Source organism: Manis pentadactyla, chromosome 5, assembly GCF_030020395.1.
Source record: "Manis pentadactyla isolate mManPen7 chromosome 5, mManPen7.hap1, whole genome shotgun sequence".
In the NCBI taxonomy this organism is placed as follows: Eukaryota; Metazoa; Chordata; class Mammalia; order Pholidota; family Manidae; genus Manis; species Manis pentadactyla.
The window spans coordinates 150884576-150956242 of record NC_080023.1 but is presented as its reverse complement, the minus strand read 5'-3'; the positions used below and the strand labels follow the sequence as shown (position 1 = coordinate 150956242).

At 46.2% G+C, this 71667-nt stretch overlaps 1 protein-coding gene across 3 annotated transcripts; it reads left to right on the top strand.

Annotated features, from left to right (window-relative positions):
* Nucleotides 1-20963: 20963 nt before the first annotated feature.
* On the top strand, nt 20964-61190 carry STK35 (serine/threonine kinase 35). 3 transcript variants are annotated; one of them, XR_008997910.1, is made up of 5 exons: nt 20964-21533; nt 22117-22717; nt 34727-35476; nt 56575-57484; nt 60995-61190. XR_008997910.1 is itself a non-coding variant. In XM_036906412.2 (4 exons), exons 1-3 carry the CDS (start codon nt 21228-21230, stop codon nt 35437-35439), a joined length of 1620 nt encoding a protein of 539 aa, XP_036762307.1. In that variant the 5' UTR covers nt 20964-21227; the 3' UTR covers nt 35440-35476; nt 56575-61190. The 3 variants fall into 3 exon arrangements, 2 of the variants coding, with proteins under 2 accessions (XP_036762307.1, XP_036762372.1); XM_036906412.2 differs by having other exon boundaries at nt 56575-61190; XM_036906477.2 differs by lacking the exon at nt 20964-21533 and adding an exon at nt 22028-22043 and having other exon boundaries at nt 56575-61190.
* Nucleotides 61191-71667: the final 10477 nt, after the last annotated feature.

Below are 71667 nucleotides of genomic sequence, written 5' to 3'. Positions count from 1 at the left end.
CCTTACAATTTTTATTTAAATCTTTTTTTCCAAAATACACGTACCTCCATTATTTTTCTGATTATGTGATTACGGTTCGTTGTAAAAGTTCCATTAGTGAAAATCAGCTGTAATTAATCCTCACCCACCCCACACCATGATAATCATTATTAAAAGTTTGATTTATGGTCTTTCAGAATTTTTTCTTGGCATATGTGTCATTTTATATGTTTATATAATTTTTAACTTAAAGAAATAGGATCCCACTATGTATGTCAAACACTATCATTTGTCCACACAACAAATGCTTTCCATCACTTTCTTTGCTAACAACCATAATATTTTTCAGCTGTCTAGTGGAGAGGTGCTTCAAGGAAAATAGCCCTTCCTACCCCCACGAGATGAATTATGATTGGTGTAAAAGAGTGGTTTTAAACTCTGCTGCCCATCAAAAATATTGAGAGAATTAAAAATACATACAAAGCCCCTGGCCCCACTTCCAGAAATACTGCACCACAGACCATGGACTCATTGTGCGCTCAGGCAGTAAGGTTTTGCACGAATTGCTAATATGCAGCTGGGGTTGAGGTCTACTGGCCTCAACTCTTGGTGATAGCAGTCCCCTTGCATCCAACTGGCTTAAGAATGACACATGACCCAGTTCTTGCCATGAGCGATTAGGGGAAATCCAACGGAGGTTCTGGGAAAGTTTCCTCAGTCTCAAAGACGGACACGCTTGAGGTCTTAGAATCTGACTCTATACATTATCAGCAATGTGGCACTCCTGAAGCAATGGCAGTCATATTGGGACCATGAAGGGAACAAAGACTAAGAGGATGAGCCAGTGACCTGAGACAGCAGAGCAGAAATGTGGAAAGAACTTGAGTTCCTGATAATGTCATGCTGCTGAACCAGCCAACTCTGGAAATACTCTCCTTCTGGACTTCTTGAGGGAGTTGATAAGATTTCATTATATTTTCACCACTTGGAATTAACTACAACCAAAAACTTCTTAACTAGTATAAAATTGTTTGCAACCTGCTTTCTAACTTGGTTTTGTTTTTGTTTTACTTCAATTGCACTTGTGCATTTATAGCTCATTTGCTCCCAGCCCTGCATCCTGGAGGTGAGGGGAATGGTCTGTTAAGGGGGAAGACTCAGAACTGAGTCAGGAAGACAGCTGAGAGCCTCCCACTAGGAACCCAAAAGTAGTAACTCTCCCCAGTTGGAGGTGCTGGGGTGCAGAAAGGGGAGATACTAGAACAGCAAGGCCCAGCTCAGCTGCAGGACTGAGCACTGTGCCAGATGTGGTCAAGGTCAGGAGCCCCTGCAAGGGTCAGAGGTGGGCAGATCCTGGGCCCTGGGGGAGGGAAAAGTCTGGGTATCACAGAGTCCATGGAGATAGGATTGGCCTATCTCCTAGCAGAGGGCAGAAGGGTCCCCTCCCAGTCCTGGCACATGTACTGATACTGCTTAATATTGCTAATCGGTTCTTTAAAAACAGATATTCTTAATGAAAATACCGAAAGGAAACCTATTCCCATTATAATAAATAGGAAAAATTATATACACATTAGCACAAAACCTTCAGCCAATATCCTGAAGTTCTAAATAAAACTCAGTAAAATGAGTTTATATACATCTTTATTATATGCTTTTAAAAACTATCATGTTAGGATATAAGATGCTTAGTATTGCTTTCAATCATCAACAGTTAAATTGGTCGTTAAATAATTGCTTAAGGTACAGTAACATGGCCTCTCACTGCTAGCAATAGCTACAGCATGCAACCCCTTCGTTATTACTCAGTTGATTTTTTTTTTATATCTTCTTTTTATTTGATCCATCTGGGTATATGTATTAGTACATAACACATTTTTATCATTTGCCTTTAGAAAGAGAAAGAAGGGAAAAATGGAAACAACTATCAGGATTGTGTTTGGAAGTATAGGGCAGAAGATAGGAGGAAAGAGGCATAAACAACTAAAAGGTTTATATGTCTCATGTAGCAAGAAGTCCTGCCCCATGATGTAGCCCGTCATGGAGCAATGCCTCCTCTTTCCTTCTTTCCTTCTTTCCTCTCTGCCACAGTGCAAAGACTTTCATCTTTGCAGCCTCATGGCTGTGTGATTTTGCTGCTCCTCTAGTCAACATGTCAATGTTCTCGGCAGGAAGAAGAGACAAAAGGCCAGAAGAGGCAATAAAATGGGGTCTGCTCCTTCTATAACAGCTTTCCTGGAAGTCTCATCAGTGACTTCCACTGTACTCACCCAGACCCTCTTGGCCTTAGAGGGTCTAGGTCACTCACTTAAATTTTCAACACTGCTACATGTAACTCTGACCAATCAATTTTATTTGGGATATCATGGGAGATTTTTTCCTCCCAAGTAATTTTGTTTAAAACGGTCTATTGAGTTTTAGGGCTGTAAAGAGAAATATTTTCCTATATAAACATTTGCCCCAAAAAATATTGTTATTGACAAACACATATACATTATCAAGTCTGGGTGTTACAAACTAAAGGTCCTTTTACTGGGAAAACATAAACCATGGAAACATTCGGCAGGACATGCTTGAATACTGTGGAGGTTTTTCCTTACATACAGCTCTCCCTCGTTTTTCGTAACAGCTGCATAGCAAATGTGCCACTGGATGCCGTAACTGATGTAAACTGCCCTCTACTGTTGGACATTTAGAGTGTTTGTAATTTTTCACAGTTATAAACAAAGCTGCATTAAACATCTTTGTATGAACAACCTTACCTATTTGTCCAATTACATCTATGAGATAAATTAAATCCTTGAATTGAAATTGCTGGGCTGAACGTTCTGCAAATTTAAAATTTGGATGTGTATTGCCAAATTGCCTCCCAGAAATGTTGCACCAACCCCACTACCTTTCCATTGCCTGGGCAATGAACGTGCATCACAATGCCTCACTGGCCCACCTAGAGGAAGAAGAGGATGGATGGTTTTGTTAATGTAGCCTTTGGAAGCAGAGAGCTTAGTAATTCAGGCGCCAATTACATTTGGAAATGAGATTAGTACATAGAATCTTCCCATTCATCTCTCTGAGAGCTTCAAGGTTCCATTCGTGGGCAGATGAAACAATAAAACAAAACCAGTGAAATGAAGTCAATGTGAAACCAGGACATTTACCCTGATAAATGTTTCCATTTAGGACAGACTTTCAGGGTAGCTTGCTTAGCTCTGACTTGGAAGAACATAAAACCACACACAGTCCCCAGTTTTTCCCCATTAGGGACCCTTTCTCCCCAAAACATACACATCAATCCCATCAGCCTCCTTCTTGAAAGTAGGTCATGATGCCTCACCCAAAACATGTTCTTGAGAATCATGCCCAACATCCTAATAGAGAAACTGTAGTTGTTCACTGTATAATAAGAATGACAGCATCAACAATAATTTTAAAGGTAGCACTTACATAATGGGGACTTATTACTTAATGGGTACAGAGTCTCAGTTTGGATGATGAGAAAGTTCTAAAGATGGATGGTGGTAATGATTGCACAACAATATGAATGTACTTAATGTCTCTGAATTGGGCACTTAAGGATGGTTAAAATGATAAATTTTATGTAACGTATATTTTACCCCAATGAAAAAAAATGTAAAAAAAAAAAAAGTGCCAAGTTCGAGTTTCTAGTCCAACATGCAAGGACCTTGGAGGTTTGTCACTCTGTCTAATAAAAAGAGCTGAACAAACTGAAAAATCAACAGCTCTTCTCAGATCTGTAAGAGTAGTGAGGCCACAGGGCAAACTGCTGCCCCCCAAATTGGAGAGACAGGCAAATACAGAGAATCACAATTTACCACAGCAGAAACCTCCATGGGAACCAGTGACAGGAAGGAAACACTGAACTGTAATTGACAAACTGCTGGAGACTCAAGGTGGATAAGCCTGGGAGATAAAAATTCTAGAGATATGCAGGCATGGGGGTTTTGCACAAAACTCATTTTGTGAGTTTTACCTCCAAGAGCACAACCAGGTTCTCACAGTGAATACTGGAATTTCAGTGACTATGGGAGAAAAAAATCCCTTCATGCTTCTGGCAGGGGGAGCGGAAATACATCATATTAAAATACACAAAGCACTTTGTTCTTCTTAATAACGTCTGCCCTCTGGAGAAACTATTTTACCAGAGACTAACCTATTGGGGTTTTATCAGAGCCTAACCTCAGGGAGGAAATATCCTACTCCAGCCCTCTCTACTATCCTGTCCCATCTAAGCGAGGGAAAAACTGACAAGTGCTCATGAAGTTCACAGCTGAGAGACACAGGGTCACTAAAAGACCAAGACTTAGTCATGGAACTACAGAATGCTTCCCCTCCCCCTACACTTTACCACTACAGCACTAAAGGATCATTTACCGAAGTTCCCTTTATCCAGTTCAGGCTTCAACAAAAAATTATAAGGCTTACTAAAAGGCAAGACCACATCTTGAAGAGAGAGAGAAAGCTTCAGAACCAGACTCAGATATAGCTGGGATGTTGGAATTATCATGCCTGCAATTTAAAATAAGTATGATCGCCAAGCTAAGAGCTCTAAGGGAAAAAGTACACAATGGGCAATGTAAGCAGATAAATGGAAATTCTAAGAAAGAATGTAAAAGAAATGGTAGAGATTAAAAACCTGGAACAGAAATGAAGTGGTCTCTGCATCCCAAGAAGATGAATAACAGAAGGAATTCTCCAAATACAGAACAGGGGTTCAGATGCAGGGCCACCCCTAAGAAATGATATTTATCCCACATATTATGGGCTGGACCATGTATTAGGGCTTGACGGACTTAGATCCTTCACACCCGTCTCCTAACAGGTGCTAGCATCTGGTGCTGAATCAGAGAGCCAAGGTGTAGCCTTGACCTTGACTTCCCTTTACCAAGTTCAACTTCACAGTATTCAGAAGAGCCTCTGTAAGCCCAGCCCTCTGAGGTAACCTAAGGAGGGAGGCAAAAAGAGTTTTAGTAACTGTCCTGTCATCCCCTTTCCCTTTTTCCAGTCAGCTCCCTCTGCCTTCTGCTGAGATTTGAAGTGTAATTCAAACACCTGCGTTGATTTACTCTCAAGCATCTATCCAGTCCGGCTCTCAACCCAATTAAAAATTGCTTTATCCTGAGGCTGGACAAGCAGATGCTGCCAGGATTATTACTCAGCTCTCCAGCCAGGCTGTTGGGAGACGAGGTGCTTTTGCATCCAGACAGCAGACGTATTCCTCTAAAAGAGATGAAGAAGGTGTGCAGAGGTCTGCAGAAGCAGCAAGGGGTCACTCAACCCAGACAGGAGTTTGGGGGTCAGGGAAGACTTCCTGGAAAACCCAATATTTCAGATAAGCCTAAAAGGCAGAGTAGAAATTAACTCTCCTGAAAAGGAAAAGGTGCTCCAGTCAAAGTACCCGGGTGTGCAGAGTCCTGGAAGTGTGAGGAGACAAAATGCAGTCAGAGAATAGAGAGAGCCTAGAAATTGCACCTCAAACTCCCCCCAGAGAATCTGATGGGTTCTACCCCAGACTTGAGCCCATATGCACACAAACACAGAAAATGGCACCCTCTGTCAAGGAGTGTAGGGGTCCCAGGTTAAGAATCCTTTACATAACACATCCCTTCCTACACAGATGCCCAAACAGGCCCAGAGGAGGCTGAGCGGCCGTGGTAGCAAAGCATGGCCTGTGCAACAGTTCTCTCTGTGGTCTCTCATTCAGATTGCAAACACTTCAAATGACTAATGATCTTTATTTCAAAGTGAGGCGAGTAAAAGCTGACAGAAAGCTTTGCAAGCATGGAAGGTATTTGACCACTGACATGTTTCACTCTAGGGCAACTGAGTGTCCAGCCAGACTTAGCGAGAAGCCCCAGTGTCAGGATTGCAGGTCTTTTCTCTGAGGCAGTTGGATTTCTTCATAAAAGGCAGCTCCAGTCCACTGCCTGGGGGCAAGGGGTGGTAGATGTTGCTTCATGAGCCTAAATCTAAGTATTCTGGAGTTCTGCCAGGAGCCAGCTGGGGCTGACATCATTTAGGATACAACTCTTTGGGCAACCCCTATGTCTACTTCAGTCCTCCCCCACCTTTCACTTTTCCCCTCCGCTGGGACTGTGGTCACTAAATCTAGAACCTCTCTGGTTTAAATTCTCCAGAGATTAGACCCCTGGTATCCTCTGAGGGGAGAAGTGCTTGACTGCATGGGGTCCCAAAGCTCCATGACAAAGTACTGACTTCCAGGCAATCCTCCTGTTTCTGGCACTTTGCTTTACCTCCACCTCCTGTAACTCCTGGTTTTGCTCATTCCTGAGCCTTCTAAGGTTCTGGGGTGCATTGGCTGTTCCTCAATATATGCCACTTCTTAGGCAGGTTGGCTGATCCTCCTCCACTCTGCCAAATCGTTTGCCATTCCCCAACCCAGTTCCAGTCTTCGACTGGTGTTTTTATCCTGTTGTCTCCTGGTTTCATCAGATGGAGAGGGCGTTTGCACATTTTCCTTATTGTCTGGAGAGGATTTAATGAGAAGAGAACAGAATAGAAATAAAACTCAGCTATCCTTGAATATACTTAACACTGAACTGTACACTTAAAAATGGTTAAGATGGTAAATTTAATGTTCTGTGATATTTTCTTTCAGTTAAAAACAAGACAAAACTCAGCCATCTTAAAACCAGAAGTCTCCCCATTGAGTTTTCTGTGAATTTTGAAACACAACCACAAGACATTTCCTTAAAAATCTATTCATAGTAGAACATGACTATTTTGATTCCTTCTACGTAATTTATTGGGACAATTATTGGGAATAATTAGAGCAGTGGTTCTCAAAGTGTGGTCTGGAACAGCAGCATCAGCATCACCTGGAAACTTGTTAGAAATGCAAATGCTTGGGTCCTACACCAGATCTACTGAATCAGAAGTACAATCTGTATTTTAAGAAGCCCTCCAGGATTAAATATTGTCAGTTTTGTGATGGTTGATACAGTGCAAGTTTGAGAACCCCTTAGCCAGAGCAATATGGGGAAAAAAGAATGAAAGCAAGTATAGGCTGAACACCAAAGGAAGGGTCTAACTCCATAACATGGAGAAAAGATAAAGGAAATCAGGAAAGGACAAGAGAAGGTAATTCACTGAGAATCTACCTTGTGGCAGGTACCATGCATGCAAATTTACATAATCTCAATCCTTGTGATTGTCTTGAAAAGAATCATTTCCCCCATTTTACAGACAAGAAAAATGACCCTTAGGGAAGGTAAGTAATTTAGTTTGTTAGAAGGGATTTCAACCAAGGTTTGCCTGGCTCCTTAGGTCCTTCTCTTTATTCCCCATACCTCCCTCTTTTAAGATTAACCCCACCACTGAGAATATCTCTGGCTATGGAAGACAGAGAAAAGAAAATAAGATTCCTCCTCTTCCTACTAAAATCTCATCCAACCTCCAGAGCAGAACTTCAGTGTCACCTCCTCTGGGAAATCTTTCAGACCTGCCTTGCTCAAAACCTTCCCAGAGCATTTTGCACGTACCTGTCTAGGAGTACCTCATATGCCTTATTATAGAAGTTCTCAACTCTTTGGTCCCAGGATCCCTTAGAAATTATTGTCTTTCATAGGCAAATGAATGTCCATCTAAACATCACAACTTACACAAAAATGAACTCAAAATGGATTAAGGATTGGATGTAAAATGTAACACAATAAAACTTTGAGAAAAACAAATAGGAGAAAATCTAGGCCTGGATGGAGATCTTAGACTTAAACATCAAAAGCATGGTCCATAAAAGAAAAAAAAAAAGGTAAACTGGATCATTCAGAATGAAAACCTTTTGCTCTGAGAAGGACTCTGTGAAGAGAACAAAAATGCTGGGAGAAAATATTTGCAAACCACATATCTGACAAAGCACTGGTATCTAGAATCCATAAAGAACTCTCAAAACTCAAGAATGAAAACAAATGAACACCCCAATTAGAAAGTGGGCACAGGACATGCACTGAATACATGCACTGAAAAGTACATACAGTTGGTAAATAAGCATATGAAAATATTTTCAACATCATTGGCCACCAGGAAATGCAAATTAAAATCACAATGAGATATCACTACCCAACTATGAGAATGGCTAAAATAAAAAATAATCATTCCAAATGCTGGTGATGATGCAGAGAAACTAGATCACTCATAAATTGCTGGTAAGAACATAAAATGGTACAGCCACTCAGGAAAAAGGTATGATGACTTCTTACAAAATTAAACATGTGCTTACCATACTACCCAGCAATTGTACCTTGAAGCATTTATCCCAGATAAGGAAAACCTATGTTCACATGAAAACCTGTACATGAATGTTGATTATAACTTTATTTTCATAACAGCCAGAAATCAGAAATAATCCAAATGCCCTTACACAGGGGAATGAGTAAGCAAACTGTGATGCATTCAGTTTTATTTTATATTATTTTTTATATTACTTGGAAATTACTTTTCATTTTTTATATTATTTTATTAATATAAAATAAATATCCTGGATGGATCTCAAGGCAATACTGCTGAGTGAAAAGGCCAACCACAAAAGGTTACATAATGTATTATTCCATTTTTAGAATATTCTTGAAATGACAAAATTATAGAGAAGGCAAACAGGGATTAGGGAGGGGAGAGGAAATGAACCAAAGTGGCTATGGCTACAAAAGAGTACGACAAGGGACCCTTGTGATGGGACTGTTTTGTATCTTGACTATGGTGGCAGTCACACACATCTACACATATGATAAAGTTGCCAGGAATTCAACACACACACACAAGTGCATGTAAAACTAGGACAATGAGTGGATTGCATCACTGCCAATGTCCTGGTTATGATACTGTACTAAAGTTACATGAGATCTTACAATTGGGGCAGATGGGGTAAAGGGTACACAGGATCTCCTTGTATTATTTCTTACAACTGCACGTGAACCTACAATGATCTCAAAATGAAGAGTCTTAAAAAAATATTGAGGACTGCAAAGAGATTTTATTTACATGGGCCTTATCAAGCAGTATTTACTATGTTAGAAATTTAAATGGAGATATATTTAAAGTTCTTACTTATTAACTTTAAAACAATAATAACCCCATGACATGTAAACAAAACATTTGTATGAAAAATAAGTATATTTTCAGAAAAGAACAGAAGGCTGACACTGTTTTACAAGTTTACAAATCTCTTTAATATCTGGTTTCATAGACAACTGGATTCTCATATCTGCTTCTGCATTATAATATGCTGTAATATCACACATCACACAGCCTCTGGAAAATTCCACAGTACACACATAAAAAATTGAGAGTGAAAAGGCAAATAATGTCTTGGTGCTATTATGAAAATAGTTTTGACCTCACAGCTCCCCTCAAAGGGTCTCAGGGGACCACCCCCTCCCCATCAGGTGTTTGGACCACACTTTGGAAATTCTTAGATTATCGTGGTCATTATTTCACACATCTGCTCCCGGACTTAGCAAGGACAGGGAGAGCATCTTTTTCATCTTTGTATTCCAAGTGTCTTATGCAGTGCCTGGCATAAAGCTGATACCCAATAAATATTTGATGAAGCAATGGAATATTAATGACTGTTAGCCCTTAGAGAGAGACGTTGGGGGAGGGAGGAAGGTGGGAGAGAGAGATCACCAATCTGGTTGACAGTATATTGCTTTGGATGTTTTACTTCTGAGTCAGAATAAAGGTCAGAGTGTTCTGGTATAGCTTGATCCCACGGAACAAACATTGTTCTGAGAAACCAGGAGTCTCCTGGGGCATGAAACATGGGTCTGCAATGACGGAGTGGCCTTTTAAGAAAGGTCTCGCTGTGTCTCAATTTCTCACAAGTCTTGACCTTGAGGCTTCTCCACACCATTCAGACCAAGCCTGGGGAGAGCAGTGCTGAGTGGGTTGTGCACAGACATAATAAACTCTTCTCTCATGATTTATTATCCCCATGCGCTTAACCCCCTTGGTCATCACCAAAGCCCCCATCAGTAGCCAATCTCCTGCTACGGGGTCCACAGCTGGTCTAGGAAGAGAAAGACGGTTTCTAACCACCCTCCCAGATTACAAATTGGTTCTCAGTATTCATCAAAGCACAATTTAGCAAAGAGCGTAGATAAACGCAGAAGATGACTTACAGCTGCTACTGAAACGTGTTTGCCAGATCCAATCTGTGCAGACACTGAGCCAGACCTGAGGAATATTCTGGGTGATGAAGACCGACCTCCTCACAGAGCTCCTCCTCTGGCAGAGAAGTGACCTGACTCCACCTACACTGGTCACCAACAAAGGCTTGAGTGAAATGAGCACCCAGTGAGGAGAAATCATCTCCTCTAAGATCCAGGAAAGGAGGTGCACTGGATTTCACCCTTGAAAGGAAGGTAAGGCCATTGCCAGGCGGCTGGAGGAACAGCACACCTGGAGTGTTGCCTTAGGGAAGATCATCAATTTAAGCGCACACAGACCTCAAGGAACAGTGAGCTAAACAAAATGGAAGTTTCTTTCTTTCTTTTATCACAGTCCAGACTTAAATAGTCTACAGCTCCTATGGTAACCCCACAGTGTCAGGGACTCAGACACCTCCTCCTGATGCTGCTCTGGACCTGAGGTCTGGCCTTTGTCTGTTCGTATGGTCCCAAACCATCCCATCTGTATTCCAGTTGTGGAAGTGGGAAAGCAGAAGGGTAGGAATACCCCTTCCTTCTGAGAGCACAAATAGGAAGTTGCATGCTTCACTTCTGCTCAGTCCCACTGGCCAGAACATAGTTGCAAGGGAGGCTGGGAAATGCAGTTTTAAAATGGAAGCTTACATTGCTCTATCCAAAACTGGGGGACAACTGGAGGTTTCTGCCCCAAGTGCAGAGGTAAGACAGAAAGTGGAGGGATGTCTGAGAAGAAGCCAGCAGCTAAGTGTATTTAGAAGCTGTAGAAGTGGAAAGGAAATAGAGTAGGAAAGGTGGGTGTGGCCACGTGGTGAAGAGGGGCCAGCTCACTGTGTAAGTCAGTGGTCCTCTAACTTTGGTATCAGCGTCACCCGACAGCCCGCTGAAGCCTGCCAGCTGAGCCCCACCTCCAGTGTCTGATTCAGTGACCAGCGGTGGGACCCAAAAACATACCTTGCTAACCTGTTCCCAGGTGATGCTAGGCTGTTGGTCCAGGAACTTTGAGAAATGTGGGGTCGCAGAAAGTTCTACAGAGAAGGAGGTGGCAAGGTCTGTATTTCAGAAAGCAATTGTTACAGTGATAGAGAACGAGCTGTACCAAAGCTTCCCAGAGCACGAGAGCTTCTCACCCTCTTGATCCTTAATGTTCCTGAGAAATTTCACTCAAGAAAAGCAAGGAAAAAAAGAGCCTGCAAAGCAGAGGGTCACTCCCCATGTCCTGGCAGGGCTGACGGTGTCTGTCTCAACCTGGACCCACCAGTTCTTTGTTCTGTGTGCAGAAGCCTACAACTGATGGTGGTGGGCAAGTCCCTTTCCTCCTTTGACCTGGGTTTCTCCATCAATAATCATGAGAACCATCACCCATCCAGAATGTCAAGGACTATCACATGGCACAGATGAAAAAAGTTGGACAATATCCTTAGGCTGTGGGGACACATGCACTTGTCTACAGTCTGGGTTGGAGTGTAAATTAATTGGCACACCCCTTGGAAAGCAATTGACAATCAAACGAACATTAAAAACGCCCATACCCTTTGATCCAATAGTTCCATTTCCAGAAACTGAGCTGACAGGTACACTCACAGGTATGTGCAAAAGACAGGTTGTTCAGTGCCTACTGTTTGTACTGGCAAGAGATGGGAAACAAACCTAAATGTCACCCACAGAAAATGAAATAATGGGAAGCCCTTAAAAAATAATAAGATATGTATGAGCTAGTTTAGAATAATCATAGACAGATTTAGACATATAGATATATTTTTGTGTATCTCATATATACATATGTGATATATCTTATATAGTGAGAAGTCATACCACTGTTGTGATATGCTGCCATTTAAAAAAACTTAGATATATATACATGTATATACATATGCTTATATATGTAGAGCACATCTCTGGAAGGATTCAGAGAAGCAGGTTGCCTTTCAGAATAGAAATTGGAATGAAGGTCCAGGTTGAGAAGGAAACTTTTCACTGTAACAGTTTTTGTTTGATTTTTTTCAACCCTGAGTATGTATTGTCTTATTTAAATAAATAAACATACAAGCAATATCACGTGCTTTACAGGCTTCATCTCAAAAGTCTTCAGAATAATCTAGAAGGGAAGTACTGTTACTATTCCCAAGGCACAGGGAGATTAAATTATTTGCAAGACAGGCAGAGGGGGGATGGAAGGAGCCTTAATACCCAAGTTGTATGGTTTGCCAATTTCCATGGTGTAAATACTAGTCCCATGGCTGATTTCACACTGCTGAGGTGATGTTACTGAGCAGGGCTGGGAAGAGATGGGCACAATCAGCTCTCATAAGCCTGGAGGAACCACCTCCAGCACCCCTTATAAGGGACCCAGCCCTCCCAAGAAGGCACCACTGGCTCTCCACTTCACACCCAAAAGGGCTGCTTTTTAAGCACAAAACAAACATAAGCAAATACACCACTTCAGGACAAAAGAGCAGCTTCCAGGGATCTTTCTGGATAGATGCTTTTATTTTATTTATTTGTAGTGTAAACAACTTTTTTTTTTCTTGTTCTATAGTGGATTTGAAATAGAAACCCAGAAATAAAAATTAAGCATCTGGGTTTTATATTTGCAAATTGTTTTTCCATTCTCTTTATGAAATACGGCATACAACCATACAAGCATATGGTAATAAAGGAAAAATAAATTAATCAGCGTTAGTGTTGTGTCAACACAGCTCTGCATACTTACCAGGGCCAGCAATCTAAATTAGGAAGGCGATTTAGAAACTTCTCCAGTGCTTTAATAGGAGAGGTGGGAAGAAGAAGATCAGACAGACTTGAATTCAAGTTGTCTTCCAACTCTGCTACTTGCTAGGTACCTTGGGTAAGAAACATCACCTTCTGAGTCTCAACTTGCTCATATGTAAAGTCCCTAGACTCTCATTTACTTAAACAACAAAATACTTTTTGGGAAGACCAATTCATAGAAACCACCTGGTTTTAGAAAAACCAAACAACTTTTGACACAGATGTAGTCATTATAGGGGTGGGCCTCATACCCCACATAAAAATGCAAGCCTTATAAAAGGGACTTTGAAAAGCAATACATTAAATATTAAGATGTGTTTGCAAATATAAACCAATAGGACAAAATGTAAAAATAATAATAGTGTCCTAAGATTAAGTAAACTGAGATTTCAAGGATAAAATATTTCAGCGACAGCAACAGAGGCTCAGAAAGTGCTGGATCACAATTTAGATCGGGGTGAAATTTATGTGACCTAGAAAGTGAGTTGGTAATTCAGAAAGCAAACCCAGGGATAATCAAGATACTGAGGTCAAAAACACACAGGAAGAGATGGAATAAAATGTGAGAGAGTAGGGAAAAAAAGCCAATATGTCTAAATTTATATATTAGTTATTAATAATATATTTAAATAATGTAATTCAAGTAACATTATAATCCTGAAAGTATGTGCATACCTGCAGTAATATTATATATAGACCTTTGATTATTTCATCTACAGTCTTAAGAATTTATATACCCAAGTTGCCTCCCCCACAATTTTTTTTTTTTTGCAATCTTCTCATTGTGAAAAATGGGAGGGTCACCTTATATTTGGGACCATCTAATACTGAGATAAGTATGAGCAAGCGCTTAAAACTCAGAAAGCTCTGTATGATTTGTGACAGGCACTGTGATGATTGTTAAAGCTATTTTTATTATGATTGTTTTACCCTAAGCTGCGCTCTTTGGTTATTTACTTCTGAGCACTTACCCATTGGAATTCCCTGATCTTCCACTTCTTAGCTGTGTGATCTCAGGAAAGTTACCTAACCTCTCTGTGCCTTAGCTACCTCATCTTTAAAATAGAGCTAATAATAGTATCTCACAGGCTTAAAAATTCAACAGATCAGTATATGTGTAAGAAATGTTTGGACCACTGCCTGGTAAGTGCTTCTTAAATATTAGTGGTTCTCATTATTTTCACAAATGGAGAACTGTAACTATTTATAAACATGGCAGTTTTTCTCAAAATACAGTGAGATTTTACCAGCAGGGAACTTGTCTTATTCATCCCTGGATCCCCAACTCGCATTTAGGGCCTAATCTCATAAATAACTGGTTTAACCAATAAGTTGTACAGAGAAAGGAAAGCTTTCTTTCTCTGTATAATGTTTGAGGTTCCAGCACAGCACCCAGATCCCATTGATTAGAAGGCTGATATCTATGGTGCAAGGCCATTTCTCACTGGTCAACAAAAATTCAAAGTAAAATTAACAATGCAATACAGTTGGAAAAGACTGTAGGCTGGAATTGGTGCAGCCACTATGGAAAACAGTCTGGAGGGTCCTCAAAAAATTAAAAATGACCCAGTAATCCACTTCTGGATATTTATCCTAAGAACATGAAAACACTAACTTGAAAAGATAACTGCATCCCCATGTTCACTGCAGCATTAGTTACAACAGACAAGATTTGGAAACAACCTAATTCCTTCTTTTTTATTTTATATATATATATATATATATATAATTCCTTATTTATTATTTCTATAGGATCAGTCCTAGAGATGGAGTTGCTGGATCGGTGTATGAATTTTTAAGCGTATTAAGAAACACTGAGTTATCAGATTGCCTTCCTAAAAGGCTGTGTCACTTTACACTTTGATCAGTGAGTATACCTTGGCATGTGGTTGTGTACCTTTCAACCAGATTCCCCAATCATTTATTTTGAATGTCCCAGCAGTTACAGAATCAAGGACTTGTGCCCCGCTAATTTTGCATTGTTTTCCTTCCTCTTGCCAAAAATCTTTAATGACCCCTAAGAACTTAGCAACCAATTTTTTGTGGCAAATATTCAGAGACATAGCCTGACAAAGAATTTTTTATGCCAATCCCAGATGAGAGGGGAAGAAAGGTTGGCATTTCTGAGCCATTTCGGTGGCCAACAAGAAGAGCATTTGAAATGAGAACAATCCATTCTGTTTGGGGAACAGGATGGCTCTATCTGCTTCCATCCCTGTTTTCTGTGGCTTGGACCCTCATTAAATAGATAAGAGGCCCTCTCAGCTGAGTCTTAGTGGGTACAATGTCTCTTGTGCAGTGTCCCCAGGGTGTGATTTGGGTACTGACTACCTGAGCCATCCTGATGCTTTTAGATAATAGGAAGGTGGACATCATGGCCAGAAGCTGAACAGCGCCACCAAGCTGACAGGCTGCTTCAGTGGTAAATACCATTCCCACTTTCATTTTCAATTTCAGTTTTAATCCAAGTAGTAAATAAATATCCATAATGTTTAAGAGTTAGTTACTACTACAAGTTTGATACCACCAGAAGGATCTCTTGTCTAACTCCCAAGAAACAATCACTTATTCTGTGCTTACCTCTCCATACTCTGTTATGGGGTCACTTGAAGGTTTTAAAATTGTAGATCTTTCCTGTTAACTTAAAGCTATGGAGAATAAGGGTTTCCTTTTCCTTTCTGTCCTCTCTCTACACATACACACAGCCCTCTCCAATTTTCCCAAGATAATTATATCATAATTTTTGTTTAAATCAATGTGCTCTTTTTATATTATAATGACAATGTGATATTATTTCCAGCTGAACATTGTACTTTGTGATGATTATGTTTTTCTTATAAATTGTCTTGTTTTCTTGGCTTTAATAATCACCTCGTCTCTTATTTGCTTAGTTTTCTATGTACTAGCTCCAACCCATCCCCAGATTCTTTGCTAGAACTCCAGCCCTCTCCGACTGCCTCAGCTCTGCGCTCAGTCTAGGGGCAGTATAGTGTAATACGCAGTGGTTCTCAAAGCGTGGTCCCTGGACCAACACTACCATCGGTACCACCTGGGACCTAGATAGAAATGCAAATTTCAAGTTCTCCCCAAAACTTACTGATTAGCCACCTTGAGGGTGGGGCCCAGCAATCTGGTTTTTAACAAGCCATCCAGGAGATGCTAATGTGCACTCAAGCTGGAGAACACTGGAGTCACGGTTAAGAGCTTGGATTCCACAGCTCAAGTCGGCCAGGGTTCAGATGCCAACTATCCCACTCATTTGTGATGTAACAGCTTCCAAGACTCAAGCTTCCCACTCATAAAGTGGGGACAAACTGCCTCTCCACACAGTTGGGACCTGCGTGCTGTCAGGCAGCAGAAAGGGGTCCAGCTTTGCTTTATGCTTTTCTGGAGAAGGCCCTCCTGGAGCCCCCTGTATCCAGTTTTGTTATGGGAGGGGAGTCCAAGCGGCCACAGAGCCTCCCGCAGTCCTTCCCAGTGACCCTGTTCAGAGCATATTCTCCACCAAAGCACGGTCACCTCAAGCTTCTGTCCTTCAGCACCTTCGCGGCCATCTGAAGTCTCCCTACTGCACCCCTCTAGGAGCCTCTCTTCCCTTGGGTCCCTCCCTCGCCCCACCCCCCAACATTTCACTTGATTCTCTGCTACGGCCCCCTGCCACCTCCAGCAGCCAGCCCTCCCACCTCATCCGTGGCTAACCTCCCTGAAGTCCACTGGAGCAAACTCAGCCCCTCTCCCAGCTCCCAGCCCTGCCTCACTCCCCCACTTCCCCCAGCCTTTCCCTCCCAGGCCAGAGCCCCCTGTTTTCCCATCAAACCACCCCCAAGGCTGGCTGCCCCTTGGACGTTCCCAGGCCCCTGAAGGACAGGGATGAGGAGGGAGCATAATCATTCTGCCTCCTCACTCTGAGCAGCTCTTAGAGTAACAGCTTATCTGAGCTTCAGCTCTCCAGCTACATCCAGTTACATGGCACTTGGTATGTAATAAATGCTCAATAAACCCAACGCCCTCACCATGGCCCACAAGTCCCTGCCTCGTGACAGGGGCCTCACATTTCTCCCTCCTCATTTCCCACTACTCTTCCCCCATTCCCTCACTCCAGCCACACTGGCCTCCTTGCACATTCACATCCCAGGGCCTTTGCATTCGCTCTTCCCTCCAGCATGACTATTCTCCCAGTAGATATGCATTTGGCTGATTCTGTTACTTCAATCAGGTTTCTGCTCAAAGGTCACCTCCTTAGAGAGGTTTTCCCAAACCATCCATTCTAGAATAGCTCCTACCCTGAACCTTGCTATCCCTTTACCTGCTTTACTGTCCTTTGAAGGACTAATGTCATTTGGAATCACCCAAGAACCACTGGGTCTTATTTTCTGTGTCAGCCCCTCACAAACAGGGCCGTAAGTCTCACTGCTGCCCTTTCCTCTGTCCTTCATTTCTTCTGTCACTAACTGTTGAGCTCCAACCATGTGTCTGGCCCTATCTGAGGCTCCAGAGGATATGGAGAGGCAGGACATGGAGGCAGGCATACACATCAACAGAGAAAGGTGGGGAAGAAGGCTTTCCATAAATGCTCACAGAATGCTTACCTGGGGAAGGGCTGAGCAGGGAAAGGTAGAATGAAGAGTCTGGATTCTCAGTTCACATCCTAGCTGTGCAACTGCCTCCCTCAGTCTCTTCATCTGTAAAAAGGGGCCAATGATAGAAACTATATCACAGGACTGGCATGAGAGTCTTAGTTTATTCCTGTGCCTGACAGATAGACAACTTTAATCAAGGTTGGCTGTTGGTCACAATAGTTAGGTTACTTCTGTAACTTAAGAAAAACCAAAATAAAGAAAAAAAAGGTTGGTAAAGCCATCAACAATTTTCCAAGTAACATGGCTCTGCTCCAGTATGCTAAAGAATTTATACTCCTGTGGTTCCCAGGATTTTAGATCCAATCTCTCTCAAAACTCAGGTGGGGAAACTAGCTGGAACAGAAACTAGCTGGCCTTGCTCAAACTATGAGGCTAGTGATGGCAGAAATGGGGCCAGCCCTGCCTAGCACCATGCAGCCTTCTATGCTTAGAAACTCTAAGTAAAGTTACAGGTATTTATGATGGTGGCAGGGTTAGGGCTTGTCTTTCACCTCTTACTCAACTTTATTGCAGTATAATTTACATATAATAAAATTCCATCATGAGAAAATTCCCTGGTGCCCCTTAGCAGTCAATTCCCCCCAAAAAATAACCACTGATATGACTCCTGCCCCCATAGATCAGTGTTACTTGACTTTATGTTAATGGAATCATATGGTATATATTCTTTTCTCCCCCAGTTTTTTACAGTTTAGTTGAGGCAAAACTCTAAAATTGATGTTCATAAATTGCAACTATTTAAAGTATACAATTTGAAGTGTTTTTAACATATCCCCCCTTTAAACTATCACAAGATAATTTCAAGATAATGCTCACATCCATCACCCCCCAAAATTTCCTCATTTACATTCATATTCCATTTCTCCCTCCTCACCTCAATTACCCATCTGCTTTCTGTCACTATAAATCAATTTTCAGTTTCAAGAATTGTATATAGAATCATCCAGTATGTACTCTTTTGTGCTTAGCTTCTTTCCCTCAAAGTAATTATTTTGATTCATTCATGTTGTTGTATCAATACGTCATTCCTTTTTCCCCCGCTGAGCAGCATTTCATGATATAGGAATACCACAGCCTGTTGATCCATTCATTTATTGATGAACATTGAACTGATTTCTAGTTTGGGACTCACGGAGAAAGCTAATATAAAATTCTTATGCAAGTGTATTTGTGAATGTAAGTTTTCATTTTTCTTAAGTAAATACCTAGGCATGGAATTGCTGGGCCATTGGGTAGATGTATATTTAAGTTTATAAGAAACTGCCAGACTTTTTTTTCCAAAGTGGTTGTACCATTTTACACTCTCACCAACTGGTTGAAGTTGAGCATCAGTCTTGATTCCTGTCTCACGGTTTCTGTACTTGTTCCTTCTTCCTAGAATGCCTTTCCACCTGCTTTAGCATGGCTGGCTTTAGATCCCAGCTCAAATATCATATTCTAAAGAGGCTGCTATAGATTGAATTGTGTCCCCTCCACCAAATTCCTATGTCGAATTCATAAGCCTTCATACCTTAGAACGTAACATATTTGCAGATAAGGTCTTTAAAGAGGTGATTAAGTTAAAATGAGCCTGTTAGGGTGGGTTTATTCCAACATGTTTTGTGTCCTTATAAAAAAAAGAAAAGACACCTGCTCAGAGGTAGGTCTTGTGAGGACACAGGCACCCAACTGCACAGGCACTCAAGGAGAGAGGTCTCAGGAAAAACCAAACCTGCCAACACCTTGATCTTGGACTTCTAGCCTCCAGAACTGTTAGAAAGTAAATTTCTATTAAGCCAATCAGTCTGTGTTATTTTGTTATGGCAACCCTAGCAAACTAACACAGAGGCCATTCACCAATCACCATTTTGCAACAACAACAGTAATAATAATAAAAATTGACTGAGGCCAGAATCATCAATGGATGCTAAAAGCAGTGGGTGAGAGTCTGATGAACTGGACAAATAGTCTCAAAATATCTTCTCACAAGATAATAGTTATAAAGGCAAAATTAGTAACTTTTCAGTGGAGTACTTTGGCCGACATTATTTTAACCAGATGATCAGTTAACATCACCAGGATTAGAACAAATCAATGTCATGTGCCTCATGATGTGACACACTCAGGATACAACTTTCTTTCAGTGATATTCCTGCCAGAAATGCATAACCTGAATCTAATCGGAAGAAAGTATCAGACAAACTCAAATTCAGGAACATCTACAAATACGTCACCAGTGCTCTTCAAAAATGTCAAGGTCATGAAAGACAAAGGCTGAGTAATTAACTGCCTTTCTTGATTAAAAGAAACTAAAAACAGGCATGACAATTAAACTCAACATGTGATCCTGAATTGGATCCTAAGGGATAGCGATACTATAGGGACAATTAGCAAAATTTAAATATGGAAGGTGTATTAAATAAAAGAATCATATCATTGTTAAAATTCCTGATTTTGATAATTGTACTGATATTATACAAGAGAATGTCCATGTTCTTACGAAATACACACAAAAGTATACAGGATTAAAGGGGTATATCTGAAACTCTAAAATGATTTAGGAAAAAAGTACACATGCAAGAGAAAATATAATAATGCAAATACAGTAAATAATAATTTGCTATTCTGGTTGAAAAGTATATAAGAATTCTTTATTATTCTTGCAATTTATATGTAAATTTGAAATTTTATTCAAAAGATGTTAGTCTTTCAGTGACCATACTAGAGGTGGCCTGTTCCCAACCCCTAGACACTCTTCAACTCTTTTTATCCATCACACTTATCTTGTCCTAAATTATCCCGTGTACTTGTTTATTTAATAACATCTAACATTATTGTGTGCAAGGCCTTGTCCTGTTCTAACTGTACAACCCCAGTGAATTCTCCAACTACTGTTTTTTCTTACAGAGGACGATTAAACACACAGAAAGTTAATTAACTTGCACAAGTATTTGTCTCCTCCAGGGACATAGAATCTCAACTAAGGCAGAGTCTGCTTTGTTCACTGCTTTACTCCCAGAGACTTGGGATGGTGCCTAGCACATTACAGGCATTCAGTAAATATCTGTAGATTGTTAACAAATGATGGGCACCTACTGGCATTGGGGTACAAAACATTTAACAAAGTATTTAAAAATCCATACCTAAATGGACCTTACACTGAGCGCTAACCTCATCCCTGCACCCAATTAGCCACTTTACATTCATATACATTCAATTCACTTGGCGCTATCAACCCGGGGAGGTTAAGATCAGTCTACCCATTTTGCAGAAGAGGAGACAGGCCCCGGGTGGGGAAATGATTTACCCGGGATAAACCGGCTAATAGGAGGCAGGGTGTGGATTCCAACCCAGTCCCAGGCGGTTCCCAGGCACCACCTATGAATCAATCAAACGGACCAATCCAATCAACCAGTTGGTATTTATTAGGCGCCTACAGCGGGTAGCTCCCCTACAAGCAGACCAGGCGAGAAAGGCAGAGGCAGTTACGGTGCACAGACAGCTGCGGAGACAGCGCGGCCGCAGCTGATCGCGTGAATTTGGCGCCTGTTTTTTGTTGGTGGGGTGTTCTCGCCTGTGATTGGACCCCGGCGCAACGTGCCCGGTGCGCCGGGCTGCGGCTGCTCTGTCGACCTCTGCAGGACCCGGGAGGCACGGTACTCCAACGGCCTCCCAGGGGATGGGCCACCAGGAACCCCCGCTGGCCCGAGTGCTTGCGGGAGGTTCGACTTTTATAAATAGATTATGTAAAAGGCTCAGCTGGAAAGAACACGCGGAGAGCGGCAGGAGCCAGGACACCCGGCTCTCCCCCGCCAGCGTCGCTGCCACCATCCGCGCAGCAACAGGCTCAGTAGCTCGCCTGGCCCAGGCCAGCGCCACTCGCCGTGCTACGTACCGGCGGCAGCCCAGGCCTGGAGCGGACCATCCCCAGCCGGGGACCCCAGCGGGGAAACGGGCCTCCCGGAAGTGGAGGGGCGCCGACCAGGTAAGGGCGCGGCCCGCTTAGTGAAAACAAGCGCTGATGCTGGAGCAACCCCCGCCGCCTCGGGCGCTTGGGGAGGCAAACGGGCCCCAAGTTTGGCGCGCTCAGGGACGCCGAACTTCCACGTTAACGCCCTCCACCCAGAGCCCTCGGGGATGTGGGTCGGTTCGTTGGGCTCGGCTCGGGCTTAATTCAATGGACTGTTTACACCCGGGAGAACACAGGGCGGAACGTAGGGAGGGGGATCCCAGAGGAGTCAGGCAGGAAAAATGACTTCCACACTCCAAACTGCTTTTTAAGGCAATTTCCATAAATTGTGAAGGCTTGTTGTCCTTGTTTTTCCTATTCTTACACTATAAATTAACTGAGAAGACGAGTGGTTTTGCTCTTCTTTCCGGCTCCCCCTCTGAGCCATAAACCTCTGGTTCCGTCTTTCCCGCTTTCCCCTCCCCTCCTGTTCGGTCATTGGCGGTGGCTTCCGTCTTAAAGGAGCCGCGGCCGTCGGAGGAGGAGGTGCGGACGCCCTGCGGCCTGCGCTCTTTGCCTCCCCACCTCGGCCTTGTTTAACCAATTCTTTCGCCCGCAGGTCACGATCCAAGGTCCCGCTCCTCCTCGTCCCGGGGCCGGACGAAGGGATGAGGCCGGGGGGCCCCGGGCAGCGCCGTTGCTGCTCCCCCCGCCGCCTGCAGCCATGGAAACGGGGGAAGAGGACGGCACCCGTAGAGGTACACAAAGCCCCGCGCGGAAAAGGCGAAGCCCAGTGCCGCGGGCGCCGAGCGCGAAGCTGAGGCCGGCGGCGGCGGCCCAGGCCATGGATCCGGTGGCGGCCGAGGCCCCGGGCGAGGCCTACCCGGTGCGGCAGCGGCCAGAGGGCGGCGGCGGGTCGGCTCGGCCGCGGTACAGCCTGTTGGCGGAGATCGGGCGCGGCAGCTACGGCGTGGTTTACGAGGCAGTGGCAGGGCGCAGTGGGGCCCGGGTGGCAGTCAAAAAGATCCGCTGCGACGCCCCCGAAAACGTGGAGCTGGCGCTGGCCGAGTTCTGGGCCCTGACCAGCCTCAAGCGGCGCCACCAGAACGTAGTGCAGTTTGAGGAGTGCGTCCTGCAGCGCAACGGGCTAGCCCAGCGCATGAGCCACGGCAACAAGAGCTCGCAGCTTTACCTGCGCCTGGTGGAGACCTCGCTGAAAGGTAGGAGCGCCGCGGGCCGTGTGGCCCGCGCAGGGCCTGCATCCTCGGCCCTGCACCCCTCGGCCCAAACTGCCCCCAGATCCCAAGGCCCTGGTCCTGGTCCTGTCACCCTGGGCCCAGACACACCCTCTTTTCCCGGGCCTCCTCTATTTCAGGACCCAGGATCAGTCCCCAGCACGAACGTTAGCTGGTGTTTTCATAACAAGTCCTCATTAAGTACTAACCATTATCTTAGTAAGTGCTCAGCAGATGTGAACCATTATTATTAAATATCGAGCACTTTTAAGATGGGAGCAGGGTCGTAGAGGGGGTTGGGTTCAGAGTTGGTAGAATCGATGGAAAACTTGCTTAGCCCTCCTCAATCTCTAGGGCCTCTTATCTTTACTTTCCAAAGCAAAGAAAACAAAAAGGTGTTACTGGGCCCACCCTCACCCCCTCCCTGCCTGGTTCCAAATATCCTGACACCGTCCAGCCCCAGCCCCCAAACTTTTGCTTCCTGCCTTTTCCTCTGAGACCCCCCAACCCCTCATCCCAGAGCAGTCAAGCAAACTGGCGGTTTTCTGGCTTATTCCTCTGGGACCTGCAGAATAATAACCACGCAGGTGGGCCTAGAACTGTCACATAACATGATCTAACCATCTTTTTTCTATTTTACATTCTTAATCTTTTTCTTAATCCTCTGAGGCTTTGTTTATACGGAAGATAGGGCTCAGTGAGACAAGGGAGTTTTGCAGTCCTGGGAGAGCTAGTTGTAGTTTGGGGGTTTTAACTTTTGTCAGGGAGTGTATTCATCCTGAGCCTTCATTACTCGCATGTCTTGTTCAGACTCCCAAGTAACCAACAGTCTGTTCAGAGAGGACTGGGCCAGTGGGCTAGAAGTCTGAGGAGCCTTCTCAGGAAAGAGGTTACTCTTCCTAGGAGTCTACAGAAGTTATTTTAGGTAATAACTTTGTAAGTGCTATCTTCTTTTGATGAATGGCGAAACCAAGGAATAGAGGCAAATATAACTTGAGCAACGTTAACCAACTTTCAAGGAGAGTCAGTTTGTACTCCTGGTTTCTTTACAATTTTTTCATAGCTTAAGTGATATAAACCCAAATCTGTCACATTCAATGCCTAGATCCTTTCAAATTGGGTAATGGTGCCCTCCCTACCTTAAGGATGAACTAGAACTGATTTTTCAAGAATGGGTAAAATTTTGGGTAGGGTTGGATAGGGCATCTTGTTTCCAGCTTTTGCCCAACTTTAAGATCCTACAAGCCCATCTCAAGAGAACTAGTTTGCCTCAAGTCAGTTGACGATGGAGGGACATGATCCATATCACCTGGAGTCCTTTTTAAAAATAGGCTTCCACTTTTTATACCCATCCCTGCTTCATCCACTCTGAAAAGCCCACCCTCTCCTCAGGTGAATATTTGTTTTTGAAGACTTTCCAGGAGATTATTTTACCTTACCTGTATTCTACAAATCTTTACTTCCATCAGACTCTCTTTCCATTCTGGTCAATGAATGGTCAGGAGTCCATATTACACACTGTCTCCTTGGGAAATGGGAATTCACTTTGCCAAATGATCCCCTTCTATCATTCATTGATGCCAATCCTCAGTGGCACCTGGGTTTAGAGTCTTTGCTTCCTCTCACCATATACTGTTAAAATTCTCTGACGTGTACAGTTTGTCAGAACTCGGCAGTAAACAGTGGCAGCATGGCTTAGAGGTTAATACCATGGGCTTTGGGGTTACACTCGCTTTCAGTCTTGGCTGGTCTGAACTGACTGCATGAAACATGGGACAAGTCATTTAAAACTTGTGAGGAGCATTCCTTTATCCATAAGATAAGGGTACCTGTGTCATACGGTTGCTCTGCAGCCTCAGAATGTTAGTAGGTGCTCAGGTAAGGTGGACTTCACTGTCTAGCAAGTTCAGGCTATGTTTTGAATCTTTCCCACCATTAGTGGAATCGAGATACCCAATATTCTTGTCCAAGTTTCCCTTACTTGTTTGACTACGGAACACATCTTATTGCCTGTGTTGTCAGCAACACCAAGTTGACAGAAATGCTGGTGTTTTCGTCCTCCCTTTGTGAACTAAAACTGAGGCCTAGAGAAATGAAATATTTTGCTTTAGGCCACATGCCTCATATGTTCCTTTTCAGTTGCTTAGAGTCCTCAAAATATTTGAGCCTCTATGAGTCAGGTAATGTTCTGGGATCAGCCATAGGGCAGTAAAGAGAATGGGCATTGCCTCAGTTTACAAAATTGCCATTCAGGTTTACGTTTCAAGTGTTAAGTTAGCAGTCAGTAAATATGCATTTGTTTTTGTTTTGTGTTTGCCGTTAATATTCAAGTATAGACCAAAGACCTACATCACTCCAGGTTAACTTTTCCTGATTTTAGCTTCCAAAATTTAGCAGTCAATCTGCCCAGGGGTGCTGGGTTTAGGCACACGGGGTTTAGGCACACTGGCGTTCAGAAATGTCAGTTGGAAGGAATTTTAGAGATAATCTGGTTCAGCTCTGTCAATAAAGTCACTTGCAGGCACTTTCTGCCCAGTCTCCTGCAATTTAGAGTAATTTTGAAATAAGACCAAAAAGTGCTAATCTGCCTTAAAGTCTCAACTGAACCAAATCCACATACTTTTAAATGAGTCCCTATAGCCTATTTGCAGGTGGGGGAAAAGACACTCTCTTCCCCAAAGGAACTTAATTTGAAAATTTTGAGGACCTGTGGAAGACTTTTCATGCTAATCAAGGTCACCAGCGGGAAAGGCAGGTTGGTTCGATAAGGACTCAGTACAGATGTGCAGAATTAACAGGAATGAGAATGAGAAGTTGGCAGAGAAGATGGGCTTAAAAGGCGGCTGCCTAGGGCCATGCGGATAGGGAGAGAAGAAAGTGGGATTGATTTAACAGTTAAGCCAAATAGAGAATAGTTGCTTTTCCTCTTTCAGTACCGGTTCTCTAGTGAATACTCAGACATTTCTATAGTCATTTGACATAGAAATAATCCAAAGAAAAGGGAAACTCCATACTTCAGTTCTTTATCTGATCCAACTTTGTTTGATGGATTTCTGTGTCTTATGGCTTCGGTTTCTCTCGGAACATAGACCAGACAAGTCCTACCCAGATCATTATGTGGAGAACAGAAGTTTCAGAATCAGTAGGGGTCTTGGATGCCTAATCTGGCCTTGTGTTTCACAGGGAAGGAAACTGAAGCCCAGAAAAGAGCTGACTTGGCCCCAAATGAGTTAGTGGTACCATTCAGACCAGTCCCCAGGGTTTTTTAAAATCAGACTAACAATCCTATAAGTTACTGGGTTGATGAGTTGGTGTCTTTGTTCAACCCTACAGAGGAGTGAAAGCATCAGCAGTTTGCCTTTATTCCCTTGTTTCCTTTGCTAAAGGACCCTGTGCCAAAAGCACCTAAAACTAAGGTCAAGATTACTGCCACTGAGAAGACAGCTGGTGAGCCCAAGCTCACTGTCAAACTCAGAAATACTGGTGCTCCCTCTGATACACACACTGACAGTGGGCCTGGGCTCAGGTGGCCACTGAGGAAAGGAAAATGAAGAAATAACACAGAGCTTTCTGACAAATAGCAACAAATAAGGACAGATATGTGTATATATAACCAGGACAAACTCTCAAGGCTCAGAATACTGAATAATTAGTTTAGAAAAGTGGGATCCTAGCTTATTCTAATTTGTAAGACACTGGTACTTTACCAGTTAATTAAAGTTTGCTGTACTCAAGATATCTTTAAGTGGCTTGACATGGGTGGGAATCTAGGCCCTTAGGAGGTAGTCCTGTCTGTGCACTGAGAGCCAGTGGTGGCTGAGCCACTGTGCACTGTTAGAAGAAACTGTGCAATGTTTTTTCCTAGAGGTACACAAAACGTGCCCAAGTGACCACAGTTAACGTCACTGGTGGTGGGTATCCCAGAAAACAAGTTCCTTCTGGGAGTAAAGAGGCATGGGGGAGCAGGGGAGGAAGTAGAAGTGGACTTCAGTCGCTGAGCACAGGGTAGGATGGGGAGCAAGACCCGGGTCTTGGCTGTGGATTGGCTGCCAGCCCGCAAACCAAAGCCGCCCACCCCCACTGGTCCAGCACTCCCCAACCCCAGCCTATTGGGTGCCAAGGGAAACCTTAGGGTCAGAGCTGGGCCACCTGAGCCCAGGCCCCAAGAAAGCAACTCTGAATTCTCCGCTGGAGCTTAGGGCCTCAGAGTTGAGACATCCCCCACGTAAAGGCAGAGAGCTGGGTAGCGATAACTTGGCTACTCTGTCAAAAAGTGGCCTTAGGGACCCTGGGCATTAACTGGACACAACAGAACAGTGGTGTTGACTTGGAGTGAGCTGATTTTAGCCCCAGTTTCACCTGCTTTAAGAGCTGCAACTTACTGATTGCTCTGTTACAGGTGCTTTTCTAAAGGTTTTCTATCTGTTAACAGATTCAGTCCCCAGAGCCACCTTTTGAAGTAAGTGCTGTCATTAGCCCTGTTTCACAGGTGAGGTGACTGAGGCACTGATGGGACAGAAATCACCCATATGAAACAGCTAAGCAGATAAGCCAGCATCTAAGCCCAGGCGTTCTAGCTTGACTCTGCTTTTTCTTAACAGCTGTGCTGCACTCAGGACAGGTGGCTTAAGTTCTGGGTTCATTTTTTCTTGGTTAAATGGGCATAATCATATTTTAGAAACTAATGGCTACTGTTTATTTTTAATTCTGTGTTAATCAGTACTTGAGGCACTGCTGCTCTCTATTGGTGCCTCCCATGAGTCTCAGTTCCCTGCTCTTGAATGTATTGAGACAACCATGCAGACTCTTCTCTTGCTACTGACTAGCAGCTCTGTGTGTGCTGGGGATTTTAGATACCAGCCCCAGGAGATAGGAACAACCCTTACCTGAGAGCTTTCGTTAATTGGGCTTGCATTGGGTAGGGCTTTTTGTAGTATAAACTCTCAAGGAGGGCTTAGCTTTCTAATAGAACATGAGTTTATTTTTAAACTTAGATTTGGCCTGTGGTGGTATCCTTAGGGCCAGGAGCCCGTGACACGCAAATTCTCAATCTTTACCTAATTGTCTTTAAGGTACATACATATTCTGCATGTCTCCTACCAGAATTTACCCTATTCTTTCCCTTTTTTCTCAAGCCTCTCCAGCTCACAGTTCTCATCTTGATTCATTTCACCCAGTTATTGAGCACATAACGTACTGTGTGTGAGGTACATTGTGGAAGCTCAAAGCCTTGGTGTGCCCAACTTAGTGGAGGTAGACACAGCACAACACTGCAGCCTGGGGAGGTGCTCTGGGGGAGCAGCTGCCAGGAATCTGGACTAAGTTTAGGGGGGGAAGGATGAGTTGTAAAAGGGTAAATCAGAAGCCATCCTAGCAAGAGGTATGGCCTAGGTATGTGGCAAGACCCAATTCATGTGGAGTAAGGAGCCAGATTGCTGTGGGTTACTCCCCACTCTGTCTGGCTAGTAGAGTCTGCTTCTTAACAAGATCCTTATAATGTTCGAATACTAGTAGTTAGTTAGCCTTTCATAGTATTTTCATATTCATTCTCTCATTTAATCCTCTCCATTTAAGTTGTTTTCATAACATGGTCTCAACACATGAGAAAATCAAGACCCATCAAGGTCAAGTAACTTGTCCAGTACCATACCAGTAAAGAGTCAGGCTCTAGATTGACAACCAGATGCTCTTCCCAGTTTGCATGTTCTTGACATGCTGACTGTACCAAGGGGCTGCCAATGGTGTCCAGACCCATTAACATAGCAGTTGTCTCTCTGGTGTCCAGGTATGATGCAGGATGGTTAAGGCTTACAACAGCCCAGTGAGATAGGTGTCTCTTGGGACTAGCACTCCCAAGTTCCTAGTTCCATCTTTTATGAAAGATGAAACAGATTGATAGGCTTTTCAGACCTTTTCCCAGGGTCACATAGCCGTGTCAGTGGAAGAGTAGGGGTGTTGACCCCAGGCCTGGCTGGCTCCACAGCCCTTGTCCTTTCTGTTGTGCCTTGGGTTCGTAATTGGCTCCTTGTTTCCTGGAAGGACACTATATCTTGCCCTGACAGCCACCCTAGGAGGTCATCTCTTTAGTGCACAATGACATTTGACTAATCTTACAAAGTATTTTGGACACTCTGTGTCTTAAGCTCGACCCAGCCTGTCTATAAAAACAGACACAGCCCAAGGTCACTGGGGCTGGGACAGGGCTCAGTCCTTATGTCCTTGGGGAGACGTGGTGGATGCATCCTTGTCTTAGGCTCCTCAGGCTTGGTCTTCAGCTGAGCCACTTTAAATAGATTAATGTGCAACTCTTAACTGATCAGAAACAGGGATGGCTGCAGTCATAACAAATTCAAACTTCATTTTTCTAGATTCCTTTCTAATCCATTTTCTTAAACAATTTCATATTCTTTCACTTCATATTAAATTTGCTTATGACATGTTATGTAAGCTCTCTGTTGGCTTTTTATGTAAGTAAATTTTGTTGAAGTATAAGCACTCATCCAAGTGGCAGTACCGTAATCGCCAGTGGCTGCTCCCGACAGTTGTCTCAGGTCTTCCCTCCTACTTGCCTCATGGAGTATCCGTTCTGGATATTTTTGGCACTTAGTGTGCCCTTTTCATTGCTCTTGGTGGTGTGGGTTTTCGTTTTTGTTTTTGTCTTTTTGGCAGTCCCAAGTTCCTAGAGGGGGACTTCTGTATCAAATGGATTGAGCATTTTAAGACCTGCGGTACATGTTGCTGAATTGTCATCTCAGCACACTGAAGTCAAAATCATAATTAGTCCTCTGTTGAGAAATGACTACATGTTGTGTGGTTGGACTGTCAACACCAGGGATTTGATGGACATTATATTCTTTGGGTGCATACATAATAGTTTGCTTAACAAGGAAATTTTTGTCAAAATGAGCAGTGGGCTGTAAAACATCTAGGTGTTAAATGCTGCCGGCACCAAGAGGCTGCAGTAGAGCATCATGGTTAAATCCAGGCTGTGGGGATGGGGACTGTAGGGTGTGCCCGTAACTACCTGTGAGACCATAACATAGGCAAGTTATTTAATCTTTTGAGCCTCAGTTTCCTTACCTGTGGAAGGGGATATAATTATCATCTAAGTATAGAGGGGTTTGGAGTAAAGAGGATTGGCTGGAGTACTCTCTGAATTCTTCCTTTCCATCATGCATGACACATGAGAAGTCCTGTTGATTCTAAACCTCCAAGACCTTTCCTTCCTCCCTTGACAGCCCTCACTTTTGGTTTCCAAACCTCCTGGTGAATCCCTTCACCAGTCTGCCTTCCATTTCTAAGTCCTCCTGACACCTCCCTGGGGAACTTGTTTCATCAATTCTAAAAGACGCTCTTTCACACGTTAGCATCTTGGAAATCAGAACCTGACATAGTCTATGGTGTGGCATAGTGTTGTCAACAGCCTGTAGGTCTTAAACTTGAGGATTGCTTAGATTTAATAAGCAGTGCATCTTCCTAAAATATATCAAGAACTTTACTTCCCATTTCTCAGTCTAAGTTTGTATCCTTTTGTCTTTCAGACACCATTTCTTGTGAGAGTACGTCCAGCTGCTTCCTCTCCAGCCTCATTTCAACCCTTCTCCTGCTCTCTCTTTGCTGCTTACCCCAGATTACCTGGTGGGTTTCTCGCTGCAAACACTCCCAAGTTCCTAGAGAGGGACTAGAGAGTTTCTAGGACTCACCCTCTTCATCCCATCCCAGGAGACGCAGCTCAAGGGGCTGCTCTCCCAGTGACTCTCATCCTAACCACCTCTTCCTGCTCTTCCTTCTGTCCTATCCCTTGTTCCCATAGCTGTAGTCATTCTGCTTCTAGTGAGCAGAAACCTTTATTTGTGAGGGCAGAGCTACTGCTTCTGAACTCGTCTCACTGCTGGTGTCTGCAAGCAGTGTATGCTCAGGAAATGAAGTGGAATTGACTAGAGTATGGAAGCCTGACTTCTGGAGGCTTGGGAACAGGCTTTAAAAGTCCTGGGTATTTTGTGTCTCTTTTTAGGAGGTGACTGCTCGTGCTGTTTGTCCCAAAAGTTCATACTGTGTCATCTTTATGCTGAGACGGCTGGCCTCAAGCTTCATAATAGAGGAGGCATCTTTTGTTGGGAGACTCCAATGCTACTTATTTCTATGTAATGAGATTCGAGACACCTGCTTGGTTCCCCCCGCCGCCACCATTTTCTCTGTCTCCCTGTGAACTGTGGCATAGGATACTTGAAATACAGGTCGCCTGGTTATTGGATTTGGGGAAAGGTAATAGAACTATCCTGAAGGTGGGCCTACCTGCCTTTCTTTAAGTCAAAGTGCATTTCTTCGTGCCCCAGTGACCTGACGGATGGCATTGTCTGGTGGAAGGACCTGGCTGTGGAGGCTCACACCCTACCAAACCGCTCGAGTCAGTGGTTGTGGCAAGTTGCTGGACCTTTCTCTTAGTTTCCCCCAGTGAAACTGTCCAGCAAGGTGACAGCTCACATAATGGGCCTCTGAAACAGTGCCTGGAACCCAGTGGGTTCTCATATGTTCATTCACCACAAACCCTTATCACCTCCAAGTAATACTCTGACGCCTTTCTCCAGCTTTAGGAAGCTAAATCTTTAGCTCTTTAATCTTACAGAACTGTCGGTTATACCAAACAAGAGAATTGTAAAAATTAAGTAAATGTTTTCAGTTATTTCAAAAACCTCTTGATTTCATGTAGGGGATTCCATTAGTTCTGCATGTGTCTGTTCCAGTTACACCTCCTGAATCTGGGGAATAACCACAGGGTGGCTTCGGGGACCCACTGAAATGGACCTGAAACTAAAACCGCATTGATGGCCTGTTCCCTGTAAGCTTCTGCTCTGCCTGATGGACCACAGTGACATTTCTGGTCCCCAGGAATTAGTGTCACTTCAGAACCAGTGTTTGAGAATTCCTGAAAGTCTGACCTTTTCCCTTCCCCAGTGTATAAACACCTTGGTAAACTGTAAGACAAGGGCCTTGGCTGGTCAGAAGAAAAATTGGGCAAAGGTCAAGTAGGACAGCATTCAATCTGGGCCCTAAGGTATACATTCGATGCCCACAGAAAGCTGGGTAAGAAGGAGGGTGCGATTTAGATAGATCACCACCAGAAAGAGTGGCCTGGTCTGGCTACAACATGGCTATTAGCGATCACATCCTCAGACAAGGGATATAATCATCCACTTTCATTTTCTGATCTATTTCATCTTCTGCCTGACATCTGAGAGCTTCATTCAGTGGTCTGCTATGCCAGGATCATTGACGTCAGTGACTCCTAGGACTCAGCTGAGGTCTGGTAGGAATGATGATGTTAGTGATGCTAGCATGTGATTTCCCCAGCATGTCTTACACAAAATGTATTTCATGCCTGTGATAACTCAGTAGTACGTGGCATAGGTGGCACCCTCACTCAATGGATGAGGAGACTGAGGCTCAGAGAGGTTCAGAGACTTGCCCAAGGCTCTAGCCAGCTTTCTGTCATACCTCAGCCTCCCATATTTTCCTTTGAACCCAGAAAACACCCATAAACCACTGGGCAGAGCTTGTCCTCTGGCCTGTGTTCTTCCTCTTACTTCACCCTGGCTTGCTGCACAAGAAATGTATCAAGTGCCGGTCCCTTCCCTCCACCTCACCGTGAGTAGTTGGGGGCCCGGGTGGGCGATTGGCCAGAAGGAAAGGGCTGGAATTCTAACATGCCTCTTGGGGATTTTAGTGAGCAGCTGGGGATTCCTGCATGAAAACACATGCTGCAGCTTCTGGTGAAATAAGCCCAGGGCCCTTGGCTATGCAAAGAAGAGCTCTCTGTCTCTGGGCTGGTCTCTGCTTTCCTCCGTTTTCCATTCTGTCACACTCAGGCTGCTGTGTCTGATTCTGAGCACTGCTTCCTATCCAGGGCTTTTCCCTCAGCAAACAGGTCTCTCCCTCAGCTCACACCCCCGAGCAAACCCCTTGGTCTGGTCCCGAGAGGCTCACCCGCTCGCTGTTGTTGGACACCCTTCACCCTTTTCTCTCTCCCTGCATTCTCCTAACCTGGACTTGTGCTGGAGTCTGTTTTGCAGACTTTTTTTTTTTGCTTGAGTTGTTATAGTTACCAACTTTGTATATAAAATAATCATTCCCCACCCTTTATTTCCCCACCAGAAATAATGTTTTCTGATGTGGCAGAAGGAATTTGATGGCTTTTTAATCGCTTCCTTTCTGGCTCTACCACCAGCAAACATTTCTTGCCCTCCTTTTGGGGGGTCTTTCCTCTGGGGCCTAGATTAATCCAGGCTTCAGATCACTGCTTGGTTTTGCAGTGTGTTTTGATAAAGAGCCTCAGCCCACTACAGCTGATGACCTAGAAAGAGGATTATGTGATGGGAAACAACTGACTTCAACAAAAAAACCCATCTGCCTTAAACTGGTCCTACCTGTATTACTTTGGTTGTAATATAAACAAATTATATAATTACAGGGGAAGTGAGATCTCTCAGATTGTGGTAAAAACCTGAAGCTTTTGCCTTGTCCATGTAGTCATCTTCTTGCCTCAACCTAGAACTCCAGAACTGCTGGCTTTGGCAGACGCTGGGTGAGGAGTGCATCACTCTGGTAGAATGGAAACACCATGCTAGGTTCAGAGGACTTGTCTGCAGGCTCTGGCTCAGTCACAGATATTCCATGTGACCACCCAGGGCAGGCCTAGTCTCATCAGCAAGATATTACATCCGTCTACTTAGACTTGGCTTTGAGGGGCAGTGGTGGTTAGCAAGTAACTTCAGGTAAGGGCTCAGTGTGCCACTAATTTTTCTACGAAGAACAGTTGGTTCTGTTTGGAGATGTCAGTCACCAACTTGCCTGGAGTTTCTAGTTCAAAAGGAGAGACTTTGGGAAAGGCAGAGTTGGAATGTCAAGCCAACACAATGTTATTCCACCTTACATACATCTACTTCCAACCCCACTGTTCTCCACAGGCTTCCTGTTTACACCTCTCTGGCCCATTCATTCCTGTATGCCATTATGCATTCCATCTCAACCTAGAATTCCCTTCTTCCTGTGTGACCTACTTACTGCCTGTCCTTTAGGGGTTAACGCAGTTCTTCCCCTTCTGACTTCTTCAGATCTGGCAGCACTTACCCACCCTTCACTGTTCACAAAAGTTGGCCTTGATGCAAATGCTTATGAAGCTTGCCATTTTAGATACTTGTCTCCTTGAAATGGGGCTTCTTAGAGACGGGGGCCTGCTATGTACCTAATCTGTGGTGGGCATATGGTGGTTAGCAGAAAGCTGGTGGGTTGGAGTGTGCCTCTGAAAGAAAATTGTGGTGCCATTCTGGACACATTGACAAGGATCATTATACAAGTCAGGAAAGAAGGAAGGGATGGTAGCCTGCCTGGTTTGGAGTGATGCATATTTCATGGCCGCCTTGCGTGCTTTACCTCACTTCAGCAGCTCTGGGCCGTGGGGGTGCGGGGGTGCTGCCTGTTTGGAGACACCATAACGAAGCAGAATAGCTTCCCAGTCAGATGGATTTGAGTCTCTTTACTAAGTCTGTGAGCCTCAGATTCTTCATTTTATAAGAGGGGGCTATTTCCTCCCACTCCAGTGGTGGTAAATATTAAGCTCATTGGCAAGTGCCCAGTTACACATGGCCATTTACAGGTGAAGAAGCAGAAGTAGAAACTTGGAAAGGTGAACTCAGCTGCCTACTGGCTATTCAGCCTGTCGGCAGTAAACCAGAGTTACTGCCCAGGCACTCTAATTTCCAAATCCAGGCATTTGACACCAGTCCCTGCAGCCTCTGTCAGACCTTGACTGATCCTGTGTGAGCAGAGCAGGCCTGCTTGTGTAGAGCTGGCTCGGTGCCAGTTGAGTTGGTCCTCTTGGCTTGGAGCCATTGTCCCCACGGTCACTCCTGCTCTGATCGGCTGTGTTCCTTAGTCTGCAGGTGGTGTGAATGTGACCATCTCACTCAAGCTCTTTCCCGCCCTCCTTTGATTTAGGAGAAAGGATCCTGGGTTATGCTGAGGAGCCCTGCTATCTCTGGTTTGTCATGGAGTTCTGTGAAGGCGGAGACCTGAATCAGTATGTCCTGTCCCGGAGGCCGGACCCAGCTACCAACAAAAGCTTCATGCTTCAGCTCACAAGCGCCATTGCCTTCCTGCACAAAAACCACATCGTGCACAGGGACCTAAAGCCAGACAACATCCTCATCACAGAGAGGTCTGGCACCCCCATCCTCAAGGTGGCAGACTTTGGACTCAGCAAGGTCTGTGCTGGGTTGGCCCCCCGAGGCAAAGAGGGCAATCAAGACAACAAAAATGTGAATGTGAATAAGTACTGGCTGTCCTCAGCCTGTGGCTCAGACTTCTACATGGCCCCCGAAGTCTGGGAAGGACACTACACAGCCAAGGCTGACATCTTTGCCCTGGGCATTATCATCTGGGCAATGATAGAAAGAATCACTTTCATTGACTCTGAGACCAAGAAGGAGCTCCTGGGGACCTATATCAAACAGGGGACTGAGATCGTCCCTGTTGGTGAGGCGCTGCTAGAAAACCCAAAGATGGAGTTGCACATCCCCCAGAAACGCAGGACTTCCATGTCTGAGGGGATCAAGCAGCTCTTGAAAGATATGTTAGCTGCTAACCCACAGGACCGGCCTGATGCCTTTGAACTTGAAACCAGAATGGACCAGGTCACATGTGCTGCTTAAAATTCAGGGTAAAGCATCTTGGGTGTTTTTAAACTAGGTGAGTGTACCTTTGGTTCTGCATGCACACTTCCTGGACTGGATTCTTCATCCTGGGCCCTGGAGTGGGCCCTGTGGGGTTGGGGAACAGTACAGGTCTGAGGAGAACCAAGTTCTTGTTATCAAAGTTCCCCCAAGTCTTGTTGAGGAGATAGGAGATATGAGTATGAGTTGGAAAGTCTAGGGAAGCTCTGAGTGGACATCACATTTGAGCTGAGTCTCTTCAAAGTCTTTTAGAAACCCTTTTTCTCATCAATTAATAAATGCTAATAGTAGGAAATATACAAAAGAGGTATGGACAGTTTTTGGAGAATAAATGCTACCCCTGATCATCCCTCCTGCTCACATATCCAGGTCTGCAGTTTAGCTCTTGCTGTAGTTAGTGGAGCTTATTTCCTGCTTTTTTACTCAATGCTCATCTGAGCATTTCCCTGTGTCATACTTTGAAAGTATGGCTTTTAGCAATCGGCCTTATATGTACCAAAATGGACCATTCCCCTACTTTAGATATCAGGTGACTTCTGCATTTTAGGTCCTGTAAACACGTGTGAATGAGTATTCTCATATGCAAGTCTTTGCCTATTGGGCAAATTTATTGTGGGCTTTCAGTGTCAGGTACTGTGGGCCTGGGGTAATGATGTAAGCAAAATTAGAAACATGCTGTATGTTCATAAATTCTGTGGCTTACTTGGGGAGAGAAACCTTATCATTGATCATAGTTGCTTTACAAGGAAGAAGTATTAAGGGAGATTTGCCCTTGAGAGGATCGTTCCCAGAGGCAAGAAGGGGGAGTGGGGGGCAGGAGGAGCTTTTCAGGTCAAAGGACTAGCTTCCACAAAGGACCTGAAGTCGAAGGAGCCTAGCACATTTAAGAGACTCTACTAGTGTGGGTTAGTGAGGAGTGTAGACATGTGGTTATCGGGGAGGACGGTGACCTGCCAGGAGAGTAGACAGAGCTGAGTGGGAAATCCAGAAGTCTGCGAGGAACTCCAGGGGTAGTTCAGTTGGACCACAGTCTGAGGTGTGAGTGAGGGAAGTAAGATCAGAAATCAGGCAAAGCATGGGACCATAGAATTTGACCTTGACTTAGGCATTTGGAAGCCACCTGGGGACAAGAGCAGAACAATGCAGCATTAAGAACTTCAGCTTGTGCAAGTTGAATTGAACAAAAGATTGGATACTTGGGGGCCAGTTGGACAAACTATCTCACTCGCAGTAGTAAGGGATGTTGTTGAACCTGAAATTGAGTAGCACTGAGCATAGAGGACTGCCTGTATCTTCAGAGCAGATAACTGGCAAGACACCTAGTAGGATGTAGAAACAGAAGAAAGTAGTAAAATATTGGGAGACTGATAGACACAAATGCTGGCTAGTGAGTTGGTCAGATTTGAATATTTTCCTTAAAAGAAATGCCTAGCCTCTTCTCATGGGAAGGAAGAGGATGTTGACCCCCATGTATGTGCTAGATGTTCTCACATGGGCCATTCTGTTTGATCTTTGTGGCCCTGCAAGGGGTTAGGTCTTTTACTCAATATCCTACTAATTTAAGGGCAGGTATATATCATTCATGATCCCTCTCCTCCCTGCTTTTTTCTTAATATGGCACGCTGGAAGTAAGCCACTTAATTCTGCTGAAGCCTTGATATGAGGTGATGGGGCATGGTACTGATCCAGTAGTCACAAGGAAGGAGCGTTATGTGTTTCAGCACCTGAGTGGGGTCTTAGCCTTTCTTTTTTCTTTATCACCCTCAGATTTCTAGTTGGAGTTGAAATTAAACCTGAGTTAAGCCGGGTCACATCTGTAATGTTCTCAGTAGACTTGTTTCTGGAGTGAGCTTTAATTCTTCCATTCCACAAGCATATATTGAGTACATTCCAGGTGCCAGGCCACTTTGTCCTACTGTGCAGTGCATAAGAATAGTGTTCCCTAAAGCTAGGTTTGGGGTGGTACCATGTTAAGAGCCCAGAAAGGGTTGGCTCAACAGTGTTTTAATTGTGTTACATGCTATCACTTCCCATGTCCATCTCATCTTTTCCACTTTAAAAAAACCTCTTAGAATTCATGTTTGCCCTGGGGTAGGAAGAAGGATATCATTGGTAGAAGGACCTGACTTTGGGTTAGGATTATGGGGATGTCACAACTAACTGAGATCAAGACTCCCCTTTGGATGTCCACGCTTGGGATTTGTACTATTTTGCAAGGCAAAACAAAGTTTTAGCTAAATTAGAGTGATTGTCTCTAGGTAAGAGGAATGAGTGAACTTAAAATGAGAAAAGATTAGGAACATAGTTACTGCCAGGTCTCCCAGGCTCTAGCAGCGAATGACAGTGCTTGGTCAGTTGGTGCCTGTTTGACCATAGGCTGTCTTGCCCTGCCCTACCTGGGCATTTAGAATTGTGGGCCTGGATCCAGGTCTGTGTGACAAGGAGCCAAGCCCTGTGGGCCCAAAATGATCTGACGATCATTTGGGATGTACATGAGCTCTGGCTGGCTGGTCAGAGAATCAGAGGCTTGAGTGGGAAGAACTGTTGAACGCAAACTCCCCTCCCTCCCACCAAGCTTTATAGATAGAGAAGCTAATTCCATATTTTCATTCAATGTATTTATTAGGGAACTATTTGCCAGGGATTATTTTAGGCACAGCAGATACATTAGTGAAGAGAACAGACAACAATCCTCGCCTTTGTGGAGCTTACTTTCTGTTGGGAGAACAACAGTGAACATGAGTGGTAGGTTAGTGCTGAGTGCGGAGTGTAGAGCAGGATAAGGGAGATGAGAATTCTGGGAGGTGGGAAATAGAGGTGTGCTTTTAAATGGAAGAGGTGAGGGTGGGTCTCTTTGAGACAGTGACATTTAAGCAAAGGTTAGAAGCTGGAGGTGACTCATGAGGATTTCTAAGAAACACCATCCCAGAAGGGAGGGAACAGCCAGTGTAAGGCCTGAAGGCTTAATCAAGGACAAGGAAGGGAGTGTAGGAGGAGAGGCTAAAACCAGGTAAGGAGTCATCAGCTAGAGTAGGCCATTATCAGGATTGTGGCTTTTGGGGTAAGATGGACAGCCATTGGTGATTTCAGCTGTGTGCTGTCTGATCTTTCGAAAGGATCCCTGTAATGACTGTGCTGACTCGGGGAGGAAGGGGAAGAAGTGAGGATAAGGTGGGAGGCTGCTGTAGTAACCAGGTGAGGAAGAGGCATGGTGGCTTTGAATGGTGGAGCAGGGGAGGTGGTGATTGGATTTTTGGTGGATTTCACGTCAGCCAACAGGATTTCTTTTCTGAACTGAATGAAAGGTGTAAGAGGAATCAAGGATGACTTGAAGATTTTGGTCTTGGAAGGACAGACTTGCCGTCAGATGAGATGGAGAGGAACAGGTTTGGCTGAAGAAAGTTAGGTTTCACTATCATCTGAAAGCTGAAATGCGTATTTAGAATCCCAAGTACAGAGGTGGAATATGCAGTTGGATGAGTCTGGAGTTCCAGGAGAGGTCTGGTCTAGATACAGATTTAGAGATGATTCCAAAGAGAGACTGAGCTGTGGACCATCCAACATTGAGGTTGAGGAGAAGGAAAGCAGACAGAAAGAGAGGAGACCTGGTTATGGCGTCCCGGAAGCCAGGTGAAGAAAAGACAGAAGGGATCTGTCACCTGCAGCCTGTGCGCCAGTAGGTTGAGTGAGGCGAAGACTGAGGACTGCCTGCTGGGTTTGGCAGTGGCGAAGGCATGGTGCTCACAAGCAGGGTTGGTGGTGGTGCATAATGGGGGAAACTCCCAGCCAGAGTGGGTTTGAGACAGAATGAAAGAGGAATTAGACAGAATAGAGCAATGATTCTCAAAGTTTTTTGTCTGAAGGTCCAGCTCTGAAGGCCTATGTATGTTCTTGAAATTGAGGACTCCAGACAGCTTTTGTTTGGGGTTATACCTATGGATTTTTGTTGTATTAGAAATTAAAACAGAAATGTTTTAAACATTCTTTTCAAATGAATACGTAACACATCAGCTACATATTTACAGAAGTATCACAATTTACGAAAAAAGATTTCAAAACAAAAATTAGTATGTAGAGTGGCATTGTTTTATATCTTTGCAGATCTCTTTAATATCCGCCCTAATAGTCAGCTGGATTCTCATCTTTGTTCTGCATTACAACTTGGTGCCCTGTCATTTTTCATGCTGTAACTCCTGGAAAGCTCCACTGTACACTTACAAGAGAATGAAAGTGAAAAGGGCAGATAATGTTCTGTTGCTATGAAATGGCTTTGCTTCGTGAGCTCCCAAACTCCACACCACACTGAGAACCAGTGGTGTAGATGACTCTCCCTGAGGAATTTCACCGTGGAGGGGAGCTGAGAAGTAGGAGGTAGCTGGAGACCCAGAGAGAGAGCGGTTATTCAAGGTCCGAAGTAGAGGGACAGAACTGACGTGTCCTGATTCCCAGCTTTCCCATCAGACCTGTTGTTATGCCTCAGACTCTAACTGCATGTAAGAAACATACTTGTCCCGGTACCAGCATGATAAAGAACCGCCTCAGTAGGTTCAGAGTAATGTTAAAGGGCTACATGGTTTGTTTTCTGCAACAATGAACAGAAATGCCCATTGGGTTAGAAACGTAGGATTCTTCTTAAGGAGTGTTGCCCAGTGGACTGTCCAGGATTGGATCTTGTTTCTGTGGTTTCCTGGTTATGTGACCTCAGGTGAGTTATTTTACCTCTCTGGGTTTTATTCATAAAATGGAGTCAACTACATTTCACTGAGGTTTTGTTACCCATAAAATAGAGTAGATCATTTATTTTACTGAGGTGGTTGGGGGAATCACAAAAGGTTATGAAAGTGCCCCGTATAAACTGTCTAAATGACATGTTAAATGGAATTTTACATACACACTTTGGCTGGAGGTGGGAAGTATTGTTTTGTCTTCCATTCCTCTCTGAAGACAGTGGTCTTCAGTAGCCTTGCTTCAGAGGATTACCAAATGACTTAAAAAAAAAAAACTATGCTAAAGGCAATTCTTCCCATTTTCTTCCAAAAAAAATTGTTTTTAAAAATTATCCAATGATCCTCTCTCTCCTTTGTCACTTTGAAGATGTTTAATAATTCCTGATGGCTCCTACCAACCAGCCACAAACCTTACCCAGAGTGGGAGGCCAGCCAAACTGATGATCCAGGTGTTACTGCCTACATGTGGCCAGGGAGGGCTGTGACGGGAGGGAATCTGCATTTGCGGCCAAGTTTGCTAATACACAAACCTCGGTTACTAGGGCCTCTTGAAGCCAGGGCCCTTGAATGACATTTCTTTGGAGCAGACAGCTCAAGCCTGCTGAAGGAAATCAGATGGTGTGACCTGAGGGGTTGTAGGAAATATTCTTTGCTTCATATGCAGTCTTGGTAGCCGCCTAACATCAGAGAAAGAAAGCAGGCCTGATTTCTTGTTTTTAAGTAATATATTTATCACTGGTCTGGGCTAACAGCTGGGTGACCTGGGTTGACCCCCTTAATCTCGGCTTCAGATTTTGCCTCCGTTTCATGAAATTTGAGGATTTTTAAACGGGTGTGCACGGTGGCGGGGTGGGGGGGGATTCCAAAGCTTCTAGTTTGGCCCCTAAAGATCTGAGAATTCACAAGCTTTTCGAGCTCAGCTCATGGTCAATAATAGCACATTTGCTTGTGTTGAAGCTGCAGAAGCCAATTGGATCATTTGCTTCCTTTGACTGGAATTATATACCCAACTTGTGTCACATTATAGATGTCAAATTAATCAAAAGTGATACTAAAAATTTTTTTCATGGGAAAGAAATGCTTAATGTGATTTGTTTTAAACAAGATCTTCAAAACAGTGTCCCAGGGGTAAATTAACAAAGGATTTTAGGTGAGAAGTTGGGAACCTAGAACTAGATAGGTCTCCAGGTCCCCTTCTCTGTTGAGTGACTTCCTGCCCCAGCTCCAGGACAGTGGTGAACTAACAAGACTGCACACTCTGGGGGAGGCGGGGCGAGACCGTGGGCAAGACAGCTTTAGGGGTGTGAGGCCCCCATTGGAGCCTCGCCTCATGAGTGTGGAGGGCAAAGAGGTCAGGCTTTGAAGGAGGGCAGCAGTGCTGAAGATGACCGGTGATGGGGGTCGTCCTGGGCCAAGTACTCTGACCATTACTACTTCTACTTTTCAAGTCACCTCCCAAAGGTCACGGAGCTAATAAGGGGCAAAATACAAATCTTAACCTGGGCTTTAACCAATGTGGCATATTGCCTCATTGAAGCATCTCTACAATGCAGTTATTTTCATGATCAAGTTGAGCATCATCAAGATTGAATTTACTGCCCTCCCAGCACTGCACACTGAGAGGAGTAATGCGGACTGGAGGCGCCTGGCCCCTTAGACGGTTTCCACGTGGGAGGGTAGTTTCTCCTGTGAAAAGGCTCAGTGTGCTGGTGAACAACTAGGTGGCCCGGAGGAAAGCAGGGAAGGCTCCACAGAGAAGGTGTAACTGCTGAAGAGACCCAAGTCGGGTTTGATTCCTACACCCCAGAGATCTGTCCCTCTTAGTCTCTGGTGGAGCCTTGAGCTCCCCAAAAGGATAGATGGGAGGAGGAGATTGCCAGCTTCCCCCTGAAGTAGATGATCAGATCCTTAAAGAATGGGGGTTTTATTTAAAGTTGAGAGATAATTGGCAGGAGATACATCCAGCTATGATTATTGACTTTGTGATCCACACAGATCTGGAAACTCTGAGCCCCTTGTGAGTGCCTGTCTGTGAAATGGAAGTCCTAGCCTTGCATTACCATCTCATTGGCACTTCTGGGGGCTGTGTGAACATGAAGGCTTGTGAGTGAAGATCCAGAGGGTTTGCTTCTCTTTTTCCCAGAACTTACAGCCTGCACTGTGAAGACCCAGCAGCTTTAGGTCCTGGTCCATACAGAGTTAACCTTGAGGCCTAGTATGGCTACCGTTTTCTGGGAGCCCCCCCCAGGTGGGGTGGGCAGGTGTTCATGATTCCCCGGGGGCTGGCCTTTGCCCTTGACTCTTCCTGCTGTATCGACAGGAGGAAGCTGAGCTGTCCATTGTGGAATGGGTTGGTGCTCCACAGGGATAATCTATCCCTTGAAGCTCTGCAGGACATCAAAGCATCTGTGAGGGGACAGGCTTGCCCCAGGGCTGTTGCTGCTCATGTCCTTATCCCTGGTGTCCTTGAATCCCCCTGGCCTAGACAGCATCCCTTTGGGCAAATCAAAACAGCTGATAGCAAAGCTGCCTGATGGTTGGGGTCCTTCCAACTCCCATTTCCTCTTACCCCAGGGCACAGAATGCCCATCAGCAGTAACAGCTCCTGCTTATTAAAACCTGATGTGTGCAGGGCAGAGGCCCTGCCTTGTATCTGCAGCCGTGAATTAAGCACTTACATATATTACCATACTTAATCTGCATAGCTGTTCTTTTATTTGCACTCTGCAGATGAGGAAACAATTTCTTAAGGTTTTGAGAGTCAGGGTTTGAAACTAGGGATCTGACTGCAAATTCCATTGTTCCAGCTCATTTAGTGACTCTTAAAGGGATCTCTTCACCTCTGCTCATCAGCGGGGGTGGTGGTGATGGCATGGTTCCCGATACTATCCTCTAGGAGCTCACTGTTCAGCAGTGGGGATGAGACATGGGCACTTGGTTGTCGTAGGTATGGCTTGGGAGAGAGTGGAGGGCAAGCTACTTGAAGGAGGTGGCACCTTGGGCTAGTTCTTGAAGGTAGTTTAGGGGCACCCTATAAGCCCAGCGGTAAAGGAGATTGCATAGGGTGTACTTGCCTTGGCATCCTGGGGCTTTGTTAGGTACAGGACTCTGCTGGTAAGAGGGAAAGGGTACTGTTCTAAGTAGTGAAATTCCCGACCAGAGATGCATTGTAGCCCCAGGGCCTGGGGAAGTGCCCATGGTTCTGTCTTGATAAACTAGAGCAGCAACATACAAGTTCCCAGCCCCTCTTCATTTCCACTAGTGAGTACTCTGTGGTATTACAAAATCAGAGGACATAGGGACCTCATACAGCATTTCTAGGATTCAGAAGCATGGCAGGCTTTAAAACTGCCAGCCAAGTTTAGAATAAATCAATACTATAAAATACTGCAGTGAATTTCCCAACTTTAAGGGAATTATACTTTCAGTTAGAGGTACCAGGGGAAAGATGTAACTCAGCCTGCATTGTACACAGGTCAAAATTCTGTATTTGTTTCTTAGTAAAAGAAAGTGATGTCTAGGGATTTGAGAGGAATGGATTGGAGCCACCTAGGCACACCATAGGGCAGAGTGACGAAGATGGAAATGCTTGTCATCCCAGGCTGCAGAGGGCTGGATGTGGGACCTGGGCAGGTAATCTTACAAATGGCACCCTTGGCTTTTCGTGTCCGAGGCAGGATACTGTAGCAGTAATGAAAGGCGGCTTGCATTTGGTGTATCATGTTGGGTTTTGTTCCAATGGGAAAGTCACAGACGATGTGAGCCAGTTGACTCATTCTGCATTTCTGTCTTTTTGGAAAAAGGGCAATCCCTAATTATCACATACAGGACCCTTTTGTTTTTTCCTTTCTGATTTTTTTAGGCATGTCTGAGACATGTCCTCCCAGAATCTAGCTCCAGTCTCAGGCAAATCTAAGGCATGGACTGGAAGTGTTGTGCTGTCAGATCTTGGCAGAATGCGAGCCCAGCCCAGCCTTGTACCAGACATAAGGAGAACTGGGAGTCACAAGTAAAGACTTTGTTGTTAGTAACCAGATTGCATACTTGGATTTGATGAATGTTTGGAGGGAACCCTTGGTTAGTGTGGGGCAGCAGGGATGAATATGAGGATGCCACACCCCAGACAAACAGGGTGACTTTACCCTTAAAAAAAAATTATTTGGGCATTTAATCCAGTTGCCTAAACTGAAATCCAGATGTCACTGCTGACATGATCCCAGAGATTCTCCTCCCTCCCCTGCTCTGAGCATCTCAGGGCATTGGCTACACCAACCAGGTGTAGCACGAAGAGCCTTTGGAGGGAGCGCATCTTCCCAGCCCGTAGCAGTGGGACAGCTGTCCTTAGAACTCCAATTTCCCAGTACTGGTACAATTTCATTGAGTTGGGCATAAGGTAGCAATGCCATAGGCAGGCCCAGATGTGAGTCTTCAGGATCTGCAGAAATTACATGGCCTGGATAAAGTTCAACTGTAATTAGATTGCTTCTGTTTTTTTCAGTGAAAAGAACTAAGGGTGTCATGAGTAAGAAATTTTCTACTTAATAGCTGGAGGTTCTATCCTGTGAACTTAAAGACATGGACATGTTACTGCCGCACTCCTCCCTGCTCCTCCCAGCTCCCACCCTGCAACACAGTGTCAGGGACAAACCTCAGCACCAGCGGTTCTCAGAATGTGGTCCCACACCGGCAGTGTCACCTAGACCTGCCTTGAAATGACTCTCTCTGGCCTTACTTCAGACCTGCCTGCAGAGTGGGAAGTGTGAGGGCTGTGAAGCTGAGGCACTCAGGCACTCGGGTTTGAGAGCTGCCCCAACCAGCGGCAGGCAAAGGCACTACACATCATGTCACCGCTGGTTACACATGCAGCCATCGGCCTTCCCTCTTACCCCTCTGCCCTCCAGAAGCTTGGATCTAGGCCTGAATGCTAGGAGAGCCTGCCAGGTTCTAATCTGGCTCTGTCTTCTGTAATCACCTAGCATTGAGACATAGGGCAGCCACTTCTCTGGGAGCCAGTTTCCTCATCTAGAAAACCATGGGACCTCAAGGACTGCTCTCTGCTCTCCCGTCTCCTCCTCAGACCTGGAAGTTCATAGGGGCCACCGTGGATGTGGTTCTGGGACCGCGGGTTCCTGGGTCTGTCTTAGTTTCTCCCTTAGTGCATGTGTTGGGATGAGGTGAGATCCCTCAGCTGCCTGCTCCTCCTCGGAGGAGGAAAACAATCGAACTTCTCCATGGGCTTCCCCACCCCTGGGGTAGGGGACTTCTGAGCCATAATAACAATGAGCACCTTAAGATGGTCTCCACGAGTTCTCTTGGGAGTAATGGGTCCCCATGAAGTCTCTGGTGGGATGGGCGATCACCCTTAGAGAAAGGGGGATGTGAGAGGGAATGGGGGAAAAGCGTGATGTACAGGCTGTGCTCAGGTCTCCAAGAGGAGTCTTAGACATGGCTTTGAATCCTGACTAGAAAACTTGTCCAATCCACTGAGCAGCTGCTGTGTGCCTGGCTGGGGCTGTAGAGATGAAGATAGTCCCTGACTTCAGTCCATCTAAACCTTAGGTGTCTCTCTGAGCCTTAGAGTCCTCATTCATAAAATGGGTTGCTAACACCACCCATATAGGGTTTTCATGTGGACTAAACAAGAGTAAAGCTGGCATAGTGATGCTAGGCACACAGGAAGGACTCCACAGCTTTTGAGCTCTCCTGTCCCTTCATACTAGTTCTTGGCCATGGTGCTGACAGCTAGAAGTAGTATCTCAGAATATGAGCAAGTTGATATGCTTCCCACCTCCGACCAGTAAAGAAAACACACACCTCAGAGGGGCCCATTAATTTTGTGATTGCCTTTATATGTTTCAGGCACTGGGAGGTCTTGCAGTAGGACATCAGGGGAAAACCAGACATGGTCCAACTCGTAAGGCACTTATACCACATTTTGAGAGACATGTCATTAGGGGAAAAGTACAGATACAACTTCGGGCAGGTATGGATGGAGGAAATAGAAAATAGGGGACCTGTGCAGGCAGTCAGGGAAAGTGCTAAGGAAGTGACATTGAAACAGACCTGAAGGCTGAGGTGTCTGCCAGCCAGAGGGGCAGTGGACTGGTAGGAGCAAGGTGGGCAAGATGGCAGAGGCCGGGAGGGGACAGGAGCCTTGTGACGCCAAACTTTGCAGACTGTGGTAGATCATTGAAGAGTGACTTCAGCCATCAATTTCCATGTTTACGAGGTCACCTGGCTCTGTGGCCAGTAGGATTGGAGAGAGGCAAGCATGGAAGCTCAGTAAGAAGCTGTCATTTTCCAGGTTGGGGTGGATGATGCAGGGGTTGGAGAAGAGTGAATTCAGGGTGCATTTTGGAGATTGCCATGGGACTCACAGGTGGAGACTGGATTAGGGAGGTGAAGGCAGGTGGTTCAAGGCTGTGCAGTGGGGGAGAGCCATTTAAGAGTGCTCACTGCAGGAGGAGTGGGGAATACACAGACCTATCTTGGATGTGGGTATAAACCTACCGCTAGAGAGATTTGATAAGTTGTAAGTGATTGGGTTGTCTTGGAGTGCTGTTGAACCCAAATTTGGGGCTGAGCAAAGGTCCCCTTCCTGGGCATAGTGCCCTCCGTAGGCCTGGGGCTGCCTTCACAGCCTTCCTTTATGGCTGAGTCTTGCTGTGTTTTGTTCTTCATTGTAATCAGCTTCTCATTAAGTGACTGATGTGTCTGGCTCTGTCTTTATTTGCATATGCAGTCTGCTATAATTACACCTCAAGAACACAGCGTTTTGTTGGTTTTATGGGGTTTACTTCTGCTTAGAGCTGAAAGCTTGGGCAGTGTCCTGTCACATGGGCAGGCTGGTGGTTCTGCCAAAGAGCACTTCTAGTGCTGGCATCTCACTCTTTGGTTTTTTTTTTTTAATAGTTATATAACATCAGGACCATGGTTGCTAGCTATAAAATTGATTTTGAGAGCCACTTTAATGTGTGAATTGGGAAATACTTTCTATTTTGGGTTAAGGAAAGGAGTAGAGGAGGAGGAGATAGGGGGACAAGTTCTCTGGTGCCAAGTGCCTTCAGGTTTCTAAGTACAGGTACCAGGAGCTGAGGGGTGGCCCATGGCCTTGACATTGAGCTAATGGGGAAGGGGTTTCAAAGTGAGTCCTTCAGCTATCCTTAGACACTTTGGTTTGAACCATGTAGGGCAGGGGTGGAAGCTACTCCCGCCTGTCCACCCTACATATCTCCTTCCCTGGGACCCAAAAGTCTGGGCTCTTTTTTGTACTCATTTGCAGCTGCTTACTGAGCCCCTGCAGCTTGCTCATGGTCTTACAGACCCTGTGTTTGTTTCTGTATGGGAACAAGCCTGGTGCAGCCTGGGGTCTCTCATCTTAAGGCCTTAGCGTGGGTGGGTCACTTTCCCTCTCTCACTTGAACCTACTGAGCATGTGACATTTGCCAGACTTCATACTCGCTTTCTGTTTATCTTGTTGAGTCTTCACTTGAGTCCTGGGTGTGGTGTCTCCGCCACTCCCACTCCGGAGAGAGTAAGTGATTTGCCCCCACTGACCACAGAGCTAGCAAGTGCCGGCTCCAGGGCTAGGTCTGTAGTGGCACAGTACTGTCTCCACGCTCCCGGGAGCTCAGAAGAAGGCTGCTGGCTTTTGTTGAAAAAGTGAGTAATGACAGCTTGCAGAACGTAGGACCTCAGGTGGCCCTTGAGGAAAGGAGGGCAGACGTGGGTAAAGGGACACAGTGTAACCAAAGGCAGAACATCGAGAATCTGTAGGAAGAGCAAGTCTTTGGGTTGGCTCACACAGAGGTAAAGTGGGAGAGTGACGTAGCAGAGTTGCCAAGAGCCTTGCACATCAGCGTAAGGAGGGTGACCTTCATCTTGCAAAAAAGGTGGCGGTGGTGTACAAGGCTATATTTTTGGCAGATGAGTTGGTCACCATGAGGAGAGAACTGTCCGCCCCCAGGAGAGGGAGATGAGATGATACCCAGACGGTACCAGTCTTAAGAAGATGCCTAAGAAGGCACCTTCCCAGCGAGTAGAGGGAGGGAGGTGACAACTGATGGGCAGTTAGAAACCCTGTGCTCCCACGGTGGCATCATTACAGACTTGCTGTTGAGCCTGATACTCTGCACAACCTAGGTTTTAATTGCAGCCCTAGCACTTCTAGCTGGGTGGCTCTGGGCAAATCTCCTAATTTCTTTAGGCCCCCATTTCCTTGCCTCTTAAATGGTACTCTTGTGAAGCCTAAATGCACGTGAAATATGAAGTATACAGCCCAATTCCTGATGCACAGTGACAGTTCTGTAAGTGGTGGCTCTGTGTGTGGCCCTTGGCCTGTTTTTTTTTTTTTGTTGCGTCCTCATAGGCTAATCATCCATTTCACTTCATTTCTCACAACTGGCAGTGCCCTTCTCTTCCCCAAGAGCGCACCAAGCCCCTTAGAAGGGCCCCCCAGTGAGCTCCCCTTGGCACTCTGGGCTTTGTACTCGTTGCTGTGACCAGAAGTCCATATGGTCTGCTTTGCCCAGACACTCTGGCAATGACATTGTTTGAATCATTCCTTATATAACCACAAATTGTCCAGATCCCATATGGAAAAGTGACCTCTCTCTAGCTACGACAGCACCTTAGACATCCTCCTGGCAGAGGGGCCCAAGGAGAATTCTAGGAGCCCAGCCTCACCCTGAGCCCTTTTCTACTAATCACGCAGCCACAGCTGAACCTCAGTCTCTTTGGGGACCAATTGAGGCGGTTAACAGCTTCGATTTCATCCCCATGCTTAATAAATTGAGGAAGGGAATTATTTAGGGTTTTCCCAAAGCTGACTGCCAATTACCAGGGCTGCTCCTGGAAACAAAGTTCCTCCTGAGTTTGTCTTGAGATCCACCCAGACCTGTTTGCCAGCTAAGGTGTTCAGGGGAAATCACCACCCCCAGTGCCCTCGGGCCTCCCTATGTGACTTCCCAAGACCAGAAAGACCACATGTATATGGTTCTGCATCCTCAGACCCAGGTAACGTGACTCCGGGTATAGTCATTGCTGGTCTCCAGTGAGACCTCCAAGTCTCAGAATTGTAGGTCTTGCCCAGTGAATCGTCTTTGCATACTTTTGGCAAACTTAAATACTACCCTTTTGGGCAACACACCCCAAGAAATCAAAAGGTTGAAGGCATACTAGGTGGGCATTGGTGACATAACCACTGCTGCAATATGCCTGAGTCTCCATGTCTGGGAGCTCCCATGGTAACTGCTTGCTGCATTTTGCACAAACCATTCCCTCCTCTGTCTAGACTTCCTGACATACTTGAAATAAAGCTGGCATCTGGTGGCATCAGCATGCCACCTTGACTCTAGCTTGGCTCATTCCCTTTCTGTAAGCTGGCGCACTCTACGTGGGCTTGCCAGCTGTTGCCATGAGGGTGTGCATCCTAACTGGTGAGTAGGCCACGGAGCCGTCTCACTTGGCACGCAGAGAGCCTGTCTTCTGTGATGGCCTTTGTCTGCTTTAAGAGACTCTCAGGTTTCTCTTGAAAATTTGTCGGGAGGGACCTCTCCCTGGACCTGTGAGGGAGGGCTGTCGCTGTGAGTGAAGTCTGCCGCCCCCTCAGCGACCCCCTCTGCCTGAGCCCAGCCGCATAGGTTGGGCTGCTCTGCTGTGGAAAGCCCCCTTAGCACTCCCACATGGCTTTTTCAGCTCTCCCGTTAAGAGTTTTTGCCGTAATAGATAAGGAGCCTACAAAGGTGCTCTGGGTCCTCAGTGTTCCTTGTGTCAGGGACCCTTCTCAGGATCTGAGTGTTGGGGCTGTTGCCCCAGAAAAATGCACTCAACTTACACCCACTGTGTTACTTGCTTCACCTTCAGGGGATTTGCAGACCTATGTATCCTTGGAGTTACAGGGACCCCAGACTGAGAACCTTGGTTCCTGGTCCCAGGCTCCTTATTGGCATATCAAGAAACGATGTTCCCAGAGAGGAGTAGAGAGAGCTGCATGAGCCTGGAAACCAGGTTTCCCACCCTACTCTCTCACCAGGCAAGCTCCTTTACCATTGCTCTGCATTTTACTTCAGCCTCTTAATCTGCTCCCACCTGGCAAGATATTCCTACCATTGTATTTGAGCTGTTACAGCCTGTGCAACAGGCTGCCCTTCATGGAATCCATGGACTGCTGCCTCTGGACACCCCTAAGTAGGTGAAGAGGAGGTCGGGGGAGTGGTTTCTCAGGCAGAGGGCAGACCCCCCCCTGGCTGCACAGGGCTGCTGCTCAGTTCCTCTTCCAGCTGCCCTTCTCCCCCCCTCCTATGGCAGTGCAGCCGTGAGCACATTTCCCACGTGCAGTGTGGAAGTCCACCATACCTGGGAGCACTCCGCCACCACCTCTGGAGCCTTATTAGCTAAGGAGAGCAGTTTCAACATTTTACAGATGGCTGGCCCTGGAAGGGAGGCCATGGTGGATCTTTAAGAATCTGGGGAAGTCCTCAGAGTTGAGGCCAACTCCAGTCCTGTCCCTGGACTTCCAGTCCTATTCCCCACCCTCCTTACTAACCTCCTCCTGTGGCTGACTTAGACTCAGGGATGACTGAAGCCAGGCTAGCTCCAGCCAGCCACACTGGGATTTCAGGCTTCCCTGTCCGAATTAAACAGACTGTCCTTGCTGACAGTGGGCTCTCTGCTTCCCCTGTGAGGGCAGGCCTCTTGTGGACGAGTTGGCAAGGCAAGGAGTAACAGGAGAGCTGACATGGCTAGAGGTGCCTCCTGGTGCTGTAAGTTACAGGCTGTGACAGGGCAGGGCAATCCTTCATCCCCGTGGGCCTCATTTCTTCCCGAGCTCTGGAGGTGTGCGGGGTGGAGCATGGCACAGGCAAAATCCCAGCTCCTACCTTCCCAGCTCCTGGGGCCTGGAAAGGCAACCTGGCTCCCTGGGTGAGGTTGAGCATCTCTGTCTCTGCACCTGGCTTCTCGGGACGTTCAGTAGGACTCAACCAAAGGCAGGGATTTTTTATAGTTAAATTCCTGTCATGCTGAATGAATGATCCCTTGAAGTTCGTTCATTAACTTTATTGCCATCTACTTAATCCCGGTTTCTATCAGTCACCCAGTATTTGAGCTCCTTCTGTCCTTGGCCACCAGGAGGCTGAGGAGACACACAGCCGGTCCAGTCTGGTCCCGTCCATAGGAAGCACGGACTGAGTTAGAGGCTTGTAAAAACAGCACACAGTGGTATGGGGGTGTCAGAGTGGTTCCACATCATCAGCTCCCTGGAGCCCAGACAAGAGACCCTGCAGAGATGGGGCTCTGGGAATGCGTCCCAAGGAAGGCCGTGGATGGTCCTCACAGGGAGAGTGTGTGTGAGCCGACAGTGAGGGGTGCAGCTTGGGGGCAGGGGGCGCAAGCAGACCAGCAGCTGCTGGGCCTGAGGCAAAAGGGAGGCGTTCACCTTGAGAAAAGACCCCAGGCCTGGCCGTCCTGTCTGCAACTCGGCCTGAGCCGGGGACTGTTTGATGGGAGGTTGTGTTTGGTCGGGTGATCCACATCTGCCATCACAGCACATGAATGCCTCCCGTATGCCTCACTGTGCCTGTTACAAATACCATCGCTGGACTTCACACCCCGTGAGGTGGACGGGTCCACATTTTAAGTTGAGAAAACAAAGTTTTAAGTTGAGGAAAAAGCCCATTTTTGTTTACTCTGCTGAAAGGGCGCCCGGGTACTGTGCCATGGGCTGCCCACCACACCGTGCCTCCCTGCTGTGCCCTCCCTGGAGCACCGCTGTTGGTGCTGGCCTTAGGTGCATCAGGAAGCTCAGCTCGCTGGCCCCAGGCCCTCTGGCAGGTTGGAGTTGACAGGAGTGCTGGGGCCGCTGAACCGCCAGGGCTGGCATGTTATCTGAGTATGAAAAGCCAGTGGCTCTGGTGTGTTAAACAAGTGCAGAATGACTCATTCTGAAGCTAATCCTACTTAGAAGAGGCCTGCCCTCTGTGACCCTGGGATTACCTTGCCTATGCCTCCACAACATGCTTCACTGAAAATTAATGCCTGAGTGTCAGTTTGCTCACCTGTGAAATGGAGATAGTTCCTACATGGCCCTTTGGACAAAAGTGGCATGGATGTACAGTGCTGCATGGTGTCTAGCATAATAAAGGCATCATTAACTACAGTGGTAATACCACCATGCAGGATTGCAGGAAGGGCTTAGGGAAGAGGGGGCTCTCGGCTACCTACCCAGTCATACTGCAGTTTGAGTTTATTCTGTGCTTCAGTCTGTGAGCATGGCAGTGTTCCTTTCTGTTAAATAAATGAGCGGCAGAGAGGAATAGAGAAAACTGGACTTAAGGTTTGAATCCCAGTTAGGCGTTGACTAGCCATTTACTTTTGCAATTCACTGAGTAACCTCCAAGACTGAAATTCCTCCTCTAGAGAACCTTCTTCATGGATAAATGGATGTGTGTAGAGAGTGTGTGCAAGGGCTGGCACCATACCCGCAGACTTATGCACCTGCTTACCTTAGCAGTGGGAGCATAGCTCGGGTGCTCTGGGCCACCTGAAGCCTGGACTGCCACAGGAACCCTGCTGACAAGTGCCAGTGGTCACCTGCACTACTGGCCCACCCTTTCGGTGGGTAGCTATGACATTTTTGTCCCCTACCCCAGAAAACAGATCCCAACAAACAGCCAGGTTGTAGTTCAGATTTATAGGTCCCTAGAAATGGGCATTGAAAATCCATCTTAAGGCCTGAGCAGGTGGAAATCCTACCACCACCTGACTGTCCTTGGGCTGTTATGGTAATGGTATGACAGGCTCACATGTTTCAGAGCAGGGACTGGAGAGCTCCCTTCCCCTCCATGACCACCTCCACTGCCTTCATCTTATATCTCCATACTGCAAACATAGGACAGAAAGTTCTTGAGCTAAGCCTTACCTGTAGGTGAGTTACAGATGCTGCAGTCTCTGGACAGACATGAATTAACAACTAACCAGACAGGCCATATTGACCACCCTCTCTTTGTCAGGTGCTGGGATAAGCAGTGTGCTTGAATCCTTACTTCTCACAGCAGACCCTAGAAGGGTAAATCGCAACATCCCCACATTGGCTAGTGAGGAAAAGGAGATTCAGATAATGTAAATGGCTGGTAATTGGCAGAGCCCAGATTTGAACCCAGGACTGTCCACTTGCCTGTACTGTTGCCCTGATAGAGCCTAGAGTGAAGATGCTGAGTTAAAATTTAGTTGTGGCTTCTGAAGATTTCTAAATCCTGTGGTTGCCAGACTTACACATCTTGAAGGACAGGACAACTTAAAAGTATGGGCGGGCAGTGGGGTAGGTGATGATTCATCAAAGAATTCTTGACACCAACAAAGAAGGAAGGCCATTCTTTTAGAATAAAGGCTAGTCTTCTATTCACCCAGCTGTTCGGAGTCTGCAGGTTGAGATGCAGAGGAGGGAGGTGGATGTGTGAGCCTGTTCGATCCCAGCCCCATTGATGCTTGCCCCAGCCACAGTTCTCCCCAGCTTCCATTCTCCAAACTGATACTGGTCTTAATGGGATCAGTCTGGTCCTCCAGTCTCCTTGAACAGATTAGACAACTACTTGGTTGGCAGAGGAATTTGCCAGAAGCCTGCTCATGGCCTCATTGGAACCACATCCTCCTTTGTGCCCTGAACACCAGACCTGTCCAAAGATACCTAAGCCAAGTTTTCCATGAGCCTTTTTCTTAGTGAATGTGTTCCTAAATGAAGGGATTAGGTGAGTATTAAACTCTGCTTAAGCTCTTCTTGTCTCCAGCAAGGGATTTTACAATACAAAGTTTCATGTCAAAAGCAGGAGCTTTGAAGTGAGACCAGCCTAGGTTCAAACCTTTTCCTCTGTCACTTACTAGCTGTGCAGCGATCTCTGAGCTTCAGTGTCCTCATCTCTAAAACTGGGGTGACACCAGCTCCTACCTCATAGGTTTGTGGGTGACATAAGGCAATAGATGTAAAACCTGTGGTCTGTTTTAGGGCACAGTGAATGGAGAGCAGTGTAGAGGGGTCTAAAGTTGCCCTACTGGGCTGTCACCTTAGCATGTGTCTGACCTGTAGTAAATGCTCAATAAGTGATGGTGTTGAGACCGTTACAGAGAAACAGCAAGATCAGAGTGCTGAAGAAACTTATTCCAAGAGCTGAAATAAGAAAGGGAAGGATTTGCCAACCCCTTCCCGAGTCACTGACACCTTCCCCTCAAGGCATCGCGCATGCAGACTGTTGGAACCACTGGCTGGGCTGGCTTTGCAAGCACTGAGTGAAGACTGTCAACATGGGGAGATGGGGCAGTGACGCTGGCAGTGTTTGGATTAAATGCTGGTTCTACTGCTCTGCCCTGTGATGTGGGGTGAGTTGGACCATCTCTCAGAGCCTCTTCCCCTGTTGAAATGGGGCAAGTCCATTCTCACATGCTGAGGTCATCAGGAAGGTGGAAGGTGGCATGCTCTGCAGATGTCATCTGTAGGTCACTCACATCACCATTTTCATGGCACTCAGAGGGTGTGGCTTTGTCTGCTAGGAGGCTGTGTGGTCAGAGGTGAGCATTCCACTGAAAGGGACAAGGCAAGCCCTGGTTGAGTCTGGTAGCCACAGCCTGGACAGTCAGGGAGCTGAGGCTTGGCTTCTGGGGCCATGAAGTTCGAGGACCCAGCAGGGCTGGGCCTACGCCATTTATGTTTCCTGCAAGTGCTCAGGAGGGTGTGCTGCTGCTCTGGCCCAGTACAATGTAGTCCGAGCCGTTCCTCCTCGTGGCCGTGGAGACTGTCCTCCAGTGAGGCTACTGCCATTGGCTTCCTGGCCCATGTGTACCTTGTCCTAACGGGAGACAGCGGAGGCATCAAAAGCCAAGGTCTTCTCTGTGGAAGAGAGAGCCCTCTTGTTCTCCGCAGGGGAGAGGCAGACCCAGGCCTGGTGTGGCCTGAGGCCTCCTACCAGGAGGACTGGAGCCCACGCCAGAGTAGGAGGGAGGGTGGAGGCGTCTATGGGAAATGGCAGCCCAGCTTCCTAGCAAGGGTGCTGGTGACTGCAGCTGCCGCCCGGCGGTGTCTCGGGAGCTCCTGCAGAGGGCTGTGCTGCTGGGGTGTCCCCCTGCGGGTACACTCTGCTCCGCTGGCTTATCATGTCAAAGGGACTTTGGACTTCTGAATCCCTCTGCCTCCTTCACCACACTGCTTTTCAGCTGCCTTGGGCCACCTTTCTGCTGATGCGAGTCCTTTTGAGGAGGTTCCCTTCAATGTGGATCCTGCCAGGGGAGGGAGGAAGCAGGGTTGAAAGGTCGTAATTTGACCCCTAGATTGTCTTAGCAGATCACACGTGAATGTACAGTTTCCTGGGCTTTTCTTGTCATAGTCACAAGGACTTGGAGTGTCTTGGGTGGTTCGGTCTCCCAGACCCTCCTCCACCCATCTTCTGGGTGCCTTAGAGAAGGCAGTAGGCATGCTGAATAAAGCTAGAGTCTGAGAGGGCTGCTGGATCATCATAGATGTGCTTTCATTTTTCCAAGTTGAAAACGGGTGTACCAGACCCACCAGTGGATTTTTGTTGATTGAGGGTTCTTAGCAGATGGAAAAACAGAAGCAGCCAAGGAAAAGGGGGCCTGAGATGTCCAGTGTTCTTTTTCCATATGAGATACTTTCCCAGTGCCTCTCTCATCCATCCCCAGACACAACCACAGGGTCGCCCCTCATGTGCACTGGAGGATGGAGTTGGTGTGACGAGACCAAGGAGTGGAGGACTTATATTTGCCCATAGTCAAGTCCAGAGCGTCGTTTAACCAGGCAGTGTGGGGCTGAGCAGTGGCTCTGAGTCAACGCTGCCCCTGGCCGTTGGACCCTAGCCCCTCGTAAGACCCGAGAGCTTGGCTGCCTAGTACAGATTCTCAGAAGCCTTACCCTCACTTTTCTTGTCTCCAAAATGGGGTAAGTGAACTTGAGAGAGTTGCTGTGAAGTTTTCATACAGCGTGATTACTCAGGGTGAGGAGAAAAGAATGGGGGAACCTGGGGCTGCCCAAGGGCTAAGGGATGGCAAGGGTCCTGGGGCACCTTTTCCTAATAGTTCAGGGAAGCCTCCAGACCTTCATGGGGTTTGTGATGGCATTGGTAGCTGGAGCCAGCATGCCTGGGTTCCCTGCCAGGCTCTGCCCCTCAGCCAACGGGGCCATGTTACCTGACCTATGCCTCAGTTTCCTGGTCTGCAAAGGAGGCTAATGTGTGTCTGCAGGAGGGTGGTTGGGGTGAAGCTAGATTCACTCCACATATTCGCAAAGCTCCTCCGCCAGCACACCCAGCTCCTGAGCTCATCTGGGTGGGGTGCTGGCACCTAGTGGGGGACCCAGTGCCCACATGTCCTGCCTTCTGTCTTCCAGGTTGACCCTCAGGACCCACAGTCTCTTCACGTCTCGCACAGCGGATGTCAGAGGGGCAGGTGGCGGCCTGTTCAGTTGGCAATCTCCTGACAGCTGGATCTCCGGCAATGTGAAGCTTTTGTTTGGATTTTCCCCCTCCTTTTAGTTACGCTTAATTGTTTATTTTATTTTATTTGCCTCTTTTTTTCCTCTTCTCTCTTTTTTTTCTTTTTTTAAACGATTAAGACTTCAGAAGACCAGGAAGCTATGCTGTGGACAGGCACCAATTTAAAAAAATTCAATATGGACAAAACATATGTATAAATTTCATTTTTAATTTTTATGAGGGGTTAGGAGCGATTTTGTTTTTGTCCTTTCTTTTCCATCTTTCTTTACCCATCTCTCAGTTCTGCGCATAACACCTCGCTTCCCCAGAGAAGGCCTGCCTCTCCTTGGAGAATTTTGCGGTTTCTCCTGGAACAGGGGCGTGAAGACAGGAGGCCTGTGGGCCACCTCCCCACCAGATGCAGGACCTGCCTGGGCTGCTCCTGGTCAGCACTTAGGCCCTGAAAATCATCAGACGTGGAGAGCCACCTGGAAGAAGACCAGGGCTTGGCCAGGAGAACTCAAAAAAGGAGGTCTAAACTGAGGGTTTGTTCTCTGAGCGATCAGAGGCCCCGGGCAACACCAGGACCTCCGACAGTGGGACTCTGTTCCTTCCTCTGCCCCTTATACCTGGGAGCTCTGAGGTGGGGACGGAAGATGACTGTCTCCCACTTCTTGGCGGGTGAGCACCAGCCCACCCCAGCTGTACAAGCCTACCTTTCTGTTAGTGGGCTTCCTCCAGAGGAGGATCCCCAGGAAAAACTCGTGCCAAACCTCTTCCCGGAACACAGCTGGGTCTTCAGTGGGCATCTGTCACTCCTGTGAGGTCAGCACCCATCACCTACTGCCCCCTGGATCCCACCAAACATTCAGGTTGCCACAGAGACTGCCCAGGTCCCTGAGAACCAGCTGTGACCATTGCCATAAGAACAGGTCCTCCTGAACTGGTTGCCACTGTCATCTCCTCACAGTAAAGGGTGTACCCCAAGTGCTGGGCCCCGTATGTCACATATGGTGACAATGTTAAGCGCCATCTCCCTCACCTCCAGGGACTTCCTGTTAGGTGCCTGCCTCAGTGTAAATGTGTCTAATGGGAGAAGAACGGACCTGCCAGCAGCAGGGAAGGGACTGGATAGGCCCCACAGCCAGTAGAGGCCTGTTTGTGGGTGTGCCCCAACCGTGACCCCTCAGCCGCACCCCAGTGTCCATCTGTGTGACTGTTGGGACACTCTCCTAGCACCCTGGCGGCCTCCCTACTCACAGCTTGTGACCTAGGTGTCTTCTTGCAAGGAGAGGGAGGCTGGCCCTGTCCTGTACCCTCACCCAGAAGCTACTCTGGCTGCTCCAGAGGCTTTGCACCCTGTTGTAGCCACACAGGAAAGGGTCTTTGGGGAAGGGGAAAGGAATTACTCTTTGTTTAGTTTTTGTTTTTGTTTTTGCTTTCTGTAAACCAGCTTAGGATTTGTAGGGGAGAGTCAGAGGGCATTTGGCTGGGTGTGTGACCAAGCGGGGGCTTTCCCCCCAAAAGTAGCAGTCCTCCAGCCCTGGGAATTTGGAAGAGGCCAGTGAGGCCAACAGAGAGCATCAGCCCAAACTTCCAGACTCAGTGGTGTGTTTGCTGATGTTCCTCCAGCCTTTCCTCAAGCCCCTCACATACCAGGGCGGCTGCTTCCTCCTGGGCAGACAGCAGCTGTGGTTAGCAGGATCTGGCAAGGCTGGTGGTGATGAGGCCCTTCCCTTGGCTGCAGTCGTTTGTGATTGCCTGTCTCTTGTCTGTCCTCTCCAACTTCTCAGGCGACCTGCAGGTGGGGGAACAGCATCTCCAAACTGCAGTGCACAGTGTGCTGTGCCCCCTACCCAGCCTTCCCTTGGGGGCAGCTGCCTCTCCATTCATGAACAAATGGGAAAAACAGTCCCCAAACTTGTCACCCCCAACTCCGTGACTGCAGCCCATGCTCCCAATCCCTGGTGAGGACTCAGGCCTAACGAGTTACTTGCCTCTTGCTCATCTTTTCCCCCTGCCTCCCCCAGGCCCCTGAGCTCCATGTGAACACGGTCTTGGAGCTGCAGTGCCCCTGCTTCGTTAGTTCTCTTGGCATCAGAGCTCCCCCTTGGTCACAGGTGCCCGTGCTGTTGGCTGAGGTGGGCAGCCTGGGCGGGGTAGCCAGCCTCCGTGCTCGGGGGCGGGACTCTCCTGAGCTCTTGACCAGCCTGTTGGCCCCAAGTGCCTGTCTCTCCTCTTCTCCCCGCCGCCCCCCACCTTGTCCACCTCAGGCACCCAGCTAGCCGGCCAGGTGGACGTCAGCCCTAGAGAATGCTGTCTCCGCCCAGTCAGTGGACGAGCCTTGGCCGGACCCCAGGAGCTCCTGTCCTCTTTCTCTGCCACTTTCCCCCTCTTCGTGCCGTGGATCAGCTTCTTCGCCTCTCCTCCTCCTCGCCTCTCCTCCTGGCTCTCAGCCTTGCAGCAGTTGTGTGGCGCATGGTCTCAGCACCACCGAGTCTGTTAGGCTTGTCCAAGTTCTGGGAGTTTCCAAACCTTGAAATAGCCATCAGTCATTGTCTTCTTGGATGTGTAGGAAGGATAGCCTGTTGAAGGACGTTCTGGGCCCCAGCTCTTGGGTCTGGCTCGGTCTTCCCCTCAGTGAGAGGAATTAGCAGGACAGATCATAGTGCCTTATTCCATTGCCTCCCCTGACCAGACCTGGTGCAGCTGGAAGTGTGTGGCTTCTTTCTCCCTGTCTGTGTCCATCTGTCACTTAGACTCTGACTCCCACTCACATGGGAAGGACTATCCCCCTCCCCCAATCCCTTCCTGAGGGCTGCAGCCGGCACGTTTCCCCACCCACCACCAGGGCACTCACAGCGGCGTTAGCCGAGGACGGGAAAACTACACTGCACACAGGTGCGCTCTGCTGCTTACTGCCCAGCGAGTCCCCTGCCTCTTACCTCTAGCCAGGAGGAGACCTCAGTCTGTTCAGTCTGGACAGGCTACAGTGCGGGCTCCATCTGACCCCCTTCTGGATACTGGGGACTAAGATTGCAGGCCTTTGCCTCATTTTACCCCAAAGGTGTGGGGACTGGAGAACGGGAACTCTCCCTCCCACGGACATGGTTTGCCCCTGGGGTTGCCTTTCTGAGGGAGTGTATTAAAATGTTTACTTAAGAAATACCCTGTTTACAGCTGGAGGACAAACAGATGGGACACTGGGTGGAGACTTGATTATGGACAGGGCCTGGCCTTAGTGGCACTGCTGGTGGTGGCCCCAGAGTGAATGAAGGCAGAGACGGCAGGGGGGCCCCCTGCACCCCCTCTGCTCCCTAACCCTGCGGTGCTCAGACCACTCACCACCTTCCTCACAGCCTTCTTGCCCTTGGACATTCCCCACCTCTGCCATTCCCTTCCTCCATGATTCTTGGCTCCTTAACGTACCAGTTGTCTTCTAGAAAACCAGTGTTGGGAGCAATAAGATTATTTCTGCCTGAGTCTTTATCTAAGAAAAGGAAAAGAACCAGCGTTGTGGAATCTTTTTTTTTTTTTTTTGCTGTTGGCAGTTGGCCTTTTTAAAAGATCTTAATAGAAAGGATGTCTGGGTTTCAGCCTTGGGGTATCGCTTGGAAAATAGGATCGGGCTTCCCCCACAAAGGAAGGAACCCTAACGCTCTGCCCTCGCCCTGCTCCATGCCGCCTGAACTTCCAGCCCTGCCCACCAGCCATGCCTCTGCCTTTGGTCCTGCGTGTGTGTGTCCCCTGCCGTCAACATCTGGGGGCACTGGGTAATTGCTCCTCTTTGGCTCCTTTCCCCTTCCTGGGCCTGTATTGTGGCCCTCAGACAGGCGCTACAACTGGCATCTCCTAGGAGCTGGTAACCTGACGCCAGCCAAGCTTGCACTGCCCAGCTCCTGAGGCCACCAGGCCGGGGACTAAGGCACAGCCTTCAGGACAACACAGGCATGTCTACGATCCTGCCTGGGCAGAGGCAGGGGCTCCTGTCTGGAGAGGCCCTCAGAGTGGGGAGCTGGGAGGTGTGACGTGCAGGTTGGCTGATGTAAGCATCCACTGCCATTGGTCGCCCGGAGCTCCATTGAAATTGCAGGAGTAACGGAAGGGGGCCTGCATCTTCCACGAGAGGCTACAGGAGACGGGAGCTTATTTAGGAACATTTTAAACCTGTTGTGCCGCAGGGGCCTCTTCCCACCAGAGCAGAGGAGAATGTGGCCGTGGTTTAACGCGCACGCTGGGCTGACTGGGTGTGAGGGAGGTTTTAACCCAGGCACAAAGTTAGTTTCAAATACTAGATAATAAATCTATTTTTCTTTATTTTCTTTTTTTGCACAGAAGCTGGTAATCTAGGACCTACGTGTGAACAACTTTATATGAATATTTTTTGTACTTGTTTTACTTGGGTTGGTATGATACATTATATTTAAGTTCTTTGAACACTGTGGATACCCTAATGTGTATGAATGACTGAGGCTTTGTAAATTAAGGGACGTTTGTGTGAATAAAGTTATTTGATGGGGTCAAACAAGCCGTATGTGATTTGAAAAGGCAATGTGGCTTTGTCACCACTGTTTGGGAGAGAGAGACGCCAGTCTGTGCTGCAGCCCCGCTCCCTTTGGGTGGGCTGCATGGGAGAGGGGTGCTCGGCCGCTGGGTGAGGGAGTGCTTGGCTGCCCTCACCAGTGTTCCCACTGCACACCTGGGGGCAGGCACTCTCCCAGAAGAAGCATGGAGCCTGCACTTGTGGAAACAGGAAAACTTCACAGGCCCAGGGCCTCAGCCACCATTGCCAGCCCAGCACTGCGTCTCTGCTATTTCTACCTTCAGGGATTGTTGCCGTAGAGATAAGAGGGGTCTCCAAACCACAGCAGCAAAGGGAAGAAGATAGTCTTGAAAAGCTCAGTGGGTTCTTGGGAGCAGGCAGAACAACTCTGTGGGCTGGGCGGTAGTCGCCACATCTGGATAGCTGAGGGCTCCCAGAGGGTGGCAGGAAGAGCATATAACCCACCTCCCTCTGCCTGGCCAACAAAAGTTATATTCCTGAGGGATGAGGACGTCGCTAGCCAAAGCCAGGAGCTTCTGTCACCACCGGCCTGTGTGGTAGGTGTGTGTGCCTCTGCTGATGAGAAACCAAACACCAAGAAAGCCAGGCTGCCGAGCAAACACTTCATGCACCAGGGAGGGACGGGAACTTTGCCCCCTGCCAGCTGGGGCAGGCAGTTGAGTCTCACTGCACATCCCTTATGTAAAATGAAGGTGATGACAGCTGCCTTCAGAGTAGTTGAAGGTTAAAGAGGAACTTAGTATTGAGCCCAGCACCTAGTAAGTGCTCAGCCAGTGTGCCCCTAGTTTCTCCCGGTGTCTGCTGACTGCAAAGCCCTGACTTCCAGCCCTGCACAGCTTGCTGGTCTTGTGAGGGTGAATGTTTCCCGGGACCCACCAGCCAGGCTTTTCTGAGGAGACCTGGTAAACCCCAGAACATCCCTGCAGCACAGACTCAGGACTTCAGAATGTGTGTTAGAGAAAAAGATAAGACAGGCTTCCTACTCTGAGTAAGCAAGCTTGCATTCCCAGCCCTGGCTTTGGTGTCCAGGGATTGCTAGTGATGACGCTTCTTGGAAAGGACATTTTTGTGCTTAACCTGGGCAACAGCCTGGGGCTTGAGAAGGACAACCCACAAGTTGGTTTTTTTAATAACTTAGTAGGAGATAATTCTCCCTTTTTAAGTGTACAAGTCAGTGGGGGTTTTTTTATATTCAGATTTGGGCAACCATCATGACTATCTAATTCTAGGACATTTTTATCACCCCAGAAAAGGAACACTACCTGCTAGCAATCACTTCTCAGCCCCTCCCAAGTGCGCATGCCCAGCACTAGGTAACCACTAATGTACCTTTTGCCTCTGGACTTGCCTATTCTGGACCTTCCATATACAGGGAATCGTACAGTATGCAGCCTTTTGTGTCTGTCTGCTTCCACTTCGCGATATCAAAGCTCATCCATATCATAGCATAGACCAGTGCTTCGTTCCCTTTTATTGCCACGTAGTATTCCATTGTATGCAGATACCAAACATTTCATCCATTCAGCAGTTGATGGACATTGGATTGTTTCCATCTTTTGGCTCTTCGGAATAATGCTGTTGGAAACATTTATGTAGTTTTTGTGGGGACCTAGGTTGTTTATTCCCCTGGGCACATACATATCTAGCAGAATTGTTGGACCATGTGGTAACTGTATAATTTTTTGAAGAACCACCAAATTTTTTTCCAAAGAGGTCGCACTGTATTACGCTCTCACCAGCAACATGTGAGGGCGCCACTTTCTCTACATCTTGCTAACACCTGCTCCTGCCTTTTTTATTAGAGCCATCCTGGTGGGTGTTACAGATGTCTACCCCATTGTACTGTTAATAGCAGATAGAGGAAAAGAGCAGATAGATTATTCAGATTCAGATTCAGTCACTGATCCATCCAGTGTAGGGTGCCTAGCAGAGTTCAAAGGACACAGACTAGCTCTGCTATTTACTAGCTCCTTGCCTTTGAGGCAGATACCTTTCTGACTTCATTTTCTCATCTGCAAAGTAGGAAATAACCACTTCATAGCATCTCCCTGCCTCCTATGTGGTGCTTGTGAACCAAAACAGGCCCTACTGGCCAGAGCTCCAGGGCCGAAGGAGGAAGAACTCGGAGTAAAATGACTCCATCATCTTCGTGTGCTGGGCCTGAGAGATGGAGGCTCCAGGGTCTGTGCAAGGACAGAGATTTGCTGGAGTTGGTGAGGCCTGAAAGCCATACTCAGTCCAACCAGCTGCCTGGCCTGGGTCCCTGAGCCTTCAGTGCCCTGACCCTGCAGCAGGCATAGCACCCTCATCCTTTGCTAGCCTTTCCACTTGGAAAGTTGCAGCATCTCCCTGCCTCCTAGGAGATGTTTGCCTCATCATATCCCACCCAAAGGACCTGAAGGAGGGCCTGAGGCATTGAGACCCACCCTTCCACCCAGCCCCCTCAACAGATTTCCTTTTCAATCATCAGAATAGGTCATGGTGTAAAACTCTATAGATTGCCATTACACTTAGGCTATTGCCCAGTCCCTCTGCTCAGCCTGCAAGGCCCTTCACTACCTTCTACTAGCTTCTTAGACCCACTTGCTATCCAGCACCCCTTCAGGCTCTGCCTTCTAGTCATCATGGCCTTATTACTGTTCTGTAAGCACACAGGATATTTCTACCACAGGGCCTTTGCAATTGTGTTCCCTTTGCCTGGAATGCAATACTTCATGCTTCATATAGGTCTCTGCTCACACACCTGAGAGATCTTTCATGACACTATCATTTAACATGCTCATCACCATCACTATCTCTTTAACATGCTCTCTTTTCTTTATGGTTTTTATCACTGGCAGAAACTTTTATATATTACACACAGACACATAAAATACATGTTTTATATGTTACACCCAAAATACATACACATTTTCTATATTACACACATACATAATACTATACTATACGTGTGTGTGTATATAAATATATAAATAACCTCCATATCCTTACCAGAGTAGGCATTCAATACGTATTTGGCAAGCTGGTTGAGAGCACTTATGTCAGCAGAAATATGGCCCAGGGGAAGGAACTTGCTCAGGAACCTACAGGTCAAGGAGTAGCTTCTACAGGCTGGGCCTGTGGTGAACATGGCCCATAATTGATGGGTCCAGCTCAGAACTGTCCCTGTGCCATGTGTCAGGTCCTTGAAGGTGAAGGAGAGGTCATGTAGCAGTTGGTGATGGGGTAAGAACTAGGCCCAAAACTGCTTCACCTCCACCTGTTCCCTTGCCCGCAGCTCTGGGTGTGTGGGAAGCAAATGCTGTGTAGGGAGGTGGGCATCACCCACCATTCATGAATCAAGAAGCAACAAAGCATGAAAAACAATTGGAACAGGAGTGGGAAATCTGAATCCAGGTCCAGCATGTCCTCCTACCCACAGTGTGGAAGGTGGGAAAGTCTCTTTGGGCCAATAGTATGGTGGATTCTGGACTCAGAAGGGTATGGATGACTGCTTTACTACTTAGCGTCTTGTGACCTTGGTGTGTTATTCTCTGAGCCTCAGTTTTCTTACCTATAAAATGTCAATACCAGTACCTACTTAATAGGTTTTCCTGAGAATTAATGATACAGTGCACATATAATCTATAGCACAGGGCCTGGCATGCAGTAAATTATCCACAAAGGGTATGTATTCATAGTATCTTTTAAAGGGGAAAAAGCTCCTGCAAAAAAGTATCCAAGTTCAAACACTGTGAAGGAGTGTTGTGTGTTTCACTCCCCTCCATGTCTCAACACACACACAGCTCTGAGAAGTCCCGTGATGAGACCAGCTTCTCAAGCTTCCTGGGTCACTGACGCCCCTACCTAGTAGCATCTTGTGACACTAGTGTTCTGGGGAAAGGCTTTGGAACCCTCTGGGAGATGCTAAAGGAGCTCTTCTTTGTAACTCTCAGGTCCTGATTCCCTGTCAGGGACCTTGAGCCGCCCCATCCTGTTTCACATGGGGCTGGAATCACTTCCCTCTTGCAAAAGCCTCTGATAATTGCCTCTGCTTGGTCTACAGGTTCTTTGAGGGCAGATCAGAATATGAGAAATGTAATAACCACGGTCTGGGTCCCCTGCCAAAATGCTGTAGGGCCCCAGCCCAGACAACTCGAATGTGGTGAGAACACAGAGCCATCCCCGCGCCCGCAGACCAAGGCCACTGCCAGAACTCTTGCATTCCTGGTCCCCGTGTTGGCAGAGCCCAGCCACTCCCCAGCGAGTGTTTACCCAGCCCAGTGAGCAATTAGCGTTCTACTGGGAGGCACCTTAGTTTGATGGTTATGCGCGCCGGCCCCACCGTGAGACTCCTGGGTTCAAATCAAGTTGCTGTACCTCTTTGGGGCTCAGTTTCCTCATATGTAAAAGGGGGATAGTACCTGCAACTGTGTCTGTGAGGATTAGGTATGGCTGCCTCAACAGGAGACACCCCAAATAGCAGCAACTGAAACGAGGGGAGTTGCCTTCCTTCCCACGTGAAAGGTGTAGGCAGCCGCCCAGGGCTGTGGCGCCGGTCACGTGACATCATCGGCGCCCCCAACCCCTTCTGTCTTCCGGCTCCAGCATCTTCAGCAAGTGGCTCCCGCTTCAAGGCCACCTTCTGGTCCAGGATGGCTGTTGGGGCTTCAAGCATGTTCTCATCATCCCAGGAACAGCAAAGAGGGAGGGAGGACTTACGGAACCTTCCCTGAAGCCCCGCACCACCCTTCCCCTTACATCTCATTGGCTAGAACTTACCGCAGGGCCACGTCTGTGCCAGGGAGGCTGGGGAAGCAATGGGGGCAGTAGTCAACAAAACAAACAAACAACATATTCAGAGACACAGAGAACAGACTGGCGGTTGCCATAGGGGAAGGGAGTGGGGAATAGGTGAAAGAAGAGGAAGAGGAAAAAATTAGAATGCTCAATATCTTGATCTGAGTGACAGTTACATGTATAAAAATTTTTACATGTGTCAAAATTCATCAAGCTGTGCATTTTTCTTGTGTGTACCTCAAAAAATAAACAAGTAAAAGGACAAATTATTAAATTTAAAAAAAAGTTGAAGGAAATAATAATTTACTTGTCAGAGCTGGGACAACAGCCACTGTGGGGTGCAGCCAGCAGAGCTACCTAATGCAGAGACAGTCACGGGCTTGGGTTCTTGTCTGCTGGCATGTCATTTAGCCAGGAAGTGTGCACTGAGCGTCGTCGTGTCTTAGCGCTCTTCCAGGGCTGCAGAAACAGAGGAGATGGGTGAAGAGGCGGTACATTGTGAGTGGGATCCGAAACTCTGTGCCTGTGTTGGAGTTCCAGCTCTGCTACTTTCTGTATGATCCTGGAAATTCTGCTTAACCTCTCTGGGCTTTGTTGTCTTCATCATCTAAGATGAGGAAGATGATAAACAGCACCACAAGATTATTCAGAGGGTGAAAGGAATTAATACAAATAAAGTGCTTTGCAAAGAGGCTCACAAACACATGGAGGCTCAACAACACGCTCCTAAATAATCAATGGATCAATGACCAAATCAAAATGGAGATCCAGCAATATATGGAAACAAATGACAACAACAACACTAAGCCCCAACTTCTGTGGGACACAGCAAAAGCAGTCTTAAGAGGAAAGTATATAGCAATCCAAGCATATTTAAAAAAGGAAGAGCAATCCCAAATGAATGGTCTAATGTCACAATTATCGAAATTGGAAAAAGAAGAACAGATGAGGCCTAAGGTCAGCAGAAGGAGGGACATAATAAAGATCAGAGAAGAAATAAATAAAATTGAGAAGAATAAAACAATAGCAAAAATCAATGAAACCAAGAGATGGTTCTTCGAGAAAATAAACAAAATAGATAAGCCTCTAGCCAGACTTATTAAGAAGAAAAGAGAGTCAACACAAATCAACAGTATCAGAAACGAGAAAGGAAAAATCACGACGGACCCCACGGAAATGCAAAGAATTATTGGAGAATACTATGAAAACCTATATGCTAACAAGCTGGGAAACCTAGGAGAAATGGACAACTTCCTAGAAAAATACAACCTTCCAAGATTGACCCACGAAGAAACAGAAAATCTAAACAGACCAATTACCAGCAACGAAATTGAAGCGGTAATCAAAAAACTGCCAAAGAACAAAACCCCCGGGCCAGATGGATTTACCTCGGAATTTTATCAGACATACAGGGAAGACATAATACCCATTCTCCTTAAAGTTTTCCAAAAAATAGAGGAGGAGGGGATACTCCCAAACTCATTCTATGAAGCTAACAGCACCCTAATACCAAAACCAGGCAAAGACCCCACCAAAAAAGAAAACTACAGACCAATATCCCTGATGAACGTAGATGCAAAAATACTCAACAAAATATTAGCAAACCGAATTCAAAAATACATCAAAAGGATCATACACCATGACCAAGTGGGATTCATCCCAGGGATGCAAGGATGGCACAACATTCGAAAGTCCATCAACATCATCCACCACATCAACAAAAAGAAAGACAAAAACCACATGATCATCTCCATAGATGCTGAAAAAGCATTTGACAAAGTTCAACATCCATTCATGTTAAAAACTCTCAGCAAAATGGGAATAGAGGGCAAGTACCTCAACATAATAAAGGCCATCTATGATAAACCCACAGCCAACATTATATTGAACAGCGAGAAGCTGAAAGCATTTCCTCTGAGATCGGGAACTAGACAGGGATGCCCACTCTCTCCACTGTTATTTAACATAGTACTGGAGGTCCTAGCCACGGCAATCAGACAAAATAAAGAAATACAAGGAATCCAGATTGGTAAAGAAGAAGTTAAACTGTCACTATTTGCAGATGACATGATACTGTACATAAAAAACCCTAAAGACTCCACCCCAAAACTACTAGAACTGATATCAGAATACAGCAAAGTTGCAGGATACAAAATCAACACACAGAAATCTGTGGCTTTCCTATATACTAACAATGAACCAACAGAAAGAGAAATCAGGAAAACAACTCCGTTCACAATTGCATCAAAAAAAATAAAATACCTAGGAATAAACCTAACCAAAGAAGTGAAAGACTCATACTCTGAAAACTACAAGTCACTCTTAAGAGAAATTAAAGGGGACACTAACAGATGGAAACTCATCCCATGCTCGTGGCTAGGAAGAATTAATATCGTCAAAATGGCCATCCTGCCCAAAGCAATATACAGATTTGATGCAATCCCTATGAAACTACCAGCAACATTCTTCAATGAACTGGAACAAATAATTCAAAAATTCATATGGAAACACCAAAGACCCCGAATAGCCAAAGCAATCCTGAGAAAGAAGAATAAAGTAGGGGGGATCTCACTCCCCAACTTCAAGCTCTACTATAAAGCCATAGTAATCAAGACAATTTGGTACTGGCACAAGAGCAGAGCCACAGACCAATGGAACAGACTAGAGAATCCAGACATTAACCCAGACATATATGGTCAATTAATATTTGATAAAGGAGCCATGGACATACAATGGCGAAATGACAGTCTCTTCAACAGGTGGTGCTGGCAAAACTGGACAGCTACATGTAGGAGAATGAAACTGGACCATTGTCTAACCCCATATACAAAAGTAAACTCAAAATGGATCAAAGACCTGAATGTAAGCCATGAAACCATTAAACTCTTGGAAGAAAACATAGGCAAAAACCTCTTAGACATAAACATGAGTGACCTCTTCTTGAACATATCTCCCCGGGCAAGGAAAACAACAGCAAAAATGAGTAAGTGGGACTATATTAAGCTGAAAAGCTTCTGTACAGCAAAAGACACCATCAATAGAACAAGAAGGATCCCTACAGTATGGGAGAATATATTTGAAAATGACACATCCGATAAAGGCTTGACGTCCAGAATATATAAGGAGCTCTCACGCCTCAACAAACAAAAAACAAATAAATAACCCAATTAAAAAATGGGCAGAGGAACTGAACAGACAGTTCTCCAAAAAAGAAATACAGATGGCCAACAGACACATGAAAAGATGCTCCACATCGCTAATTATCAGAGAAATGCAAATTAAAACTACAATGAGGTATCACCTCACACCAGTAAGGATGGCTGCCATCCAAAAGACAAACAACAACAAATGTTGGCGAGGCTGTGGAGAAAGGGGAACCCTCCTACACTGCTGGTGGGAATGTAAGTTAGTTCAACCATTGTGGAAAGCAGTATGGAGGTACATCAAAATGCTCAAAACAGACCTACCATTTGACCCAGGAATTGCACTCCTAGGAATTTACCCTAAGAATGCAGCAATCAAGTATGAGAAAGATCAGTGCACCCCTATGTTTATCGCAGCACTATTTACAATAGCCAAGAATTGGAAGCAACCTAAATGTCCATCGATAGATTAATGGATAAAGAAGATGTGGTACATATACACAATGGAATACTACTCAGCCATAAGAAAAGGGCAAATCCAATCATTTGCAGCAACATGGATGGAGCTGGAGGGTATTATGATCAGTGAAACAAGCCAAGCGGAGAAAGAGAAATACCAAATGATTTCACTTATCTGTGGAATATAAGAACAAAGGAAAAACTGAAGGAACAAAACAGCACCAGAATCACAGAACTCAAGAATGGACTAACAGGTACCAAAGGGAAAGGGACTGGGGAGGATGGGTGGGTAGGGAGGGATAAGGGGGTGGATAAGTAGGGGGGTATTAAGATTAACATGCATGGGGGGTAGGAGAAAAGGGAGGGCTGTACAACACAGAGAAGGCAAGTAGTGATTCTACAACATTTTGCTATGCTGATGGACAGTGACTGTAAAGGGGTTTATAGGGGAGACCTGGTATAGGGGAGAGCCTAGTAAACATAATATTCATCATGTAAGTGTAGATTAGTGATACCAAAAACAAAGCAAAAAAAAAAAAAAGGGCAGTTCCTTTGTGGTAACCTCCAATGAGTTCTACACAAGGGTAGAAAGGGCATATAAAAGTGTAGGCAAAGGGTCTGTTTGTGTTTATACAGAGGATCAAACCCTAATTGGGCTACCCCGAAAATGAACTAAGATACGATATGAAAAAGAACTTCCAACATCTGCACTCTCTGGAAGACTCATGCCAGAAGATGATCAAAAAACCCCAACAAAGATCCACGCACTGCTACAGCTGTAGATGCACTCATCCCACCAGTTCCTGGACTTGCCATGGGAATGAGGAAGGAGATATCTAAGCTGGCCTGTGCATACAGTAAAACAACAAAATTGGACTGGATCTATACTGTTGGAACTCAACCAAGAATTTGGAGAAGTGCAAATTGTAGCGCTCCAAAGTCTTACAACTACAAACTATTTATTGTTAAAAGAACATATGGCATGTGAACAGCCCCCAGGAATGGGTTGTTTTAATTTGTCTGATTTCTCTCAGACTGTTCAAGTTCAGTTGGACAATATCCACCATATCATAGATAAGTTTTCACAAATGCCTAAGGTGCCTAACTGGTTTTCTTGGTTTCACTGGAGATGGCTGGTAATTACAGGTATGCTTTGGTTATGTAACTATACTCCTATTATGTTAATGTGTGTGTGCAATTTAAGTAGTAGCTTAAAACCTATACATGCTGAAGTTACTCTACAAGAAGATATGTCAAAGAAATAATCAATCTTCCCATGTTTTCTTCCGCCTGCTTCTTCTATAGCTTTTCTTCTTCCTTCCTAATTACAACCCTTAAATAGAATTTGTGCCTCATATCAAATTTACCGAGTATCATAATTCTTCCAAGTGGTAAAGACACCTCAAGACAAATGCTGGGCATAGAAGCCACAGCGCATAAATATGCAAAGAAGTAAAAAGCTAACCTTTTCAAACAATAAGGCTTCCCTCTCACTTACCAACTTCACATTTCCCTGTATGGCCCCGGAAGATGACTGGTTAGCCAGAGACGGGTAAGATTCCTCAAGGGAGGAACAACCTAAGACAGGCACAGTCGCAGGGGGGCCATCAGGTGAGAAATTGGGGATCAACAGAGGTGAGGCTTAGAACCTCACCCCCCATTCTGAGAGAAATCTTCTGCATACGTGGATGTTTTATTGCCCTTGTCTAGCTTGGATTAACACATAGTCTACAGGCACACACCTGATCATCTACAGTTGCTCTCTTACAACACTAAACTATGTTTTCCACCTTTATCTTGTATCTACCTACCACTTCAGCATTTTATTAAAAATAATAATAATAAAGAGAGAAAGGTGGTATCCACATATAAATCAAGTATAAAAACCAAATGAGTATTCATATTTGAACTGACTGTTTATAGTTCATAATGCATGAGCAAAACCGAAAGTTTCTGTGATGACTGCCCTTGTACTACTGTTCACTATGTAACTTATTCATTATGTAAGAATTTGTTCTACATGTAAGAACTTGTTTGTTAGGCCTCAGAAGATTGGAGACTGA

Coding starts and splice junctions, on each gene's coding strand:
- STK35 (XM_036906412.2), top strand. CDS start 21,228: ATGGGCCACCAGGAACCCCCGCTGGCCCGAGTGCTTGCGGGAGGTTCG. Junction 21,534..22,116: donor AGTGGAGGGGCGCCGACCAG/GTAAGGGCGCGG, acceptor TTTCGCCCGCAG/GTCACGATCCAAGGTCCCGC. Junction 22,718..34,726: donor GGTGGAGACCTCGCTGAAAG/GTAGGAGCGCCG, acceptor CCTTTGATTTAG/GAGAAAGGATCCTGGGTTAT.